This window comes from Ictidomys tridecemlineatus, chromosome 4 (assembly GCF_052094955.1).
Source record: "Ictidomys tridecemlineatus isolate mIctTri1 chromosome 4, mIctTri1.hap1, whole genome shotgun sequence".
In the NCBI taxonomy this organism is placed as follows: domain Eukaryota; kingdom Metazoa; phylum Chordata; class Mammalia; order Rodentia; family Sciuridae; genus Ictidomys; species Ictidomys tridecemlineatus.
In genome coordinates, this window is record NC_135480.1 from 90,450,109 (window position 1) to 90,522,197 (window position 72,089).

General features: G+C 34.8%; 2 protein-coding genes and 1 pseudogene across 2 annotated transcripts; 2 read left to right on the forward strand and 1 right to left on the reverse strand.

Moving 5' to 3' along the window:
• Positions 1-2,791: 2,791 nt before the first annotated feature.
• Positions 2,792-26,883, reverse strand: Kbtbd3 (kelch repeat and BTB domain containing 3). The gene is made up of 3 exons (XM_005329079.4): positions 26,607-26,883; positions 12,471-12,715; positions 2,792-10,452 (listed from the first exon to the last, which is right to left on the reverse strand). The coding sequence occupies exons 2-3, from the start codon at positions 12,701-12,703 to the stop codon at positions 8,850-8,852; spliced, it is 1,836 nt and encodes a 611-aa protein (XP_005329136.1). The 5' UTR covers positions 12,704-12,715; positions 26,607-26,883; the 3' UTR covers positions 2,792-8,849.
• Positions 16,265-19,640, forward strand: LOC101963628 (adenylate kinase isoenzyme 6 pseudogene; annotated as a pseudogene).
• Positions 26,884-26,929: 46 nt separating the features above from the next.
• Positions 26,930-50,154, forward strand: Aasdhppt (aminoadipate-semialdehyde dehydrogenase-phosphopantetheinyl transferase). Its single transcript, XM_005329077.4, has 6 exons — positions 26,930-27,199; positions 28,771-28,996; positions 42,252-42,373; positions 42,947-43,108; positions 46,226-46,297; positions 48,240-50,154. The coding sequence occupies exons 1-6, from the start codon at positions 27,017-27,019 to the stop codon at positions 48,402-48,404; spliced, it is 930 nt and encodes a 309-aa protein (XP_005329134.1). The 5' UTR covers positions 26,930-27,016; the 3' UTR covers positions 48,405-50,154.
• Positions 50,155-72,089: the final 21,935 nt, after the last annotated feature.

Consider the following 72,089-nt stretch of genomic DNA (forward strand, 5'->3'; position numbering starts at 1 on the left):
TTTGGTCATCGCATCCTGTAATTTTTCCAAAAATGACAAGAAAAACACCTATCATGAATGCTCCAAATATATTCACTGATGGGTCAAATAATGGTACAGCAGCAATAGTTACACCTGATCAAACTTTTACATTTTTAGTACCCAAACAATCAGCTCAAATGTAGAGCTTAATGCAGTATTACAAGCTTTTGTGATGTTTAAAGATTCTGTATTTAATTTATTTTCCTATAGTCAGTATATAGTTAATGCTATAGTATCCCTTGAAGATGCTGGTAGGATTTCCCCTTCCTCTACTGTTTTCTCTTTGCTTTCCACTATACAAAGTCTAATCTGGGACAGAAAAGATCCATTCTTTATAGGACATATCAGGGCACATACAGGATTGCCTGGAGCCCTTAGTTTGGGCAATGATTTAGCAGATAAAACTACACATGACATACATATTTTCTCTACACTAGAAGAAGCTATAAATTTTCATAAAAGGTTCCATGTCAATGCTAATACTTTACAAAAGCATTTTAAAATAACTAAGAAACAAGCTAGACAAATAATAAAACAATGTCAAAATTGTGTGACCTTTTTACCACAAGTTAATCTTGGAGTCAATCCTAGAGGATTGATACCTAACCATATTTGGCAGATGGATGTCACACACTTGCCAGAATTTGGAAAATTAAAATATTTGCATGTTATAGTTGATACTTCCTCTGGATTTTTGATAGGCTCCCTTCATGCCGGAGAAGAAACTAAAGATGTTATAGCTCATTGCTTACAAAATTTTGCCACTGTGGGCGTTCCAAAACAGTTAAAAATAGATAATGCCCCTGGTTATACTTCTACCTCTTTTAAACAATTTTGCTCATCATTTGGCATTACTCATATAACAGGAATCCCATACAATCCACAGGGAAAAGGCATAGTTGAAAGAGCTCATCAAACTATTAAAATGTACTTATTAAAGCAAAAAGACGGAATTGGGAAGGGGTATATATTCCCCAAAGATAAACTTATAATAACCCTTTTTACTCTAAACTTTTAAAATTTGGATTCATCAGGACTTAGTGCTGCAGAAAGGCATATGTGTCCAAAAAATGTACGTAAGCCCAAGGTACTTTGGAAAGATATTCTAACAGGACAATGGAAAGGTCCTGACCCAGTAATTGTCTGGAGTCGGGGGTCTGTTTGTGTGTTTCCACAGGAAGAACAGCAGCCGATTTGGATTCCAGAGAGATTAACCAAGGTCCTGACCCAGTGATTGTCTGGAGTCGGGGGCCTGTTTTTGTGTTTCCACAGGGAGAACAGCAGCCGATTTGGATTCCAGAGAGATTAACTAAAGTGATTTCTACAGACCAAAAAGAAGATGATTTGGCTCAAATTCATAACAGCTGATATCCAAAACTCCAGTTTGGTTATTCTTACATCTGCAACAGAACCAGGATGCTTTTTTCAATATCTATTTTATTATTGCCCTTTCCCATATCATGAAGTTCTATTTTGTTTTTTGAGCTCATACAGACCTAGGTTAATATTTTACTGATCAGTTCTATTTTTTGACTATACAGTTTTTAAACATTGCAATGGAGATTTCACCTGTAAAAAGTTATAAGGCCTTTACTATTATGTTATGTGTTGTATGTATTATATTATGTGTGCACAGTTGTGTTTTGTGTTATATGTTTGAATGTACGTATGTCCATATATCATATATGATGAGTGCTCATGAAAAAATGGATCCAAATATTTTTTTTTAATTCACGTGATTTAAGTGGTTTAATTTAAATTGGGTCAATAACTGTTAAGGATTGTTTTAATATGTAAAGAAAAAAGGAGTTTAATAGATCTGTTTGTTTACTTTCACCTTTCCTTTTCATTATATTTAATAATTCTCTTCAAGATAATGTAAATTGTTAAGAAAATTGTTTTCCTTTAGTGCCTTCTGGAATGTTACACAATTTTATCTTTAGCCATTATTGCCAGAATTCCTATCTTCATCCCAGTGCCGGTGAAGACAAAGATAAAACTAATCTACAGCTTCTGCAATAGCCATCACTGAACTGCTTGCAGAACTTGCCTAGACTATGTGTCACTTGTATGCATTGTGAACTCACTTGTATGCATTGTGAACTATCTGTTGATGCAGCGACTTGTGGTAGTGTTGAGGTATTTTTGCTGATGATGTCATCGGTGGTACAATTTTTCCAACAAGAGCCATCAATTGGCTTGGTGTATCTTCCTCCCTTCTGCTTGTCATGATCATTCAGCTAAAATTTGGGGGCCAACAGAGGTGAGGCAAAGAACCTCACCCCCCCCCCCCCGCTGGTATAAACCTCCCCCCCCCCCCGCTGGTTTCTTTTGACAAGTGGCTCCTGAATTGTGCCCAGCCAGACTGCGGCAATGAATATCTGGGTGTATGAGGTAGAAAGGCTTGCACCCGGGCAGCTGACCTATTCTTGTATGCCTAGCATCCAGTGAGTCAGGTTTGACCAGTTCCAGACCATGTGTATTTGATTAGCTTTTAGGGTTGTTACCTGTGGTTCATGGACATTTGATCTGTTCTTTCTTAACTCTGTCAGGGTCTGAGGTGTATGACTCACCTGGAGACTGTTACTCTGGTGTTCATTTCAGACTAGGTTGTCCATCTTGAAGTCTACATGGTTGCACATATCCCAACTATGAAACCCCTTCTGACAATACCATCCATCCCAGATAGTTCTCAGTAATTCTGAGACCCATTAGAGTCATTCAGGAATTTAGGACACTGGAGAGAGGCAAGAAAATGAGAGCCCTTGCATTGCCTTTCTCTATCTCTTTTATTTCTAGTAATAATACATACAGACAATATATTTTTTCTGAGATACATTTTAATAAACTAATAGTTACTTTATAGAATTGAAGTTTTACTACATGTTAGTATGTTCAATATGGACCTGCAAAAATGCTGATTTTATTTCTCATAGCATATCCAAAAGCCCACATTCCACTAATAAAGAAATGTAGTAAGTTACCCGTGTATGCAGTGCAAGTAGCTTTGAGCACTATCCTCCCCCAACCCAAGTGGGAGAAAGATCACTGAAGCTATCATGCTCTTATAGGAAAAATGGGGCTTGCATATGTATTAAAGAAACTTGCAGTCATTGACTTATCCATTATTGCCTTTGAGTGAAGGTATTATAGTTAAAATTCATGAAAACAAAACAATCTACAAGCACTAAAGAATTAGGTGAATAAATGACTTTAAATCTGTAATCTCACCTTCAAGAACTAATTATACATACACAACGGTACAATCAGTTATACATGCTCTCCAAAGGTCGGCAGTATAGTGAATAATGTGATTTTACTCTCAAAAAATGCTTCTGATTAACCTTTCTATGTAGTAAAGAAAGGAAACAGAAGTTGAAGTCATAGAAACTGGCCTAAACCAATTTTCTCATACTTTAAACATAAGCAATTATTAGGCATTATAAAAAGAATTAACACATACACTGATAGATAACTGAAGTACAACGTGGTACCATTCTAAAATGTAAACTCTTAACATAAAATAATTTCCTTTGTACATGAAAACAGACTGCAGATATATTAACTCCATTCAATTACACTATAACTATGATAAATATATTTTGCTTCACCTATTGCTCAATAAAATATCAGTTTGTTGGATGCCTTATTAGGATGGGTAGTGTGCTAGTTGCTGGATTCTGAAATGATGAAGCTATGTCCCTATCCGTAAGAGCTTCTAGTTATATGAGGAAGACAGACATTTATAAAATATTTATACAATGGGATGCTCACTACCAGAAAACTGCACTCTGAGTTATTTTCAGCAACCTTGTTACATTTGAACCCAATAGCTTAATTTGTTGAGCTAGTTAGATATTATGGTTGGAAATGTTGTCAATGGTAATGAAATGAAAAAAGCTCCCTGGCCCATAAGCTATTTATGACTCTGTGTCATGAAAATATCATTCTCTATTCAATTAACACCACAAATGAATCTCCAGATTTAAATAGTTATCATCATAGGCTGGTCTCCATTAATTGCTAAGAAAATTGCCCTCTTATTAACTATTTCTTATTATATAACTGCTTTGGTTACTAGTTTTGGTTTACGTTTTAAAATCTTTTGTAGAGTATTTTTTAAAATTTGAAAACTACATAAAATAACAAAAGATTGACATTAAAGTTTGCTTTAGAATTCCTCATTCAGAAAATATGATTATGTGAGAAAGCAAGGCTCTAGCATTGGTGGGATTTACAAAAGCTAAAGAGATAGATGAGAGAATGAGAGGTCTTAATTTTTAAGTACACTAGGAATAGACAGTGAGGCACTATCCAAATGTGAAATAGATTCTGCAATGCTAGTCAGGCTCAATCCACCAAAAAAAAAAAAAAAAAAAAAGAAAGAAAGAAAAAAGAAAAAAGCAAGGGATAGATTCTCTGAGGCAACTGTATAAGGAACAGGTATGTAATCCAGCCTTTGTGGGAGATGAAAATGAGAGCCTGTTTTGGAAGGATGAGAGACATGGTACTGTTTCAAACACTTGAATGACTTGCAGACAGAGTCAGAAACCTCTGATCAACCGCTGGAAGTTTTATAGCAATTCAGAGTTATTTCCAATGTTTCTAATAGAAAAATTAAAAAATGAAGATAGTGATTCTTTACCTCTTTTTTTTTAAAGAGAGAGAGAGAGAGAATTTTAATATTTATTTTTAGTTTTTCAGCAGACACAACATCTTTGTTTGTATGTGGTGCTGAGGATCGAACCCTGGCCGCACGCATGCTGGGCGAGCATGCTACCGCTTGAGCCACTTCCCCAGCCCAATTTACCTCTTAAAGCACTGAGAAACTGAAAAAAAAAAAAATCACATGTCTAGGTTTTCAAATTTAGAGGGAATTTCTACTCCAGATTGGAAACTGTATTAAATTTCAAAGGTTATTTTCAAATTTGAAGTCTATGATTTAGAAGACTTATCTTTTGATAAATGTATAATAGTATCATTCTATGATTAAATTTCTTATTTTGTTATTAAATTTGACTAAGCATCAGTCATCAAATATAATTTATAAACATAATTTTTTAGAGTTCAAAATTAAATAATATCAATGGAAATCACTACCTTTCGTTGTATAAATACATTTCCATGAAAATAAGAACAAAGTTCAGAGAAACTGGCTTTTAGTTTTTATTCACTATAAGACAAACATGCATCTATGATAAGTATAAGGGAAAATCCCAGTCAACATCTCACTATAAATGTCAGCACCATTTACCGACTTTTCCTGAGTGATTAAAAGAAAAAAAAAAATCCCCTTTAACCAAAATGCTTCTCAAATTAAACAGTTTAAAGTCTCAGGTCCTATTGAAAAATCTTGAGTATGCACAACCATTGAAATCAGATATCTAAATTGCTAACTAAATTGGAGGAAGAAGCAATTAGTCCATATAAGGAAAATGATTGAAATCAAAATGTATAAATAGAATGCAAAAATCTTTGGTCATGCACTCCTGTGAAGGAAATCACTGAGCTAACAATTTGTCAAACACCAGAGTCCTTGATAAATAGTCACAATCTAAAGTAGGACTTCATAAAAAGGACTTCATGGAGTAAAGTTGTTTCTTAGACATAAATCTGGTTTCCTATAAATTTCAGCCCTTGTGTTTAGGAGTCCCTCCAGAGCTGCCCTCTAGAAAAACATTTTGGGATATTACACTTCAATTCTAAATATAGATAATTTTGAGAATACTAGATCCAATTAAAATCTCAAAGTAATATTATACATTTAACTATTTATTCATTACATCACAGTATTTTTTGCTTTCAAATATCAAAATATAAACAAATGCATTTCTCTGTGCAATTCTGATTTTCAAGTGATGTACCTTGAGCTAAGCACACTCAATACATACTCAGTTAGTTGTTCCTCTGAGAAAATGGAATCATATTGCAATATAAAGTCACTCTCAAATAATCTAACTTCCAACAGTAGCATGTAAGATCTCTTTCTTTTCCAGTATCAGAGTTGAATATTATGGAAATTCAGTTAATTTTGATTATGCAAATATTCTTCATATTATTTATCTCAAAGGCTGCAGATGAACAAAAGTTACATTAGATTTTAGCCCAAATCCAGAGGTCACTCTAAGAATATTTATTGAGTTTTTTTCTCAGATGTTAATCTTTTTATGCTTATTGACATATACCTTTAAATTTTAAAGATAGCACAATATTCAAATATTTTTTCATGCATAATATAAATGTAGTAGAAATGTTATGCAGAATTTCTCCACAGGAATGACAACAATCTGGAAAATGAGCACAATTGTCTCTTATGCTGTAGCACTGGCTGAAAAATAAAATGAAAGGAAGACAGATTTTGAAAATAATGACTAAGGGAAGAGTTCATAAAAGAATGTTATTTTTTCTTACCTAAATTTACAAACAGAAAAGATGGCCTCTTCTGGAGATACTGTTAATAGACTTGAGGGATTGCTGAGATTTGCATGTCAGAAATCCAGAATGATGAGATCAGAATGATACATTTTGTTCTTAGACAGTAAAGCCATGATTGGCAAGACTAGAACATACACCCAGCACTGAACCTGTGTAGATGGATTCCTTGAGGAATCTAAAGACAGAATCATTTTTAAGGCTTATAGATCAAATGAAAGTACAACGACAACGAGATTCAATTAGAAGATCAGTTAGTGATGCAAAGCCCACAGGCAATGAGAAAAAATAGTGAATACAGGAAGAGTTTGGGGTCTTATAACTAGACATAGTATTTTCTTCACAGTGATAATTGAAGAAGAGCTGAAAAGTGTGCTATAAAGGAATGGCAATGCATGAAAATGATCAAGAAATAATCCACAGCCCCTGTAGCAACTAAGGCAGAAAATCTGCATTAGAAAAAGGTAAAAAACAAAATGCATAGGGAACCACCTACGTTTTGATAAGAAGGATATTTCTAGAAACATTGCCATAAAGCAATGGCCAATGAGAAGAATGGTAGAAATCAAGATGATAAAATAATGAAACAGTATCAGGAAAGGATTTGGTTTTGCTTTAGTTCTCCTTTCTGGAAGCGATGAACAATTCCTAAAGTCAGTGATGACAACAATATTTAAACATACTCTATTAATATATGCCTAAATTAATGGTTCAGTAAATCCAAATATAGGTCACTTACTGTTATGGTCTTTCTCAAATAATGTGTTTTCAAAGGCACACAAATATAGAGAAGCCTCCATTAAATTTTCTTTCTTAAACACATACCTACAGGAAAGGGCAGAGCCAACTAATCATGTGCTTAGATAGGAAGGCCACCAATTCTACAGAATTCTCTTTATGTAACTGTTACCTCATTGGAGACAGTTGCTGTTTGTACTCTAAATTCTCTTTGATATTCAAAAATATATTTGAAACTTATTTTCATAATTTTATATGGTAGAATAAAAGAAACTTCATTTAAATACATTTCCACTTTATATTTACTACAGATTAAAAGTTACTTCTAAGTATATGAAACTACATGTGATTCCAGAGAAATACAATCTACACATTACCTGAGATATAAACCAGGAATCTTAAAATGTAAAATGTCTTTTATACTGAGTAAAGAAACATTTCCTTGCAAGGCAGAACCATCTATTGAAAACAAGACCAATATTCTTTTTACTTGAGTTGAAAATTGAACACGTAAACAGGTAGTGAATACTATTATCAATAACAAAAAGGCTAGTCATCTTTTTAAATTAGAAATTAATTTACTATGAGTAACTTACTGAAGGAGTAAAACAGAATGGTGCTTTAATGGTTGTATATGTTATTACAGAAAACTGATGTGGTGACGAATAAATCTTAAAATTTCTTACTGTAGCTGAAATTTGAATAAAGTTTAAGAAGTGGAATGATAAGATCCACTTATCTAGAGGTCAAATTTTCTATATCCTCAATTATGTTGGAACCTGACATTGATACAGAAAAAATATTTTAAGACTACCATCCTAGAATCTAAGAATATCACTACATGTGTTACATGTTAAGATAAATTCAGTCTAGATATAACTTAGAATCACTAATAAAGAATGTTAATTTACTAATGAGCCAAAAATATGATGAAAGGTATACTGCTAAAGAATTTAAACTGACAACAAAAATAATCAGTTTTAAAAGATTTAAGTAACTGTCAATAGCATGGTATTCTATATTGGTACAACATGCTTTTATTAAGCTGAATTACTAAAAAAACTAGTGTAGGTTTACTGTTTAGAATGATGGGGAAATATGTTTCATTTTAGAAAAATTCTGGCAAAAAAAATAACTAAAAGAAAGAAATGTTTAAAAAAGTTAACCTAAGATCAGAAAGAACAAGAATTCAATAACTCTTAGGCTGACAGTATCAAGCTAGGATTCTCACCTATTTATAATTTCTTTCATGTCCCATATTATAGTGTGTATAATTCATTTTTACTACCTCAAGAGATTTACCCATCTATATAGTACAAATCTGCGAACTTTGTTTTAACTAATCTTTCATAGGAGAAGTACTTAAAAAAAATCAAAGTATCAAAGCCTATAACTTTTACTTACATATGAAAATACTAAGTATTCTGGATTCTCCAAGATTAAATTACATTCAACATAATTTTTGGTAATTGTATTGTGTATTATACATTTCTGGGAACTGTATATTCATAGCTAGCATACATACATAGTAGTCATGTAATAGAAGGAACATTTTATTTTAGTAAGATGTAAAGACCTTTCTACCAATCATTATGGCAAACAGATTTACCATGTTACAAGAATGGAGTAGCTTCAGAATGTCCAAGCACATACTTCTTTTAGAAATGATTAGAAAACCATGGGTCCCTGTATTTATTGAACTGAATCACCTGGCAGTAAAATTCAGTTAAGGCTCTTGGCATTGGTGAAACTTCTTCCCACTCTGACCTGCTGCTGTGGTAGACTTGTACTTCATCTGTGATTTCATCTGGTGCATAATCACCACCTAATATATAAATCTTATCTTCAATTCCAATTGCACCTGCATTAAAACCTGCACATTCAAAAGACCCTTCACCCTTCCAAACACAAGTATCTGGACAAAAACTATAAACCTTATAGGTGGAAAGGTCACATATATACAGTGTGCAATTTACAGGGACAGCTTTAATTAGTGTAGCATGAAAAAATTGCCCAAACTCTGCTACTAGTTCAGACCACTGATCAGTTGTAGCATTATATTTAAAAAAGCAATCAAGTGATGGGTTAAAGGCATCTGTAATTTCTACCTCTGATCCAAGAACATAAATTACATTTTGGCATGCACTTGCTTCTGGATAATATATGCCTCTAGGTAATGGGCTAACAGATATCCATTCTTTAGAAAGAGGATCATATGACTCAACATCTAGGAGACTTTTAATGTCCTGAGATCCCCTAGTCTTTCCACCTATGACAAATAATCTGTTGAGAGCCATAACTGATGTATGCATGGTTCTTGGTGTCTTCATATTTGATACCAAAAAGAAATCATTTTTGACTGGGCAGTAGCACCAGGTTTGATCGGTAGCATCATGGTAAGACTCAGCAATATGAAGTCGAACCTTTCTACAACACTTCCCTTTGCAACCACCAGTCAAGAATATTTTCTCTCCATAGCTAGACAGACTAGACCCTGGCAAATCAATCAGGTGTGATTGTGGTAATATTTTCCATGAGTCAGTTTTAATATTATAGCAAAATGTATATTGATTTTCTCCATTTTCCTCAGTTTTATGAATGAATATATATTTTTCAGTTGTGGATGGTCGAGCATCAGGGAAAAGTCCACTAGAACCTTGTACACATTTAATTGCATCCACGATTATGTCAAAACAGTTTGTGCTTTTGAGTAAACACTCTTCATTGAGAAGACAGTCTTGAAGTGTGTCCTCGGATAACTGATGTAATCTTACTTTCTTAATCAAATGAGGCAGATGCTTTTGCCTTGATTCTAAGTTATGTTTTGTCCAATTAAGGACGACCTTCAGTACTGTTTCTTCTTCAGGAACATTTAATTCATCTGATTCCAGACATTTTTGCAGTATTCCAAAATTCATCTCTAAGAAATCACTGGATTTAAATAACAGAGAAAAGTGATGTTGTACAAAGTATAATGCATGATCAAACAAACGGGTTGAACCATAGCTATCTGATATAGATAATAAATGTAAACAATTGACGAGATTAATGCTTTTTATTAAAAAGTCACTGCAAGCTTTGGATAGGAAGGAAACTTGAAGAAATGATGACAACTGGAAGAACATTTCCACATTATCATCTGTAATTTTTGTCTTTCCAGTATAGGCATAATCAAGAAATGCTTTTACTGCTTTGGAGGACAAATTAGTAATGGTAACACTTCCATCATCTCTTTCTTTCATGTTTACTTCAAACATAGCCCTGCAAAAATAAAGAACACAAAAGAACAAGTAAACAGGAATATTTTGCTCTGTAATTTTCAATATACCCGAAGGAGGTTTCCTTTATACTTACGGTGATTTAAAATACATTTATGAAATCATACTTGATAGCATTCTAATGAATGCTAAAACTAAGAATACAACTTAGGAAAAAGGAGAATGATAAAGCTACTTCCTACATCAATACTTCTTAATATGAAACTACTAGCTACTCAATACTTCTTAATATGAAACCAAATGAAAATAGTGATAAAAGTTAGTATATCCATATTACATATTATGTAGGAGCTTTAAATAATGTATATCAATTGAGAGATATTAATCTATAATGATAATTATATTAATTATTAAAATCTCTATAGTTACTTTAGGGTAAAATTAAGAGCATGGCCTCTAGAGCGAGCTACCTGAGTAGGTTTTCTAGTCTCTGCCACTTATTAGTTGTATGACCCTGGGGAGGTGACAACTTTCCTCTGCTTCAAATTCTTCATATGAAGATGGGGATACTGATACTATCTACTTCATTGGGTTTTTGAGAGGAATAAGTTATTCAATACAAAGTATTAGCTATTTTAGTGTTATCATTTAAAGAAAGCAAATGCTTTTTCTATAAGATTGAATGTGTTTTTGATTTACTATCAGTTTCCACATTTCTTTTCATAAGACAAAAGTAAGATCATATTTCTATACTTTATTTACTCATATTTAAAGTATCTGGACAACATTTATCTTATATTTATCCTGTTTTCATAAAGTGGTTACTATAAAATGTGTGATTTCTTTTCAATTTCTTATTCCAAATGACTTTACATGTTAATCATAATTTCCATTATCCAAATATAAAGGGTATTTATCATGCATTATGCACATTTTTTTGACATTTTAATATTATATTTTCCTTCCAACATTGCAGTGAGTACATTTAATCATAAAATACACATTATGAATTGGTAGCTTTTTTGTACAAGAGTGTAAATGATCAAATTTCTATCTATATTTTTAATGAGAACTATATTAAATATTCATTTAATAAAAGGATCTGTCATTTGTGTTATTTAAAACAGGCAGAAAATTAGAAACCTATATTAGTCTAATAGTAATTTTAAAAATGAAAAGCAGTCCTATAAAAAATAAGGTGTAAGCTAAAAAAAAGTACTATGGACATAAACATTTAATTAAAAAATAGACTTGTCCATGAAGGCTCCACAGGACAGTATTACTTTGAGACAACTATCAGATAAGAGGGCAATGTGTCTGATCCTTAACCTTGTAGAATCAGCAGCCCACTGTCATCACAGAATTCTTGTAATGTCATGGCTAGGAGAATCCCTGTAGGGTGACCTCACGGGAAACCAAATTATATTATATTTATAATCATATAAATTATATAATATAATATATATTATATAATAATTATATAATAATATAAAATTATATAATAATATAAATTTATAAATTTATATTATATTTATAATCAGAACAATTTATGTACTACAGAGAAATGCTTTGCTAAGAATTACTTTTCCCTACTACAGGAATATCTTTACCAAAGAGGGGAGAAATTTTCTGAGTTAGAGCCCCTTCCCAATCAAATACACAACCAGTTTATTTTCCTAACTCATATTCTTTGAATTGTTTTCATGTTTGTTCAACTTATCACTTCATCTTTTTATAAAATAATATAGTGCAGGAATCTCCTAAACAAAACTGACTTTATATGAAAAAAAAATTTACTTCCCAGAACATTTCAAGAGACTAAGATTCCCTAGAACTTTGGGAAATATAGTCTTGGGAAGGCCCAAGTTTTGAAAAAGTAGTTTTAAGTTCTCCTGTTCAAAAATCACTTGTTAATCTTAGTTTTATCTAGTTTTTCTTTAAGAACTAAAAATTATTTTGCATATTCCTGTGCAAATAACTGAGGGGGGAAAACTGAGCTAATCATATCATAAACTTAATTATCCATATCATAAAATTTGAGACATAGACAAGGTAAAGTACCTGAAAAAGTCACTACACGCTGCTAACACACAACGATGACATGGGATTATCTCATCTTTCATAATTATTTTGAAATCATAAAAGACATTTTGCTCTCTAAAATTCTGCAGTATACTTAAGATTTTCTGTCCATGATCTTCAGACACAAGGAAGTTGTTTTTCTTCTCAGATGGAATTCCATTACATGAGCTTCGTATGTTGAAATCATATGAATTATCCATAGTGAATTCCATCTATATTTGGAACTAGAATGAAAAAAAAAATCACCAATTAAGTAGAGATCTAATGAAAATTTCAGACCTCAAAATCTATCTTCTTAATGTCAATTTTACAAACATGCTAACAACAATCACACGATAGTAAATCTTGTTCTAAATATTTGCTTTAATAACATTTAATAATAAATTCCTGTTGAATTTTCATAAATGTTGAGCTCACTGGAATTAAACAATATATTATGAGGCATAACATTCATGCTATACAATTGTGTTAAATACCAAACTTACACCTTGTAAAAATACATAGCTTATCTAGGATCTCACTTCATGACTAACCTTATTGTTACAATAAGTAGCATTATTTCTGTAGTAATAATAATTTGAGTATGTACCTAGCACATCCCTCTTCCCTCCCATCCATTTTCTTCTGGTTGCAAAGTAGGCATTAAAATGTTAACATTGGAGCATTCAAGGTTATTTTTACAAGATAATTAGTTTAAAAGATCAGAGTGGTTGATTGCACTAAACTAGTTATGACCTTTACTGAGGAAGACAAAGGCAAATATTGATCCAAGTTTACTTATTTGAAAGAAGGAAGGAAAAGAACATGTAACTTTATTTTAAAAAGACTTTCTAAACATGAGGTCAGCTATCCAAGAGATTTGAAGGCCAGAAAATCATGAATTCCCCAAACTGCTATTTCAGCTCCCAGCATAAAATTTTTACCACCAAAAGCAAGGAATTGCAAAACAGAAATGTTGTTTTGTTTTAGATAGAAGAAACTTGATCATGTTAACACACTGAGGACAAAGGTTAGGTATAGAGGGAAATTTTGACAATCACAACCATCTAAATTCAGCATCTATATTCATGTAATGAAGCAGAATTTTTGGACCTTTAAACCCAAAAGCTGGAGAAAATACTACATGTAAAACTTCCATTTCTGTTAACAATAAACATTGATAGGCAACTGTATAGTTAGAGACTATGAACTTTCATAGTTTATAGTGACATAACAAGACTGACAGTACCAGGATTTATAGTAAGTAATTTATATAATTATTATATTCAATGCTCATAATAATCTCCTTAGGTTGGTATTGGTAATGCCTTTTTCGAACAGATTGAGGCTCAGATTAAATAATATGCCTAAGAACACAAAATTCATAGAAACATCTTTGTTTCACTCAAAGCCCATACTCTTCATGACCCTCAATTTCAACATCAAGTGGAAACATCATCCCGTCATAATGAACTGGTTAAAATTTACATCAGTTTAAGATCAGTCTTGATAACGAGGACATATATGATAACAACACATAACATCTGCTGAGCCAGTAAGTTGTGCCAGGCACTGGCCCACGGGTTTTACATGGTATTTAATTCTTATAATTATATTCCCTATAAAAAAGAAACTTCTGCTCCCCCTGTTTTTCCTGCTAAGTACAACAACCTCCCCTGAACACACACATACACACTCAGAATTCCAAACATATGAAGACTATGAAAAAAGTGGAGAGAAGAAAACAGAGTGCCTAGTGAACTTGGGACCTAAGGAGCAAGATGGTGATGAGTTCCTTGTGTGTTTTTTTTTTCCTAATATAATCTGGATACTGAAGAAGAATCTTGGCGTGCACGCACGCGCATGCACACACACACACACACACACTCACTCACACACACACACACACACAGCAAGAGCCTCAAGAAAAACTTGTTATGTTTAGTCTCGGGACTAAGAAAGGAGCAACTTGGCAAACCAAAAAGGTTTTAGACAATGACCCTAGCTGAATATAATAGAAGAATTGTGGTTCTTCACCTACCCACATTTATAAAAGAGCAATGAGAAGCCTAGAATTCTGCACATGCTAGGTTGCAATCAGAGACTCAACCTTTCTTCTCCTGTTTCCCTACTAGAATGATATCAGAGAAGGCTGAACAACAACAAAAAATGTATGCAACGAGATAATACTTATGGTCATTATAACTAAATTAAAATAGAATTCTAAAAAGTCTCAACCCACAGAAAGACGTAGAAAATGAAATACAGGAATGAAAATTAGGGAGAATAAACAAAAGATAAATAGACTAAGTACTAACAAAATCATTGTACTAAATAAAAATGGTTTATACATGCCAATTAAAACACAGAGATTACCAGAGTAGATAGAGTTACCTTCCTATAACTTCCATTGCTGAGGGCCATTACCAAGTAGGATTGACGCATCGAAATTTCCTTGCCAAGCCTACCCCATGCTGCTTAGAGGACATTCGATGGGACATTGCATGCATGCTTTAATAAGGTGACCTTGCTCAAGGACCAAGGTGGATCCGGGTTTAGAGCTGATCAGGTTTGAGGAAGTAACCGGCTCCTTGAGTTTAAGGCGTTGCCAGTTTAAGATAATGGGTTTTAGGGAAGTTAGAGGTTGAAGATTATTGCTGGGATTAGGGTGTTCCTGCTGCTTGTTCCTGTTGAGTTCTCGTGAGATTAAAATGGGATTTGGAGATAGCCTCGTGGAGTAGGTGAATTGTGCGGGCAGACGGGAGAACGGAATTGCCCCTGGAACGGAATTGCCCCTGGACCTGTGTGGAGGCGGTGTGAGAGCGGGAATAAAGAATTTCTATTTGAACCTACAAAGCTGTGTGGTGGCTCGTGATTCTGGTGCCAAGCCGAGACCTTGGCATTCCATAACTATAATTTCCTACAAATAACTCACTTCAAGTATGATGGTATAAGTAGATAAAAATAAGAGGAGAGAAAAAATATGCTATACAAGCCTTAATTAAATGAAAGTAGGTATGGAAATACTAATACAAGATAAAGTAAACTTTGGAAATAAAAATTTCCAGGGATAGAGAGAAATATTACATAACGTCAATCCACCGCGAAGACTAGCAATCCTAAATGTATATGCATAAACAAAAGAGTTCTGGAATATATGAAGTGGAAACTGATGCAAGAGGAAAGTAAAATAACAAGTCCACTGTTATAGATGGAGATCTAAATACTCACCTCTCTAAAACTACTCAAAAAATCATCAAGGATATATAAAAGAATTCAACACCACCATCAATCAACAGAATCTAATCAACCTCTACAGAAGACTTTAAGTATTCTTTTTAAGTGCCCATGGAACATATGCCTACATTGACCATACCCTGCTCCACAATGCAAACCTCAAATGATTTAAAAAGAGTTGAAATTATACATATTATGCTATATGACCACAATGAAATCAAGCTAAAAATTAATTTTACAAAAGATGTGAAAATATATAAGGACTTAGAATATAAATAACACACTTCTAAATAATTCATAGATCAGGGTTATGGTTTGGATCTGGAATGTCCCTCAAAGGCTCACGTGTTGAAGGCTAGTTCCCCAACATTCAGAGGTGGAACTTTTGGGACATGATTGTATCATAAGGGTGCTAATCTCATCAGTGCATTAGTTCCACTGATGAATTCACAGGTAATAGTCCACAGAAGGCAGAAGTAGATCACTGGGGATGTACCTGTGAAAGATATATCCTACCCCTGGCACCTTCTCTTCTCTGTCTCTGCTTCCTGGCTGCCATGAAGGTCAGCAGGCTTTGGTTTGCCATACCGTCCCTGTATGATGCTTTGCTTCACCTTAGGCCTAATGGATGGAGCCACAACTGACCTTGAACTGAACCAGCATTGCTGCTGTTCTCTAGACAAAGACAATACCCAAACACACACACACACACACACACACACACACACACACACACACACATACACACACACTTCATAATCACAGACCCATATCCCTCACAAATCCAGATGCAAAAATTCTTAACAAAATATTAGTAAAAAGAATTCAGCAAACTATAAAAGGAATTACATAATAACTAAGCAAGTTTATTCAGGGATGTAAGACTGATTAAATATCTGAATATCAATCAATGTAATCCATCATATTAACAAGCTACATAAGGAAAAATTACATAATCATATCAATTCATACAAAAACATTTGACATAATCCAAAACCCATTACTTAGAAAAACTCAGGAGAAAGTTCCCCCCTCAACTTGCTAGAGAATATCTACTGAAAACAATAGTTATAGCTAACATTATACTAAATAGTATTATTAATATAGAGACCAAATCTCTTCCTTATGAGGAAAAAAGCAAGGATGTCTACTCTTACCACTGCAATTCATCATAGCACTAGAAGCTCTAAGCCAGCACACTAAAGCAAGGAAATTCAATAAAAGGCATATATATTGGCAAAAAACCACAAAATTGTCTCTATTTGCATATACCAAGATAGTGTACACAAAAAAAATCCCAAGGAATCTAACCTCCCTAAAAAACAAATAAAACTAATAAGTGAGCTCAGCAACAACACAAAATACAAGATCAACACACAGAAATCATTTATATTTCTATAAATTAGTAACAAGTATATGAATACCAAAATTAAAAATACAATAGCTGAAAAAAGAAGGGAAATAAATACCCAAATATAAATATAATAAAACACATACATATTTGCTGAAAACTCTAAAATACAAACAAAAGAAATCAAAGAGGAAAAACATGTCATATCTGTGAATTGAAAAAGTCAATATACTCACAAAATTAATCACTACCCCCAAAAAACCCTGATATAGAGGTTTAACCAAACCTTATATCAAAATCTAAGCAAGATATGTTTTGTAGATACTATTGAGATTATTATAAAAGTTATATGAAACGATAAAAAAACTAGACTAATACAATTTTGAAAAAGTAATAATATGACAATGATCATTCTAATTTCAAGACATTATAGATGCAGTAATCAAGACCTTGTGACATTGGTGAAAGGACAGACACACAGATCAGTGAACAAAATATAGACTAGAGGAACAGCCTCACAGAAGTATAGCCTTTTTTTGGGGGGGGGGGGACAGGGTATGGCTTTGTTGCCTAGACTGGCCTCCAATTTCTCATCCTCCTGCTTCAGCTTCCCAAAGTAGCAGGGATTACAGGCATGTGCCTGCCGCCATGCCCTGGCCCCCAGCCAGTCAAGTCATTTTTGACAAAAGTTCAAAAGCAATCCAATGGAAGAAAAATAGTCCTTTCAACTAGTAGTGCTTAAGAGGATAGATATTCACAAGTCAATAAATAAACCTTGACCTAAACACCATACTTTACATAAAATTTAACTCAAAGTGTGTTTAGTCAGCTTTTTCGCTGCTGTGACTAAAAGATCTGACCAGAATAATTTTAGGGAAGAAAGTTTACACGAGGGCTCATGGTTTCCGAGGTCTCAGTCCACAGACAGCTGGCTCCATTTCTTGCAGTTTGGAAGCAGAACATCATGGTGGAAGTGTGGCAGAGGGAACCAGTTCATATGATGATCAGGTAGCAGAGAGAGAGCCTCCACTTGACAGATTCAAATATATATCCACAGCCACACCCCCAATAAACCTACAATATCCTCAAGCCACACCCCACGTCTCCAGTTATTACCACTCAATCCCATTACAGATTAATTCACTTAAGAGAAAATTTTAGGAGAAAATATAGGATAAAGTCTTTGTGACTAAGGGTTAGTCAATGAATTCTTAGACATGACTTCAAAAGCATAATCTGTAAATGAAAAAATATTTTAATAAATTGGATTTCATCAAAATTAATGTTTTTCTTGTGAAATACCCTGTTAAGATAATGAACAGCCAGTGAAGTGGTGCACACCTTTAATCCCAGCAGCTGGGAGGCTGAGACAGGGGATCACAAGTTCAAAGCCAGCCTCAGCAAAAGCAGGGCACTAAGCAACTCAGTGAGATCCTGTCTCTAAATAAAATATAAAATAGGGCTGAGATGTGGCTCAGTGGGCAAGTGCCCCTTGGTTGTTCAATTCCCAGTACCAAAAAAAAAAAAAAAGATGAATGTGATAAATAGACAAGCTTTGAACCAGAAGACTATATCTGCAAAATCAAATCTATTAAAGAATACACAAGGAACTCTCAAAAGTCACCAGCAAAAAAACCAAATCAATATAATTAAAAAATGGGCAAAAGATATGAAGAAATGTTTCACTAAAATGAATATACAGGTGGTAAATAAACACATGACAAGATGTTCAACATCATTAGTCTTTATGGAGATACAAATTAAGACCATGATGAAAAGTCACTACCCATTTATTTGAGTGGCTAAAATAAAAAAAAAAAAACTTAGTGACAATATCTAAGGCATAAGAGGATATAGAGACACTGGATCACATACACACATATTTGGTAGAAATAGTTTGGCAGTTTCTTAAAAAAACTAAACATATGGTAGTGTAGTTGGCAGGTGAGTGGAGGCCCTCCTTCTGTGGTGGTGTTGCCTCTGACCTTCACCAGTACCCCAGGGGTTGGAAAAACCATACTAGGCAAGAAACTTACATCAAGATCATAACTGAAATACATTAAGGTGGGTGGGTGATTAGCTCTAGAAGGCCAGTTACATGATGGTATAATATCCCATTTTAGGTAGAATAGTTGATAGGTCAGAAAAACAAATGAGAAAAGGTGGAGTTCACTGTTGATCACCACAGTTTTTATTTCCTCCCTGAATGTTGGTTTCATATAGTTTTTGTCTTGAGAACATATAACAGTGTATTGTGGAAAAGACTTGAAACAAGAGATTATAGTGAGAAGAAACTAAAAGATAATACTCAATGTGATATTTTTCAAGTTCTTTACGAAGAAGCTGTAGAATCCTACAAAGGAGTAATTGTGCATCAGCTTCCAAGCAAAGAACCAGAAGAATTACAACATAATGTAAATGAGACCTTGAAATGGATTGAGTAATGGATCCAAGATCATAACTCTTTACTGGCTACTTTACAATCATTCTCTTTTTTAAATTTATTTATTTGTTCTAGTCAGTTATACATGACTGCAGAATGTTCTTCGATTCATTATACACAAATGGAACATAATTTTTGACTTCTCTAGTTTTGTACCCAAAGTAGGGTCACACCATTCATGCAATCATACATGTACCTAGGGTAATGATGTCTCATTTAAAGCATTCTTGTTGATATCTGCCTACTTTATAGAAATTGCCCACGTCTTATCAGTTAAAAAAATTAGTTAAAACTGTGTTGCAGGCCCAGCAAGTGCATAATGTGAAGATTTATACCTGAGTTTCTTTTTCTCCATGAGAAAGCTAAACAATCTCAAATATAACGAATACACAATATTATTAAAGATTAAGAGTAAAAACTATCATTTAATGCTTCAGTTGCTAAATAATAAGTAAATCTGACCAAAGAGGTACCTTTTATGGTCATTATTGAAGAAAATGCAGATGATCTATTAAAAAACAAGTAAAAAAATCAGAAAAAAACTACATATATACCTACCATGTTATTCAACAATGATACTCATGGGCATTTTATCTCAGAGAAATAAAAACTTAAATGTGCACAAAAATTTGTATTTGCTGCTTTACAAAGATTTTGTTAGTATACTCAAACAGAGGAAACAACCAAAATGCTGCTAAATAGGTGAATGAATAAACAATCTGGCATATTCATACCATGGAATACTACTCACCATTAAAAATGAACAAACTATTGATATGCATAACAACATAGATGGATTTCAAGGGCATTATGATGAGTTACTAAGAAGCCAATCTCAAAAGGTCACACTTTGTATAATTCCATTTATATAAAGGTTGAAATGGCATAATTACAGACCTGGAAAAGAGACTAGGGGTTGCCAGCAGTGGATGATGGTGGAGAGTGGTTGAAAGGGTAGTTTTGCACACAAGAGAGACATTTGTAGTGATCTATAGTAAGCTCTTGCTCATATTTGTGCATGTGTGTGTGTTGCTGGGAACCTAGGGCTTTGAGCATGCCAGATAAGCACTTTACCACTGAGCTACCTCTGCAGCCCTATAATCTGTATAGAGATTGTTGTGAAAGTTATAATAACATATACATATATGAGAAATGACATGGAACTAAATCACACATTATACTGTCAAATCTGTGGTTTTAATTTTGTGTTACATATTAACCACTAGCAAAAACTGGGTGAGGGGTACAGGAGAACTCTCTCCACTATCCTTATAACTAAATATCAACATGTAATTAGTTCAAAATAAAAAAAATAAAATATCAATTCAAGAAACTACTTTGCAATTCCAGTTTTAGTCTTATTCAAAACACTTAGGAAATACGAAGAAAAACCTCATTTTGAGTATAAAGTGGTTTTTCAATATTTTAAAAAATAATTAGAAAATGAAACTGTAAAAATGTATCAAAATCAGAAACTTTCAAAAAGATAAAACTATGTGCATATTGGCTTAGGTATTAAGAATATCAATTTTTAAAAAATCCAACCAAAATACTTCTTAATCAATTTCATTATCATTAGAAATATGTAATTTAGGTCTTATGTTGGATTGAGTTAATTATTTAGGATTGTAGTTCATGAATAAGAATAGAATCCAATGACATAACATAAAGGATTTTTTATTTCTATGAACAGGAACAAAGCAGAGTTTACTAGAAAATTTTAAGTATACTAAAATAAAACTTTAAGATCAATCACATTTATTTGGTTTTATAAAGTAAAAAAATAAATCCCGCTGCCATGTATATTCTACATAGAATAACAAATCCAAGCAGCTAAAAGTTTCCATTTCTTAAATTTGGTTTGAATAAATCTCTATTGGTTTATTTTGCAAATAACAAAGAAAATGGGATTTGGAGCAGGAGTAAGATAGTTCCAAATAGTCCATCATTTACTGGTGACTACAGCTCAGGATTGGTGAAGCTTTGGTTTCCTTATCTGCAAAGTAGACACACCAACTCACTGGAGTGTTGTAATACTTTAATGATATCATAAATGATGAATTAATATTGTCAAGTGTATATAAGTATTAATAATTAAAATATGTAATATTATTAAATATTAAACTATTCTTAATTCTCGGCAGAAGATTTGTAAGTTAATTATTTTTTCCAAATATTTTTCAAATTCAATTATGGTAGTTTATTAAGGCATTTTTTCACAATAGTATTTGAAGTGAACAGGCATCTTATAACCACATTGCTTGCACAGCAGTCACTGTGCATTAGTCAACGCATGAATATTAAATATGAAAAATGGATATTAGCAACTTGGAAGAAAACCCTGGAGATAATAACAGATGCTTCTATAAGAGATGATGAATCACTAATGCTATAAACAAAGAATGATATTATATGGATATAACACAGACATTGAGCTTGAATTGAAAGTGAGCCTAAATAGAGATTGAATGTTAAGTTGTTTTAGGAGCAACTCAGCCAATTTTTCTTTCAATGTATGTACAAGGGATATATATGTGTGTGTGTGTGTGTGTGTGTGTGTGTGTGTGTGTGTGTGTGTGTGTGTGTGTATACATATATACACATATACACAGGAGCACATGCACATATGGCTCATTTTGTCAGAATGAAAAATTCCAAATGATAAAAAATTGTACAATAATTAAACTGGCATATCTTTTTTCTTAGTAGCACATAAAATAATAGTGTATTTCATCTATTGCATCTCAGCTTCAATGAAACACCTTTCTGTTTAATAAAGACTGAATCAATTTTCAAAACAAATTATTTTTTCTTTTAATGTCCTCCATTAAAAGGTGATTTACATAATTGAATCAATAAAAGTACAAGGGTCAAACCTAAAAACCAAGTCTTTGATGCAAAGTAGTGATGGAAAGGCATATGCAAATTGATAAAATTTGAAATTAAAGCTGTGTCCTAATTGACCTGGGCTTTGATTTCATTGAGTCATTCACTTATTAGTTTGATACTGATGTTCCAAAATGGAGCATGATTTCTGGCTTATACTATTCAATATTTATTGCATATGTTAACTATATATGAATTAGGAACTAAATATCTTGGAGCATATGGCTGACATGGTTCCTGCTGATGATAATAAATTACACACAAAAAAAAAAGAAAAAAGAAAAAAGAAAAGCAGGAACAGTCTACTTCAGATAATAAAATGGTTACAGTTAACACAGTGCTCACTCTGTGCCTGGCTCTGTACTTCATGCTTTATACATGCTCTTAATCTTCAAACCAATTATATAAAGCAGATAACAGTATCATCTCCATTTTCTAGACAGAAAAACATGAGATTTTTGAGTAATTTTCCCAAGGTCAAATAGTAAGTAAGTGGGGACATGGGATGTGACTCAGATCCCTTTCTAAGAAGGTGTAATTTGAGACTTGACTGGTGAGAAGGTAAGGTATTGGTGGGAGAAATGCTAGATAAAGTCCTAAAGTGAGAAAGTAGTCCTTCAGTTTTTAAGAAATTTAAAGGCAGCTGGTGTACCTGGAGTACAGTTAGTGGGAGCAACAATGTCAGGAAACAGGACTGCAGAAAGCAGGTGCAAGGAGCTACAATTCGATTTGAAGTACAATAGGAACAACTAATTTTAAACTAGGTATTTAATCTGATTTGTTCTAAAAATATCTTTCCAGAAAATATGTGAAAAATAAATTGAAAAAAGAGTAAAAGAAGCAGAGTCCATGTCATTCAGCAATTGTTAGAAAGTTAAGGTAGTAGTTATTATTATAGCAGGTTCTGTTCTAAATACAGAAGATACAGCTAAAAACAATACAGACAAGGTCCTCTACTCCGGAGTACACATTAGAATGGTGAAAACACACACACACATAACTAGCCTCCCTTGCAATAGTAAAAATTTCTATTTCTCTACTATACATTTTCCACAGAATACAAATTTTAGTATCTCCATCTGTAAACAAATACCAAACAAAAAATATCTTTTGACTTCTTATTCTCCTCTAGCTACCATCTTATTTTTATATTTTTTTCAAGTAGAAAAACTTCTTTAAGGACTAACTTTGTGGTAGCATAGCCTCAAGTTACCTTCTCATTCCACTACAATCAAGTTCCTTCCTTTTACCCTACTTAAATTGCCCTTCTCAATGTCACCACACTATCGTCTCAAAGTTGAATTCTCATGTCTCTCCTCATCTAATCTTTCAGGAATATTAGTTCTGTGCCACAACACTCTGTCCTTGTCAATCTAATTAGGAAGCAATGTTGCATAGTGATTAAGAGCATATATTTCTAGACTTAGCTTTGAAGACAAGTTGTACAATGATGGGAAGAGAAATAGATGGATTTAGCTTTACTTTAGAGTAGAACCAAAATAGAGCTTTGGGATGAACATGGAGAATGAGGAAAAGGGAGAATAATGGTTTGTTCCTTGAGAAACTGGCACAATTATAGAGCTAGTCAATAAAGTCTTGGGTGGAAAAAAAGAAAAAGGTTTGAGAGAGAATAAAGTTTGTAACTCAATAAAAAGCTAGTGATCTCAAATATCTTAGCTAGATCTCATTTGATGCCTTTCCATTGAAATTAGTACGCGGGAGAGTGATTTACCAAAGTTATACAGACAATTGGTGATAGAACTGGAAAGAGAACATCATGTCTCCCAGAATCTCTGTAAGAAGCTATGAATCAGGATCGGACAAAATGACCATTACTCATAAACTGGCAAAGCCTCTATTATGTTCATCCTCCTCTTCTCCTGACCAATGCAATAAACAATTTTTAATATAGTTTTGGGTTTATGGAATCTAGTTAGGCAAGTTACTAACTGGTGCATTTATATTTCCTTTTAAAAAAGTGAAGGAGATAAAGACAAACTATATAAAAACAGTATTATCCCAGTGAGAATAATAAAATCTATTGTAAAAGTCAATTACTAGGCTGGGAGCAGTGATGAATACCTGTAATATCAACCATAAAAGAGATGTTTAAAGCAATATTTGAATAATTGACAAATGAATTCTATAAACAATATCTTTATTTTTTAATACTCTGGAGAAAGCCTTAAGAAAAGGCTTAAGCTAAGCCTTGAAGGACAAATTTAAAAAGTAAATAAGGAGGGTGATTAAATTAAATAAACTTACAAAGGGTGTTCACTAGAGTAGTAGGCTTGGGGCTGGGACTGAGGAGAATGAGCTATTCCAGACATTATCTTTGTATGACATTTGAGCCTAAATCATACAGAGGAACAAGGAATGTGATGTTGGTAAGAGAGAATTATATTATAGGTAGAAAAAAACTGTAAAAATAACTACTACATCACTTGTCCGTATATTGCACTAAATAAATCTTCTACAATTAGTTTAGTGGTAAAAGAAGGGAATATGAATTCCTAAACCTGAACTTAAATTATTTTGCAAATTCCTTTTGAGCTGTTTCTCCATCGTTAATAGTTATTAACAGAAGAACATGTAAGATAATGTACATAGATGTATTTTAGAAACAGAAAACATACAAAAATTATAAAAATCAGTTCAAAAGATAGGAAAGGAAATGATGCTTCATTTATAATGTATGATGCTTAGATACAAAAAGTGAAAATGAAAAACTGTATTATAATCGTTGCTGACGTAGATTTTAGTAGAGTACTTTTTTACTTTTCATATCTTCTTATTGAAGCTTTTTATGTGTGTCCTTCATCTGCTTTACTAGACAAAGCTCCCTGCAAGTGGTAAGCAGATCTTAAGCATAGCACCTGACAAAATCTCTTAGTATTAGCTAAATTGATATTTCAAGCCAACAATTCATCTTACTGTGCTCTGAGGCGCTCTCTCTCTCTCTCTCTCTCTCTCTCTCTCTCTCTCTCTCTCTCTCTCTCTCAGTGTGTGTGTGTGTGTGTGTGTGTGTGTGTGTGTTTTCAAAATTCCATTGCCTTGCACAGGATTCGAGGGGACTCATGATATTACAAAAACTTAATGGGGAAAAAGTACAGATGAAAAAAGGAATAAATTCTGCTTAAAGAAACAGAAGTAACAGGCAGGTAACTGTGGTAGTCAATACTGGGGGACATAGATGATATTTCCTGGCAGCCATAGGAAGAAGCGAATAGGCTGAATCCATTGTATGGCACTTAATCTACCATCAAGCGAGGTATTTACATTCATCTGCAGATACAACTTTTCTCTGTACCAAAATCCACAAGAACTTTGATCAGATGGGCTTTTTCTGTGTTACCAACAGCTTAAAGTCTTGGCGTATGCCTGTAATCTCAGTGACTGGGGAGGCTGAAGCGCAATTCACAGCCAGACTGGGTAATTTAGCAAGACCTTTTCACAAAATAAAAATTTTAAATGACTGGAGATGTAGTTTAGTGGTACAGCGTCCTTTCGTTCAATTCCCAGTACTGACCGAAAAAAAGTCATCAACAGTCTACATGGAACAACTATGGAAACAGACTATATCAATGTGACTCTTTATAAAGCCTGAGGGGAAAAAGTGAGCAAAGGCACAGAGTAAACCTGAAGGGCCGCTGAAGTTATTTACTTGATTTTTTGTGGCTGTTAGAGAGATCAAGGACCTCTGTCAAGATGAAATCACTGATGATTCAACATCGGAATCCCGTTTTCTCCCTATAATTCTAGCTCAGGCGTGGCAACTGCAAAATAGCACCTGGTTGCTAAGCGCCGCAATGAAGGGTCAGCATTAGCCCAGCAGCTGGCTGACAGCCTTGGATTCAGGCGGGGCCCGCGCTCGCGCCAGCGCTGAGGACAGTATCTTAGCCCGGCTTTCGATGGCAGCTTTCAGGTGGGCAGCTGATAGGGGTACGGAATGTCTAGGTGAGGGTAGGTTTTCTACTGATAGATGAGGCTGGGGGCAAGACAAGGAGGCAACTCAGAGCCACCGCGTTGCACAACTCCAGGGATATCTAGATAATCCCTTCTAGCCAGAAAACCCTCTCCCTCCCCAAAATACAAAGGGGCGACAGAAGCCGCTGAAGGTAAGGAAAGCCTCTTTTCTGTGGGTCGTACGAGGTAACCCCGACCCCAGGAATGAGGAACTGACATCCCACTCCTCCCTCAGACCCAGGAGCTCACCCACCTGCAACTGCAGTCTCTGAAGTCTCCACCCAAGTCTCCCTGCTTCCAGAGCGCTGATTGCGATTGGCTTGCACCGCTGTCTGGTTAGTATTTCCCTACGCGTGAATGGCGTAACTGTAGGGCTCTTGGCCTTGGTCCCTCCCTTCGCTCGCCCGCGGGTGTCACGCCTACGTGACGTCACACGATGCCGCAAAGCGCAGAGGTCGTTGGTGTAACCGCCCCCGACCGCTATCTCCAAGTGGAGACCGCCGAATTTGGGGCGGGGCAGGGAGCGCTCTGGGAGAGCTACGTGCGTGTTGACGCCGCACGGCGCCCCGCCTTCTACGCACAGACGCCGAGAAGGAGGGGGTGTGGCCACGCTAGCGTCCGCGCCATCAGGCCTGAGGTGGCGGTGATACCCGTGTTCAGTGTATGGTTTTCCCAGCCAAACGGTTCTGCTTGGTGCCATCCATGGAGGGCGTGCGTTGGGCCTTTTCCTGTGGCACTTGGCTGCCGAGCCGTGCAGAATGGCTGCTGGCGGTGCGATCGATCCAGCCCGAGGAGAAGGAGCGCATTGGCCAGTTCGTCTTTGCCCGGGATGCTAAGGCAGCCATGGTAGTACAGGTCTTTGGTATTTAAAGCCAAGAAAGCAGATGTTGGGGGAGGTGGGTTGGCTTGGGCTGTGGAGACCATCCTCCCTCCGTAATGTGGATCTTTGAGCTCTAGAACACTTGTGGACCGCCCTGGGTAAGAGTGGTTGGCGCTGCGGAGTCTCGGTCAGGCTCTCGGCCTGGTCTCTAAAGTCTTTGTAACCTCCTGGGAGGCCTCGATCGCTGTAAAAATTAGCTCCTCCTCCATGCAATTGAAAATAGAAACCCCCACCAAATCATAAAATAAGTGTAGGGAAAACCTACAGAGTAATAGTGGGGTTTTTTTTTTTAACTGTAGTGAATTGTTTTTGTATGAATCTTTTACGTGGTAGCAAATTGTATTTTTTTTTCTTTGCTGGATTCATAGGCCATGCTAATCTGCCTTTTACATAGCCCACCAGTGTCCCAGGGGCATCTTGCACATGCTCAGAAAGTATTGACAATACGACTTAGCTTGTTTGTATCCTTGCGTACCATGGGACCGTAAGAGGCCTAGGCCAGTTGTCCGTTATCAATGAAACCGAAGTCCAGGGAGGATGCAATCTTGGGGAACAGTATTTGTAATAGATGTATTATGTTTGTATTTTTATAGCAAAATATGGCAAATTAGATTTCAAAATAAATTACTGTGTAGCATAGTTTAAGCAACCTTTAATTACCATCACTTCATAGACATTCGTTTCTTGAAAATGTCTCAATATTTAAACACTGAAATATGGGCCAGTTAGTTGATACTTTTATGAGGGCAAATTGGTGAATATTTTGTAATAATTTGTAAGAAACTGGAAGTGAATTTGAAAGTCCTGCAGTCAGTGTTGAAATTGATGAAGGAAAAAGTCCTGAAGGAGTTTTAAAAAATATTTTAAACCTTGTCATACTCGTGTGTGTGTGTGTGTGTGTGTGTGTGTGTTTGTCTTAATAAAGGAAGTGTGAGACTGGAACAAGATAGGTTATGCCTTACTGATTTTTGAAGCTGAATGATCAATGCATAGAATCTGGAAATACTTGCATATATGTACGAATGTAGATAGAGGAGGGTTGCTTGGTTTGGAATTTTATAACAGCAAATCTACAATACTCATAATAACCTAACATGTTCAGTAATAGGGGAATGCCCAATACTCTATGGAACCTCAATACTATGAAGTATGCTACATACTGGACTGATATGGATAGACATGAAATAATCCCCAGTACTTAAAAAGTTAGTAAGTTGTAGAATACTGCATAGTATGATTTCATATGTGTTTATATAGCAAGAGTTAGCAAAAACATGTAGAAGTACATATATTTAAATACTTAAAGAGAAGTCTGGATTGATACCTGCTGTTAATGTTGCTTGTGGGGTTAGGGAAGAAATTGCTAAGCAAAATGGTATTCTTCTATGTACGTAATAATTACTTGATAGCAGTGCATCATATTTTAATATTTATATACTTCCAAAACTTGAAAATTTCAGAAGCCACAAAAATGTATATTTTATGCCTAATGTTTAGAAGACATCAATACATATCAAATGTTTTATGTACTTAACAGGCTGGTCGTCTGATGATAAGGAAATTAGTTGCAGAGAAATTGAATATCCCTTGGAATCATATCCGTTTGCAAAGAACTGCAAAAGGAAAACCAGTCCTTGCAAAGGACTCATTGAATCCTTACCCTAATTTCAACTTTAACATCTCTCATCAAGGGGACTATGCAGTGCTTGCTGCTGAACCTGAGCTACAAGTTGGAATTGATATAATGAAGACTAGTTTTCCAGGTAATGTTGTATTTTTGTGGTATAGAAGTTAAGTATTTTGATGTCTCAGCTCTTAATTGTTTAGTAATCCAGCAGTCCGGGAAATGTATCAGATATTTAAGTTTAGGAAAAAATGGATCTAATATGCGAAGAGAGAGTATATACATGAAAAGGATGTATTTCCTTTTATGTTAACAAACTTCTACTAAAAGCATACATTCTCCATTACTGGGGATCCATGTAATACTTTGCTTAGAAGCAAAGTGAAATTATTTTCTTTTTGAATTATACATCAACTGTTTCACCTAAGCATTTTTCAGAGTTCATCAGTTATTTAAAAGAATAGTCTCAGTGGTAAAATATTGTAGTTCTTAGATGGAGATGACATATTTGTGTTATATATAAATACAATTCTTTGTTTAGCACATTTATTTTTTATTTTATTTTTTTAAAGAGAGAAAGAATTTTTTTTTAATATTTATTTTTAGTTTTCGGCGGACACATCATCTTTGTATGTGGTGCTGAGGATCGAACCCGGGCAGTGCGCACGCCTCTACCGCTTGAGCCACATCCCCAGCCCATGTTTGGCACATTTATATAAGTAAAAATGATGAGTAGGCCCTATTGAAATATTTGTTTCTTGTATATTGCCTTAAAAAGTTGTTATCAGTAGCTTTAGGAGCTGCTGAGTAAACTGGGGTTGAGTAAACTCAGGCACTTTTTTAAAAAAAATTTCTTCTTTTTTTGGTACTGGGGATTGAATCCAGGGGCACTTAACTACTGAGCCCCATACTAGCTTTTTTATTTAGAGACAGGGTTTCACTGAGTTGCTTAGGGCCTTGCTAAATTGCTGAGGCTGACTTTGAACTCATGATCCTCCTGACAGCCTCTTGAGCAGCTGGCATTAAGGCATGCTCAGCCTCAGGCACTTTTAATATGTACTGTGTGCAAGTTCTCAGCTACTACTCTATAATCATTAGCATCATTGATATTAAGTGAGTAGTTACTATGTGAGGCAGCATTTCACTAAGTTCTTTACATATATTCTCTGAATTCTCTCAACTGTCCTATGATAAACATACTATTATTTTCATTAGAAGATAATAGGTTAAGAAGAAAACTACTGGGCTGGGGATGTGGCTCAAGCGGTAGCGCGCTCGCCTAGCATGCGTGCGGCCCGGGTTCGATCCTCAGCAGCACCACATACCAACAAAGATGTTGTGTCCGCCGAGAACTAAGAAAAAAAAAATAAATAAATGTTAAAACTCTCTCTCTCTCTCTCTATCTCTCTCTCTCTCTCTCTGTCCCCCTCTCTCACTCTCTCTTTAAAAAAAAAAAAAAGAAGAAAACTACTGATAGGAGAACTCACAACTTCGTAATTTCATATTTGTACAACTGCCTAATCTACGTACTATCTCCACCTTAGGATCTTTGTTTATGTGGTTCTCTTTATCTAGAAGGCTTATATTAACCTTATTCCTTACCCCCATTTCTGCATAGATTACTCTTATTTACTGGTTAGATTTAACCTTACCTTTAAGGAAACGTTTATGAACTTTCACTCTCAAACAAGTTCTTTTGTTATAGGCAGTCATAAAATATGTTTTCTTTGTCCTATTATAATTATTCATCAGGATGATAGAGTTTCTTTCCTTTGGTGCTTTTAAGCTACATGAGAGCCAAAACCTTATTAACTATAACAGAGTTTGATCACTATCATATCTTCTTAATACCTTGCCTAGTACATAATAGTGCTCAATAAATATTTGTGATATGAATAAATAAGCACTGTGGTGCTGTAATTTCAGCTTCAGAGTATGATTGTGAATTTCATCTCACTTTTGCTTTGATTATCTTTATCTTGGAATTGCCCAACAGGACTCTCTCCTGCTTATAAATCTCAGGTGGCTCTATTAGTGATTATGAAACAGGATCTTGACATAGATTCCATGATGAAACGTAAGGGATAAACCTTCTCAAATTGGTAATTACATTTTGTATGAATGTGGACATATCTGTTTTTCTCAGTGTCTTAGTTTGATTTCTGTTGCTCTTACAGAATACCTGAGACCAGATGGTTTATTAAAAAAGAGGTTTATTTTGACTCATGGTTCTAAAGCTTGGGAAACCCAAGAATAAGAGAAGCCACTGGCAAGGGCCTTGTGCTGGTGCGATTTGAATTCATGGTGGAAAGTGGAAGGGTGCATGTGAAAAGAAGAAAACAGAAGCACCCTTACTTCAAAACATCCTGCTCTTGTTGACATAACCAATCCAGTCCCACAAGAGCAAAAATCCACTTACATAGTTCTGAGGTATTCAGAGGCATAGAAAGTTCATTATTAAGGGACCACTGCTGTAGAGGATTCAGAGTAATAATGGGGATAAGACCATATGTTTTTATAGCTTTGAACTGTCCTTACATGAGCTTTTCTTAACATCAGAAATTAGTGGAGAGGCCCTTAATCTTTAGAATGCGTTTTGCAAAACTACACAGTGGTGATTGGCCCAGCGAGATGATGTATCTGCCAGGAAATGATGCCTATAAGAAACAGATTTTATTACTAATTGACTTGATATGCAGGATTGGCTTATGGTCAATACTGGATAAATAAAGAATTACTAATTCAAGCTTTTAATAGATGATTGGAAGATAGTTGAACAGAAATTGGAGATTCAGTTTCCAATTAATGTTTCGTTTGACCTTTCGTTCCCTTGTAGCTTTTTTGATTGATCTTGACTAATAACAATATGTTGACCTATTCCTTAAGATTATTATTCATTATTATTTTTATTATTTTATTTGTTTTTCTTAAGATTATTTCATTGTCAAAAAGCTGCTATGTCCAGAGACAAAGGGGAAGAGAGATTTTCCAGTTGTCACTAATGTTATTACTATGCCACTAGTTTCTGAAGTAGAAATGGATTCAGCATGATTTCTTAAAGAGGGATGGAAGTAGATAGGGGTTTGCTTCAGTGGAGATTCATTTCAATTGCTCTATTTATCAGAATGAGGGAATTGATCAAGAGATGTTCTTAAGAGTCTTGATAAGTGATGAAAGAAAAACTTAGGATAGCAACAAGGGAAGTACTATACTTTGTACTGGACATTGTTACTAGACTGTCAACTATCAAGAAGAGACAGTCAACTTTTGGCAGGGGAAGCATTATTAGTATATTGAAAGTTCTAGTTCTGTTAACACCCTTCTGTGTCTGAAGGTAAGCCTCCTAAAGGAATTTAGGAGTCTTTTTTCTTATCCCATTAAACATTTCTGCTATTTGTGGCTCTTTCCCATCCATCTCCTGATTCTGCCATTGCTGCCCTGGTAGAGCTGGAGAGGATATAATGACAGATCTAGGAAATTCTGAATTTCTTCCTTCTAGGTATGCACACTATTACGGAGGTTACTGTAACCAACTTTATTCTCTCCTTAATGAAGGAGGTAACAAGCAGCTTGATAACAAAGGTAACTAGTACTCACTGAATACTCAGTAAATATCCAATCAGTAAATAATGTCCAGAGATGATGGTTTATAGGAGATCGGGCACCCTAGCATATATAGTTGCCAGTGAGGTACATTTTTTTTTAATACTTTTTTTTAGTTGTAGATGGATGTAATACCTTTATTTATTTATATTTATGTGGTGCTGTGGATTGAACCCAGTGCCTCACACATGCTAGGTGAGTGCTCTACCACTGAGCCACAACCCCAGCCCCTCAGTACATTTTAACTCTGAGAAGAATGATATCTTCCTTGTCAGGTTTTTCCTTTGTTTTGTAACTTAACCCTACCATTAAAGGTATTAGTAATTTAAGTTTAAAGTAAGTAGACTTTTATGATTTGTATAGTTTTATTACCATATTTACAAAGTAAGGCAAGATTATAGTATAAAATTTATTATTTAAATTTGTAAAACAAACTAGAATTATTTTCCCTGTGTTTATATGTTCATGTTTTTGTTTTTTAATAAACTTTGCAGATTACTAGTTGACTGGACAAAATAACAAAAATATTTTGGGATACGGTACTAATTTTAACTTCAGTAATTTGAAATGATGGTCCTGTGGGAGGATAGGGATATAGCTCAGTTGGTAGGGTGTTTGCCTCACATGCACAAGGCCCAGGGTTCAATCCCCTGAGCCAAAAAAAAAAAAGTGAAGTTGAGGTGACGGTCCTATGGAATTGTGTCTAGAGCAGCTGTTAAATAATAAGTATAAATTTAATTGCAGCAAGAATAATTAAGTATTGGTATTATATGATAAGTGGGAAGGTGATAGAGCCTATTTCTTGTCCTTTTGTGTGATACCCTGTCCACTGCTCTATTTAAATAATTTCCTAATTGGTTTTTCCCTTTTCACTTTCATCCTCACCCAGTCACTAAAGTCTTGCTGTGGAATAAAACAGACATTTGAAATACGTTCATCAATTTTCTTAAAATTCTTTGAAGTTGATCCTCATTGCCTATAGGATAAAATCCAAGCTCTTTAACATGACTCTCTTTTCTTGTTTTCATCTGTCTCTTCATTTGCAGACCTTTCTATAGTTTTCATCTGCTCTTTTTGATGACAATTTTCTGACCACACCAGTCTCTTTTTTTAATTTCAATGTTGTAAATTTTTTCCTATTTTGGGGTCATTTCAAAAGAACTGGTTCCTCTGCCTGTATTCTCCCTACTCTTTTCTTGACACTTGAGATTTGAGGAATGAGACGTAGCCAGTATTTCTCCTCAGAAAGGACTTTCTTGACACTTCATCTTTTTTCCTTTGTAGACCTTTTTCATTTATAATTATGACAATTATTTTATTATTATCTTGCTCATTAGATGACTTCAGAAATTGTGCTTATTTTGTCATTTTCACTACAGTATGCTTAGTGCCTGGCATGGCATAGTGTCTAGCACATAGCACCCATTCAAAATATCAAATATATTTATTAAATGTACAAATGGTTGAAAAGACTTTAGGGTCCCTCTCTCCTTAATTTCTCTGAAAATATTCCTGATGTTATTTGGAAATGAAAGGGGGGTTATATAATCAAAATGAAAGAGTGTTCATGCTATGTTAGATTTTTGTTAGAATATAAACTACTCTTATTGGTAAGTTATGATAAAAATGGTTCTTCCTTTGAGACTTCTTCCTTACCAGTCTGTTTAGCTTTTTCCTTTGTCCATTTGTATTCCTCTCAGATTCAGTTTTCAACTTTGCTGCTACTATAACAGATTCCATCATCATTTTTTTTTCTAGGATGATGTACAGTCTTCCAAACTTGCATTTTACAGGATATGTTTAGTTAAAACTCTTTTTTTTTTAAAGGTTAGACTTAGGATTTGTAAAGAGTCACATTCTCTTTGTATTCTGAATTCCTTATTGGAAAATCAAGTTTCTACTTGCATGTTTTGCCCACCCTAGGTTACGGGGGTGAATCTTTTCTACTGTCCATAGGAATTGTGTGTTGAACTAGTATTTATTGAGTATGATACTTTGTTAAATGTCTTATATGTATAATTTCTTTACCTTAAGTCCAGGGCATTATACTGTTATTATTATTTTATAAAAAAGACTCAGACACTTAATTATTTCATTATTATCTTGCTCATTAGATGACTTCAGAAATCGTGCTTGTTTTGTCATTTTCACTACAGTATACTTAGTGCCTGGCATAGTGTCTATTACATAGCACACATTCAGAATATCAAATCTACAGATTTAGCATTAAATAATATTAAAGTTTACAGGGCTGGGAGTGTGGCTTAGAGGTAGACTTAGGTGACTTAGCTAAAAAGTAGAAGTCCATATGTTCAACCTGCATTCTATAGTACATGACCTCTCAATCTGAGATTTTACTGATACCTATTTAAGGATTTGGAAATATGAAATTATGAAAAATTCTGTGAAACTGAATTTAAATAAATATAAAGTTCTTGCAAAAGATCTAATATCTAACAATACGAGAAATACAATGATAGGGACCTTGCCTTACCATTTTTTACAAATCTTATAGTAGGCTTGTAAACAAAAGAGTAGGGTATTAGCAAAATAATAGACAACTAGGAGAGTTAAGGAAAAAAAGAGCCTGTTATATATGCATAATATTTTAATTTAGTGGATAAAGGATTATTAAATGATGCTAGTAAAATTGGTTAAACCATCCAAATATAATACTGTGTACACAAATTTTGGAGGAATTAAAGATTAAATGTTAAAAAAGTTACAATTTTAGGACAAAATAAAGTAATGAAGAGTAAGAATGAGGTACTAATAAGATTTGCAAACTATGGAGAAAATACCTGGTACAGTGGAGGATGTTGGTAAAGAATAGTCATATATATATGGAAGAAATAAAAATTGGTACAGCTTTTTTGGAAAAATATTAGTTAAAAATGCAAGGCTGGAGTTATGGCTCAGAGGTAGAGCACCTGCCTAGCATGCATGAGGCCCTGGGTTTGATCCTCAGCAACACATAAAATAAAATAAAGAAAAATAAAAATAAAATAAAAAATAAAAAAAAATAAAGAATAAAAAATAAAAAAAAATAAAAATAAAAAATAAAAATAAATAAAAAAATAAAGAATAAAAATAAAAAAAAATAAAAAATAAAGAAAAATAAAAATAAAATAAAATAAATAAAAATAAAGAAAGATTACCTATCACTAAAAAATAAATATAAAAAAATACATAAGCCTTTTGATTTAGTATTTGTTTCTGATACTCTAACCAAAAAATAGAAAACTGCATCGGGCTATATACATAATGATATTTGTATATGAGAATAATATCTGAAGGCTATTAATAGAAATTGGTTAAGCAAATCGTGCGACATGAATTTCACAGACTATTATGTAAAATAATGAATTAGGCTAGTATGTTGATGCACACTTGTAACCCCAGTTACTCAGGAAACTGAGGTAGGAGAATTACAAGTAAGTTTGAGGCTGGCCTCAGCAACTTAGCAAGACCCTATATGACGTAAGCAAGATGCTGTCTGAAAATAAAAAATAAAAGGGGTTGATGATGTAGCTAAGTGGTAAAGAGCCCCTGAGTTAAGTTTCCAGTGGGGGGGAAGGTCTGTTAATCTGAAGGGAATTATAATATGTATTGTTAATTTACAAAATCTTATCACAAAAATATAGTAATATCCTATTTCTTAAAAACACATGCCCTAAAATAACTTTTTAAAACTCAGAAAGGTAGAAGAAGAAATTTCAGAGACCAAAGTACTTTAAAAGAAATGTCTTTTTGTCTCCCATAAAAGCACCATGAACTTTTTTTTTTTTAAATTTTAGAAGGAAATCAGTCTTCATTACTAAATTCAAGCAAAAACTACAACCTTTCCTCTGCAAAATCTTTTATCTTCCAATAAAAAGTTATTGGTGAAAATAGAATCTGTTTAGATATGACAGACCTGGGAAACATTTCCAGAATTAAAAGGAAATGAATTAGGAAATAAAGAGGGTTAAACAGAGATTTCAGCATATGAAAATGCATATTTTTGAAGAAGATAGCAGATTAAATGGATAAGAAATAAAAATGAAATTTTTTTTATTGAAAACTGGAAAAAATTTGAGATTAGGTGAAGTTTCAGATCAAAGAATAAAAAGTTCTGGAGATAAGTGGTGTTAATTATTCCACAGCATTGTCAAAGCACTAAATGCTACTGAACTATATACTTAAAAAATGGGCAGAATTATGTATGTTTTACACCTCCCCCTCCGAAAAAAAGAAGAAATAGTATAGAGAATAGTATCAGGATTAAGTTGTGGGGGCAGGGGTTGGAATTAGCCCTACTAGTCTCCGAATAATAATAGTCTCAGATTTCTCTTCCATAATAGTAATAGGACCATATAATTATATTTATAAGATTGTTGGTATATCAAAATCAGGTAAGATGTGTATTGAAAATGCAGCTTCCTTCAAAGTGTCCTAGATCTACCTAGCCAGAATTTTATTAGAGTACAAGTAAGAACTCTATACCTAAACGATTTTTCCAGTTGATTGTTAGGCATAATAATGTTGGGAAACATCATCGTATTGGATGTAATTTACAAAGCCAACAAAAAGAAAAATTGTAGTTCATCTGCTTGTATTGATGGCTCAGATGATCAGGAAGCTATTAAATAGATGCCTGCCTCACACACTTTACAATAAAATTAATTAAAGTTATGCTGTAATAACAATTATAAGAACATAGAAGAATTGTATATTTGATCACACTTCTGAAAAGGGGATGACCTTTTTAGCTTAGAAGAATAAGAAAAAAACCACAAGTCAACTGATGTGATTTCATATTAAATCACACTTTACAAACCCAGGGATCTATTTGTGGCAAATATAACAGACAAAGGTTGATATTAATATCTAATATGCTTTTAAGTTTTGATGAGAAAACCAAATAAGTCTTATTTGGTGAATGCACAAAGGACTTGATAAAACAATTGACAAAAGGGAATATGTTTGTGTGTGCACACACATTTATATACATTTAGCAATAACAGCTACCACAAGAACCTTAAAACTTATCTTTATTAAGTACTTGGTATTTCCAGGTAGTTTATATGTTTATTCTTTAATCTATTCAACTCTTTGTCCTTAGACATAATAAATAAATAAATATGACAAAGAAATGATGGAAAATATTTGAACATTTGACTCCAGAGAGATTACACTTAAACTCATAAGACTGTTTACTTAATCCTTGAAATTGTATACATGTGTATACTGGTTTCCTAGAGCTACCTAGCACAGTACCACAAACTCAGTGATTTAAAACAATAAGAAATTATTAACAATTCTGAAAGGCTTTAGATCAGTCAGGTTGTCAACAGAGCCATGCTCCCTCTATAGGTTCCAGGAAAGAATCCTTCCTTGATTCTTCCTAGTTTTTAGTGCTTCATTCCATTTTCTGCCTCCACCTTCATGTAGCCTTTTTTCTTCTCTGTATAATCAGTTTGTCTTCCTTTAGGGTAACCGGCCATTGGATTCAGGTCTCATCTTAGTCAAGTATGACCTCATCTTGATTTGATTACATTTGCAGAAATTTTTTGCAAATCTAGTCACATTCTATAGTTTTGAGTGGATGTAAGTTTTGGAAATGCTTGTCAACCCAGTAAAGTTCATCCTGTGCGTATTCCACCCCAAGTTTATATCCATTCTACATACAAAATCAATTCACCCCCTCCCAGCATCCCTTAGGTTTAACTCAAACCCATATTAGCTCTACATCCCAAATCTCATCTAACTTACCAACTCAAAAAGTTGAAGATCTCATAATCTGAATCATACAAATTAGATATGATCCATCATGGGTCAAAATTCATCTCCATCTGTGAATCTGTGAAACCAGAAAACAAGTCATCTAAAATACAATGGTGGGAGAAGCATAAGAAAAAATTTCAAAATGGAGAAGTTGAGAAAAGGGGGATGGATCATGGTTTGCAAGCAAGTTTGAAATTCAGGAGGGAAAATAAATTCCATTATGTTTCAAGAACTGAAAGTAATAGCTTACTTACTTTGTATGTAGGCTCCTAGGGTGGTCCCACCTGCTTTTCCTGGGCCCTCTTCCTTGCTTATGAAAGACCTTTGTTGAAGGGTAATATTCCCAGTCTCATAGTTCTAGCTTTGTTGGCCTGTTTCTTGCCAACCAGTATATATTAATATATATACATTCAAATAAATACACAGAAGAGCAACTGAAGTTTGTTACTTAGTGTTAGTCTCAAGTCAAGGATATCATATTGCAGTCTAGTCTTTTTTCTGCTGTACTTTACATAATGAGAACTTAAAGATCCTTTGTCAATAACATACAAGAGGCTTTTTATATAGAATTTATGAAAGTATAATCACATCTCACAGTTTTTGTTTTCGGTTTTGTATCTCAGTAAACTTGATAGGTGAGCTAATAAGTGAAGCATTATTGTATACATATTAGAACACTTGACACTTCTCATAGAAGCAAGACTATGTAATCATATTTTTAAATGTTTTTTTTAGTTGTAGATGGATAATACCTTTATTTTATTTATTTTTATGTGGTGTTGAGAATCAAACCCAATGCCTCATATGTGCTAAACAAGCGCTCTACCACTGAACCACAATCCCAGATTACATGTAATATGATATAAATAATATAAAGTATTATTACATAGGAATCCCAATTCCTATGTAATCATACTTTAAAAAATGAAACTCATTAGAATTTCTCATATGTAGTCTCTATAACAAATTTTTGCTATAAGCAAACACAAGTGGATATCACTCATCTTGCTGGTTTAAGAAGAATGGTGAGCTTTAAGTGAGGTGCTGTTTATACATACATATTGATGAGTTAATTTTTGAGAAAATGATGTAGGGGAGATTCGAGATTCTGGTACTATCAGGAATTTTTGTCATAGGCTTGCAATAGTAGCCAAGGGTATTGACTGAATGATTTGTTGTAGGTTATTACTATGTTTAAAATAAACTTTTTAGAGCTGGGCATGGTGGCATATGCCTGTAATCCTGGTGGCTCTGGAGACTGAGGCAGGAGGATCATGAGTTCAAAGCCAGCCTCAGCAAAACCCAGGTTCTAAGCAACTCAGTGAAACCCTGTGTCTAAATAAAATACAAAATAGGGCTGGGGATGTGGCTCAGTGTTTGAACACCCCTGAGTTCAATCCCTGGGACACCCCCCACAAAAAAAAGAAAACAAAAAGGACTTTTAGTTGCTTAATGTTGCAGAACATTTTAGTTAATATCTAGTACTGTCTGCTTAATATTAAGGTCTCAGATGGAAGATCAAGGTTTTCTGAACATAACTGGTAGTAGTACCTCTATGGTTTCCACTTGTTCATCTTTCTTACATATATATGTCCTTTCTGAATTCTTAAAAATGTTGAATAGGATGATTAAGTAGAAAATTGTAATAGCCATGAATGTGTGATAGTATTATTAGGATGATTTGTCAGCTTTTGTCCGATAATTTTGCTAATAGATTAAGGGACAAATTTACTTTTCTAGTGGTATTTCCTAATGGTTGTTTTTATTCCAGTTTCTTAAGTAAGCTATGGGATTAACAGACTTCACCAATTACATATTTCCCCTGTAATACCACAGTGTGGCGCTGTTGTGCTTTGGCTGAATATTCACAAAATGACCTTTTCCTGTTGCTGTCAAATTTCTTGTGGATTAGATAAGATGCTCTCAAAAGTATATGAAAATGCAGTCGTTGGTTACTTTTTTAGCTTTAAGTAATGAGTTCTGTGATTGCTTCCTAGTGATTGTGCTAGATTGCCTTTTATGTTAATCGTTTTTTTATAAGCATATATATTTAAATTTTTCCTTCATTGCCTTTTCACATTTAGTTAGAAATCAGTTTCTTAGAGGTTATAAAATGAAAACTTGGAGAAACCAACAAACAAAATAACACTATAGATGACAATGGACACATCTTTTTAAATTATGGAGTTTTGGATCGTATTATATTAAAACTATAGTTTTATATTAAAACTACCAAATTATATTAAAACTATAGTTCCACTCAAAATACATAAATGTTAATTTCCAAATTCAAATTAAGCTATTTCTCCTATTGTTATTACTTATACTAGAAACCATTCAAAGGAAACAACTTATCATTTATGTGCTCCCAGTATTTAAAAATCAGATTACTTCAGTTATTTTGAAGGCTTGCTTTCTTTTCTTTAAGGTAGTCTTTAGTATGTTATTTGTTGATCCAGCATGTGCCATTGATGTGGCCCTGATCAAAACAGTTTTTATTGAGGAGCTTCTAGTTGTCTCCATAAGGTGTTGAAAAGTAATCATCAGACTATAAGAATGATCCAAGGCCCTAAAAGGGTAGAATCCCTTGTGATAGAACTGTTAAACTCACAGTTTAATATTTCAGTGCTTGAAAAAGAACAAGAATCTTTGTCTTATCTAAGTACTACTTATCATTTTAGGATAATCAGAAACACTTCCTGGCTAAATGAGCAAATTATTTTGACTCTTTAATTGAGAGCAGTGTGGGAATTAGAGTTTTGTGAGAGAACTGGATTTTAATATTTTTCTGCCCTTGAGTTAACTATGGGAAAGGTATGATTACTCATCATGTTATTATCAGCGTCTAGAACTCATATGTTTTCAGTGAATAATAATAATGAATTTAATTGTTGGATTCTTAAAGGATGCATTAGTGATATATATGCCAGGAATGCATTAATAGGGGGAGTCAACATCTTTTTTCCAGACATAATTCTTTCCATAAGAGATGCTCATGGAGAATATAGTAGCAGCTATCACTTAAAAGATTTGTAGTTAACAGGAACAGAAATGTCACATTTTGGAGACATTTCTGTTTTGACAGCATTTGCGGAGGGACTTCCTTCAAAGAGTTTTTACCTTAGCCCTTAGTTGTAGGAAGCAAGCCCTTTGAGTTGTGTTCTTTAATTATCACTGATTTTTAGAATGCTATGGAGTATATTTTCTTTGGAGTGTGGGCGCTAAAGATATGTTTCAGATTTTAATATGAACTTATTTTACCATTATATCTATAAAAGAAAAGAAAACCTGCTGGGTGTGGTGGTACACACCTCCCCAGCAGCTCAGCAGGCTGAGGCAGGGGGATTGCTAGTTCAAAGTCAGCATTAACAATTTAGTGAGGTCCTCAGCAACTTAGCGAGATCCTGTCTCCCAATAAAAAATAAAAAGGGCTGGGGATATGACTCAGAGGTTAAGCACCTCTGGGTTCAATCCCCAGTACCAAAAAGACAAGAAAATCTGTTTTTATTTGAAGAAGTCATATTAGAAAACATTTTGAGAAAACAGGTATTTTGAAGGAAATAAGGGTGTATTAATTTTCTCATCACAGTAATGACTTAAAAGAACAATGTTTAGGTTTTTTTTTTTTCTGATTTACAGCAAATTACAAGAAAATAATTGATTCCTTTTTTCTCCTGTTTAGCTAGATGCTAAAAATCTGAGTTTTTGGAACATCTTTTGGTACAGCCATGTAGTTTTTATTATTAATTATTTAATAATTTCCAATTTCACTGATTCCTGCTTAACTGCACCTCAGTTTCTAGGCTATGCTCTGCTTGACATGACATGTTATTCTCTTAATTCCCAGCTCAATTTGATTGACTGATACTTAGTTTAAGATTACTGTGACTGGATGGGTTGCCTTGTAGTGTTCTTTTTCTGTGCTGACTTTAACAGATTTTAGCTGCTCTACTGAGCAGCTTTTTTTTTTTTTTTTTTTAAATAGAACAGCTAATTTTTTAATTCTGTATTTTCTTACTTCACAGGCCGAGGTTCAATTCCAGAGTTCTTTCATATTATGAAAAGAAAGTTTACCAACAAAGAATGGGAAACAATCAGAAGCTTTAAGGATGAATGGACTCAGCTGGATATGTTTTATAGGAATTGGGTATAAATTTTTTCTAACTTTGAAAAGAGAAATCTGTAATGATTCTATTATCGCTAAAAATGGGAGTAAAAGTCCTTTGGAAGTAAATGTGTGATTGCTTGAGAACTTTGGATTTTAACACGTATAGTATTACATGATGATTTATGTTGAGAAAATTTAACACTAATTTAGAAGTACTTTTAAAACAAAAATTCATTGTATTCCATTACCATTTAAAATGTTTTTGTCTTGAAGAAATTCATATGCATGACTATTGTTTAGCAAATCCATAATATTTACTACATGCTGGAAGATACTATTTCAAGCTCTTAATAAGTTAATTCTTGTAACAAACCAGTGAAAGTGTTGTTGTCACAGTTCATGCAAGAGGGAATGGATGCAGAGTAGTGATTTAGCTTAAGTTTATAGGCATGATTTATTTCCATGCTACTAGAAAGGAAAATTTTCTTTAAAATCGCATACAATAACATGGTACAGAGGTAGAAATTCATATGGTACTGGTCCTATACATTCTATGGAAAGTTTTATGTTCTGAATACTCTTTTAAGAAATGGATGCCTGTCTGTATCTTAGGCGCTGAAGGAAAGCTTCATAAAAGCTATTGGTGTTGGACTGGGATTTGAATTGCAGCGGCTTGAATTTGATATATCTCCATTAAACTTGGATATAGGCGAAGTTTATAAAGAAACACGTTTGTTCCTGGATGGAGAGGAAGAAAAAGAATGGGCATTTGAGGTAAGAAATTTAGATACAGAGGTTAGTTCTCCAGTGTTTGTTGATGAATGGATAAGATAGGAGGTGTTTTTGAATTTTCTCAAGAGAATTTGATAGGTGTCGTATGGAGTGGTAATATCAGATTGATGTATATAGTGGTTAAGGAAGGGAGGTATCAAAGATGATGTGAGCGGTGCTTTGACTTCAGAGGACTACCTATTGAGATATAGAATGTTATAAAAACAAATTAAATGTTAAGTTTGAGATGCCACTGAGACATCCAAGTGAAAATGTCAAGTGGGCAAATAGAATGAAGGGCTGGGACCAGAAAAAACAAACAAACAATAATCATTTATATATGGGTATTTGAAGCCATGGGATGAAGTTGAAGTTATGACATTACCTAAGTAGTAGCTATAAATTGAATCTAGGAAGAGGAGAACTGAAGTTGAAGCAATGAAATTATCTAAGTTAGAAAAGAGAAAAACCTGGGACAGAACTCTGAGAATACTAATATTTAAAAGTGGAATGTGGCATAGACTAGGAAAAAATGGCCAAAATGATAGGATATAAAATAAAAGTAGTATCAGAATTCCAAGGGCAAAAGTATTTTTGAGAAAGAGATCTATATCAAAAACTGCTTCATAGATAGGGATTCTGTCAGTTAAAGAGTAAATTTTACTTTGGATCCTGTATTTTAAAAAGATAATACACTTTTGCTTTGTCTACCTTCTTTAGTCATCACAGCTAAATCATAACCTGGTATTCCTTGAATGTCCCCTCCCCTTTTCTTTTCTGATTGCTAATACCAATTCCATGACTCCCCCGACCTTAATGCCTTCTTTAACAAAATTAAGTCTTCTTTAAGACTATACATTTTATATTTGTTTACCTACAATATACCACATTTTACCTCATAATCTATAGCTATGTAATTGTTTTAATTTCTTAATGCTCTCTGAAGGCAGGTCACTTATTCAAATATATTGAATTTTTATACCTGGAAAAATCAAACATTCTACAGGAAAATGAACAACAAAATGTTTGAAATGATGAGGTTATATTCTTTTGCAAAGGAAGGACTTATCAAGTAGAAATGTGTCAGAATTTATTGATACGTTTTTCAACCTTTTACCTTTGGGAATAAAGGTAAAATGAGAATATTTTAAGTTGTAGCTAATTTTTTTTTTAACTTTGTAAGAGAACGCACATGAAGAAAATGACCTATCATTTTACTGAAGCAGATTAATCTTTTAAACCAATGTTAAACTATTTCCTGAAAAGATTTATTTTCTTTTGGTGGAAATTTTAGGAGGATTTTGGTGTTCACAGTAAATTTAGTAAATTTGAGATATAGAATGCTATATCTATATAAAGATATAAAAATATATAGAATGATATATATATATATATATATATATAAAAACAAAAAATGACAAGAGAATTCTTGAAATTTAGAAAGTCTTAAAAATTAAACTTAAGTCTTATGTTCTACAGCATTGAATATACTGGCTAGGGTAATTTGCTGCTTTAAATTTTTTTTTCTTTTTTCATCTTACATTTATTAAAGGCACATTTATTAAAGGCACTTTCTCAACCAGAAAGGATTTCGTATAAATATCCTAACCTCATATAAATTTCATTCTAATATTTATTGTATATAAATAGCTAACATTATTAGAACTCCACATGTAACAATGAGGTACATGACAGTTTGATAACTGGGGCATCAGTTATAATACAGCTGTTCTACTTTTGATATGTCATATTTTATATTTATATTGCACTGATAAGGTCTGAGTAGACAGGGTGAAGCCTCATTTTGAAATTAATCTCACTGAATTTTGGCTTGTAACAACTTATATAGATAAAATGAGCAGGGTATCTTGGTATTTTAGCTAATAGGTGGAATAAGAACTGGTTATTGCCCATAGTTATCTCTGGTATTTGTCTTACATACAGGAAGTACAGTTGCTGACCGGAGTGTTTTCCCAAAGTAATTCTAGCCAAAACATTTCTGTATATTATAATGTGCTATTATTGGTATATAGAGTAATTTTTTTATAATACTTAAGTAAATATTGTGAACTTAAAATATCTTAGTTTAATGGAAAATATTTTTCCTTGGGGTCATGATAGAATGATATTTTCTGTTAGTATCTCATACTGTTAGAAATAATACATCAATTAGTAACAGTCTTTGTGCCCAACTTTCATACATATATGTTAAGCATGATGTTTATTTATTAAAATATTCCATCTGTATAAGAACTGTGTCATTTGCTAAATTTCTGAAAATTAATCTTAGGTACTTTTAAATCTATACATTCAAATTAGTTTTTTTGCAAAGAAAAAGCAGGCTTTGTAACCAGCATATTTTTTGATGTTTGATTTACTGAGTCTTCTCATTCTTAAGTCTTATTTATTTTTCCTCTTTAATTATATTGTCTTAATTTAATTCTTGTTGAATTTTTATTTTTTGCTAATTTGGATTTTTTAAGGTGTGAAAATATGAAGGAAGATGAAAGGTGAAAGGTCTCCAAGTATTACTTCTGATGATAGTTTCCTATTTTTTAAATCTTACCTATAAATTTCCACATTGGTTTTCCATAGGCTCTATTGTATAAATAACTAACTGCTTACAAACCAGCATTGCAACTTGATTTCTTTTTTTATTATTATTATTATTTATTTTTTTAAAAATTGGTGGTTATAGATGGATAGAATGCCTGTATTATATTTGTTTATTTTTATGCGGTGCTAAGGATTGAACACAGTGCCTCACACATGGTAGGCAAGCACTTTGCCAATGAGCTACAGTCCCAACCCATACTAAAGGGCAGATAACTAGTGTATAAATCTAATTAAGAAACATAAAACCAAAAATTTGCAACATTCTTTTAAAGTGGGAATCCATGGGGTTTGTATTTAAAATGTTATTATTATAAAAGACAAAGGCTAAGAGGACATGAATGAATGCAACACTTGGTCTCATTTGCCTATAAGTTCATTCCTAGAGGAATACATGTGTGTTTGTGTATCTATGTATATAAAAAGAATGGGATACATAAAATGTAAACAAAACTATCTAGATTTACATATGTTATAATCCGTGTCTCTTTCCCTTTTTTTTTTCAGGAAAGCAAAATAGATGAACACCATTTTGTTGCAGTAGCTCTTAGGAAACCCAATGGATCTAGACACGAGGATGTAAGATTTTTTTTTTTTTCTTCAAAGTATGAATTAATGTTTAATCTGTCCTCCCACCTTTTTAATGGAAATAGTTAATATGCCTTACATCAAGTTTGAGATTATGTGTAAGTCTGTGTCACAGAAACTTTTTGAAAGCGTGTGTTACCTGCTTCTTCATTTTCAAATATATTTAAATATTATGGGAAAAAAATGTTGGTAGTATTATCATAGCATTCATATTTTTGTAGAAATTCACTATAATCATTATCTTGGTCATATAAATAGAAATTTATTTCCTTATGAATTGGGGCCATATTGAATAAAAAGGGTACTGAATTGAAGGTTGGTAAGTAATAGGATTATCTTGCAATTGAACCTCCTCCCCTTTTAAAATAATATCCTAAATTATTCCAAAGTTACAGTGTCAAACATGTGAGACATATATTTCTGAGGCTGTTACCTAGTAAGTGAGAGAGGGAAAAAATTAGGATTAAAAACTGCAGCTTAGTTGTGGTTCTGCCAAAGTAATTTGTTTAAGATAATGTTATAATTAAAGCTATATGCATTCCATTATTTTTAATGAATCTGGATAAGAAAATGTAGAACAATCAATTTTCTGTATAGCATCTCTTCTAGAAAAATAACTCAGAACATAGACCATGCCTTTGATAGATTAATCAGTGTTAAAATTCTACATAGATTTTTTTTTAAGGATAGCATGTTAAAATTAATACCTGTTATTGACCTAGGCTACCTGTCCTACTAATGATCTCAACTCTCAACTTCATAACTCCCTGTGGGTATCGTGTTTTTATACAGCCTTATCATTTTTATAGTATCTACATATTCAGTACTACTTTTCCTTATTTCCCTGGTTAGAGCCTATCCAGCAGTGGCATAATGTAAAGTCTAAGTTCTACACAAGTCTACTATTGTAACCTGTGTGGTAAGCTTGGGAAAATTATTTGATCTTTAGGAGCCTCAATTTCCCTATCTATAAAGTTGAAAATCAAAACCATATTACAGCACAGCTATACATAATTATACTATACTTTACAAAACCCAAATGCTATTTATACAGATTAAGTAGCCCTTATCTGAAAGGCTTGAGATCAGAAGTGTTTGGGATTTTTTTAAAATTTTGGAATATTTACTTAGACATATTAAAATACTAAATAATGATTCATTTGTTTCATATACACCTCATAGCCTATAGGTAATTTATATATATATATATATACATATATATATATGTATATATATATATATATATATAGTACCTGTAATTGCTGTGACCTGTCACATGAGAGTCAGATGTGAAATTTTCCATTTGTGGTATCATAATGGCACTCAGTTTTAGATTTTGTAGCATGTTGGCTTTTTAAAAATTTTTTGAATTAAGAATAAAAATGCTTAACCTGTACTAGAATGTATAGAACATCAAAGATCTATATTGGGTTGTGTCCTGAACAAAGTCTGTATTGCAGAATAGTAATTTCCTAAAGTAGCATTACATCTGTATACTTAGTAACAGTTTTATCAGATCCCAGATCCTCACTCTAGAGTAGTAGCTTTCAAAAGTTTGCCTTGGGCCTAACTCTGCTTGCTAAAATTACAGATTTTGAGATTCTTTTAAATTCCTGTCTACTGAATCAGTCTTTCTGGATGCGGGGCTCAAGAAATTTTAAACAACCAGGTTATCATTAAATACAAAAAAGTTTTCTCTTTTTTAAACTTGCTACATTTTCAGTACTAATACAAGGAGTAAAAATATTCTAAAAATTTTACAGTCATACTGTAATCTACTGAAGATATAATTTGGTCTTATTTTTATAATTATAAAATTGTTCATAAGATTACTATACAGTAATAATTACTATACAGTAGGTAATATAATTATTTTAAAATATTAAATATTAAAAACATTAAATATTTTAAAATCTAATTTTTTTCCTTTTAGGTTTCATCCCAAGATGATTCTATACCAACCCAGAGGCAGTTTACTATTCTTACCTTTAATGATTTAATATCATCTGCTGTTCCCATGACACCTGAAGATCCTTCATTTTGGGACTGTTTTTGCTTCACAGAAGAAATTCCAATTCGAAATGGTACAAAGTCATGATATGATTCCCTACGTAATAAAGGGAAATGAAAATTGTAATCTTCCATATTCGCAGGAAAAAAAATCAATGCCTGATCAAGTTTTATTTCACAAAAACTTTTTTTTTTTTTTTTTTAAACTGAAAACTTTTACTATTCAAAAAGCAGATTTCTGGTACAATATGTTTCCCTCTTCCTGTCTGAAATTGCATTGAATTGATAGAAAAAGGCTGGAAGAATTTTACATGTTCATTGTAGAAAAAAATATGGAAAAAGGAAACATTAGGATCCCATCTTTAAACCCTGAGTTCTCTTTCCAGACTTTTCTTGGCCATTGAATCCATGTTAACTTTTTTTTAAAATGGGAACACACTGTTTTGTAAGTTTTTTAAACTGTTTACAATACCTCTGTTACATAAACTTTTAGTGGTTCTAAAGTACTTTGTTCTATGACTAATATCAGTTAAGATGCTTTTGTCTAGAGGTAACATTGTCCAAATGGCTTAAGTAACCAAGGATATTTATTATATAACATATAATAAATGTAAGAGGTTTCATTAAGAATTTTTTTTTCCCTCAATTTATTGATTTTGCCTTAGGCTCATCTCATTCCCCAGCATAATGCTATAACTTCTAGTTTTATATCTTCCTAAAATTGCATCTACAAGGCAGGAAAGACCATTTTTCCTGTAACATTTATTTTATGGTGCGGAATATTTCTCCTAATAGCCTCCAAATTATTTCCTCTCATTTTCCATCAACTCAGATTTGGTCATAGAGAAAGCTAGCATCTGACATTTTTTGCCTCTGTTAGAAGTAGATTCTGTTGGGAAAGAAAAAGCTACAGGAGGTTTGGGATTATGGCATTGAGGTGAAGCCCCACTGTCTGGCGTAAGAAATATGTGCCATAATGTACTTATTTTCTTATGTGTTAGGCATTTTGATTGTCTGCATTATGTTACTGTAAGTGGTGCAGTGAATGCCCTAGTACATTTTGAGACACATGCTTAATTATGTCTTTTAAGAAAGTTTTTAGAACTGGAGTGACTGACTGAAAGGGCTTAAATATTTTTAGAGGTTTGGTAAGTATTAGCATATTGTTCTTCAGAAAAGCTATCCAATTTACACTTCTATTTAGTAGTGTTATGTGTGACCATGCCTATCTGTATACTCCCTGGTCAACTGTAGGTATTATCTTTTATCTCCCCCTCCCCCCGTATTTAATCTTTGTCAGTATACCTGAAGAATGTTGTGTCATTTTTTAAAATTTGTATTTCTTTCATTACAAATGAGGTTGATAAACATTACTGGTTATTTGTATTCCTTTTTTAAAATGATCCTCTTGTTCATTGTCTTCAATCTGTTTTTATTTTAGTTAATAGGACTTAATTTAAAATGTGAACATAATATATTAAAATGCCAAGACCATCATATTGATGACAGAATCTATTATATGGTTATAGTGCATGTCTTGGGAAGTTAGTCTTATTGTTAAATATCAAATAATTTCATTGTTTCTATTACTAACATTGAAAGTGGTATGTAAACTGTATAAAAATAGGTACTTTTGTTAATTAAAAATCTTGGAATGTTTTATAATATTTTTTATTTTATTAAGCATGCTCATTTATTCCAAGCATAATAAGTAATGTGTTTAAAAAAGATCAAGTAGCATTTATAATACAGAAAGTATTGTTATCCCTAGCATGAGTGTAATGGTGATATGAAAAACCATTTGTCTTGTCATTATGATAATAAAAATATTAATACTCGTTATGGAGTTTTTATGAGCCTGACAGTGCTAGATTCTGTGTTTTTCAAATTTGATTTTCCTATTATTTTTTAAATCAAAGTTGTACATGTACAACTTGAAAAATTACAGATTTGAGAAATCAAATCTGTAAGTTTTTTCCTAAAGTACTACAACTTTTGACTTTTTTGTAACTTACAACTATATCTCCAGATAATATGCTTATATTACTTTTACTTGATTTTTCAGTTTTAGGGCATTGTTTCTTGGCTTCCTAATATAACCCTTCTCTCTTCTCAACATTATGCATTCTCTACTTATCCCCCTTTCTGCTCTCAACATAATTGTATTCCAGAGTTTCCTTTTTGACTGTGGTTACACTTAGAATATATTTACATTTATTTAGGTTATGTAACCTCTGGTTACTAAGTGATAATATACTATATTACTATATTTTCATTTCCTTGAATTAATAATTGGCTTTGCTTGGCCTTCAACCAGCTAAATGAATAACTTCTGTATTATATTCAGACCTAATAACATTCTTTCAGGTCCATTCATTTTGTAAAATCACTCCTGAAGCAGTCTGCAGTGTCCAGTCTGGACTGTCTGCCTTCTATGGCTGGTGTACAGCTGTCTTCTAAAATCGTCTCTACTGTCAACTTGAGAATTATTTCTTCTGTTTTGGATTCTGTTTCCTATTTCCTAGATCTTGTATCTTAAATGTCCTCCCCCTCTGGCCAGGGCGTATCTTCAAGTAGCTTCCTAAGAACAGATGGGACATGGGAGATATATATTTTTTTAAGGTTGGGAGGAAGGGCAGTCCGCTTCTGCAAAGTGGTGTAGAGGTTGGGGAAACTCAAGATCTTTCTTTCTTTCTTTCTTTTTTTTTTTTTTTTTTTTTTGGTTGTGGTATTGAGGGATAAAACCCAGAGGTGCTTTACCACTGAGCTACATTTTTAGCCACTTCTCCGCTGTCCCCCTTCCAGTGCCTTTTTTTTTTTTTCTTTTTGAGATAGGATCTAAATTGAAGAGACTGACCTTGAATTTGGGATCCTTCTGCCTCACCCTAATTTGCAGGGATTATAGGTGTATGCCACCATGCCCAGCTTCTACCTAAACTTGAGAACCAAATAGGTTTAGACATACACGTATGAACCTATATCTCTGATCACAGATATTTCCAATTATTAAAGACTTAAAGAGAACATGAAGAATGCTAATGATGAACTTCATCTTTAGGAGGAAAATAATGCCATCATAGTATGTGTGAATTTGGGATTGGCTAAGGTCTTTGGATAAAATTCTTGTTTATCAGATAATGTCAAATGACTTCCTTAAGTGTCTTGTCCAAGTTAATTATATTAAATAGTTGTCTTCCACAGGAACTGTTTCATACTTAGGTTGTTTAATCTTATGGGATTGGTTCATTTTGCTGATGGGAAAACTAAAGTGCTGAAATATTGAGCAATTTAGTAAAGATCATGTCCTTTGCATAGTGGAGCACTTTTTTTTTTTTTTTTTTTAACTAGGGTTGCACAGCCACTGAACCACTTTCCCAGTCATTTTTTATTTTTGAAAGAGGGCCTCAGTAAATTATTAAGTGCTGAGGCTGGCTTTGAACTTGCAATCTTTCTGCCTCAGTCTCCCAAGTCACTGAAGAGATGTGCACACCACCACTCCAGGTTCAATCACTGTATTTACCTTAGGGGTGCTGGAAATTATTTAACAACCAGCAATAGTGGAACAGTGATAGTGGAATCTGGGGATCTCTGTAGCTTTTGCCACAAAAACAGTGAAATATATACCTTTAGGAGACACAAGACAGCAAGTGGGTACCTGATTTATCTACATCTGTTGAAAGAAACTTTGGAGTTAAAGCAATATAGATAGTAAGGAGAATGCAAACTTGGCTACATTTTAAGTAAAAATGGCTTAAGAGAATTTTTTTTCCCCTAAAAGTTAAGTCACCATTCTTTGATTTTTTAGAATCATTTGTTCAGTGGAAAAACTTAAAAGGAACCATCATTAGAAGGAAAAAGCTACCTAAGAGTAGCATCTGATGCTTGGCCTAATACACTCCTTAAAGATCATCTTCAGGACTGTCCCTGTGCTATGTGTATGACCACTCCTGCTGGCCTAGAAGCCCTCAGCAGTAGAAGAGTAGGAGCCTATAACTTGGTGGTCCTGAAAATACCCTGTTTTCTATTGATACTGAGTGTATTTTAAAGCCCTTTCTATGCTTTTGTAGTATTGCATGAGCAGGAAGCCTACTTAACTGGTGATTCTTTTCCCCTTTAAGCCTAGAGATTTTCACCTTGCTTGGTACCCACGAAGGCTGATGTCCAGTGCCCTGTATTAACCAGGCTCCCTTTTCCATGATTGGGTTCTGCAAATGGAAGGGACCGTTAGAGGAAGGGTGGTAAGGGAAAGAGGTCAGGATGATGATTCTTTTGCCTTCTCCCTTCTATTTTAGCTGCTTTCCTTAGCAAAACATAGCCCTCTTTCTTCCACATACAGGTTTCACAAGTTCTGAAGCCACTTCTCCTTGCCCTTTCATTTTAGGAGTAGAAACATCTTGTTCCTGTTTAGCCCAGACTGCTTCCCTATCTCTTGTAGGTCTCTTTTTTCTTGCCTACTCTTTCTTCAATCATTCCTTCTGGGTGTACTGTTTCCCACCCAATCTCTCAGAAACATCACATTTGCCTACCTCCCAGTATCTGTACCCACAACTCTGGCTTTCCTGTTCTATGGAGGGTCCATTCCTCAGTAAGTCACTTTGAACCACTCATTCTATCTCACTACTCAAAAATGCCACTTCAGGAGCTCTTTCTTCTGCTTCACCATTTGTTTCTTAACTGAATCATTCTCTTCAGCTTCAAAACTTGAGTTGTTCTCCTCTTGAAAAAATTTTAAAAAAAAGGAGTAATTAATCCCCATCTGCTACCTCCATCCCTCATTTCTTTTGATACAATAGCATAATACATTCTCAATGACTCCAAACTCTTTCCTCTCATTTTTTTTTCCCCCTTTAAAAACCTAATTCTCCTTAGGGCTTAACTCCTACTGTTGGGGTGCAGCGGAGCGTCGGAGGGGAGAAATCACACAAGAGACTCACTTCATGCAATCGCAGGGGGGAAGTTTATTGAGGATCCTGTTCCAGCGCGCTGGGACTCTGTGCCCACTCAAGAAGGGAGAGCGGCTCAGAGCCCAGAGCAGAGTTCAAGCGGAGCTTAAGTACACTTTTTGGAGAGGGTGGGGGGCTTTGCATACATCAGAACAAATCATCATGAGGTGCGGGAAAATTGAACAACAACCCTGAGTCAGGATTAGTGCATACATTGGCGGGAACAATTAGGGCAGGAGTGATTGGTGCTCCTAGGTGGGGTACACATTCAAACTGATTGGTTTAGGTCCTGCAATGCCTACGTGCCAAGCAACTCGGAACCCTTAGCTATTAAACAACCAGAAAGTCAGTGGAAATATTTACTAGGCAGTTCCAGTATTGTCCTAACAGCTACAGAGATTACAGGTTTTGGGGGTAGCAGAGGGACTCTAACAATACTAGTCTTTTACTTTTTAACCCAATCCCTGCACTTTGGAAACTTTAGGATGCCTGGTCTTTTACACTTTAACTCAAGCTCTGCGGCTTAGAATCAGCTTGGAAATTTTACCTTTACATTACCAGTCTTATGAAAATGGTTCTTATCTCATTAATGAATGGCATTCACATTTAAGAAGCTACTAGGCAATTCTCATTGTCCAATTTCTTGGCTAACTTGAGTGCATCTTATAAACAGTTACTCTTTCCTTCTTTATTTCTTCCAAATACTTTGTTCTAACTTACTTAGAGGCCCTTTGGTTACTTGGTTCCTTGTCCCACCCACTGGGCACTGCTTACCAGTTGGCTTCTCTTCATCTTCCAAAACTGTGGCACACCTCAAATCATGGTCCTCATACCTCCTCACTGTATTGCCCATACCTACATTTGGTGATCTCATTCACACCTGGGCATCAAATACTATCCAAATATTTAATAGACCTCTCCAGACTCATAATTTCAACTGCCTACTCAACATGCCTACGTCTACCTACTGATATCTCATACATAATATGTTTAAAGCTGACTCCTTAATATTCATACCCCAAATCCTAACTACCCAGTTACCACTAACCACTCCACCACTGGGATTGTTCATTCCTTGTTCTCTCTGTTGTCTTTACTCAGTATTAAGGCCAGAGATGATACTGATGTTGAGAATCATGATCCAGGTCCATTCCCCTGATTTTGAAGATTGAACACCCGAGAAATGCTGAGGCAAGAACAAAAAGTTTTATTTAAAGACTAGACTAAATAAATAGAGAAAGTTCTCTGTAGAGGAGGGGTCCAATGCTGGTACCTGTGGAAGTAGGGGTATCCTGCCCCTTTTATCCTTTCTTCTCATGCCCCCTTCTCATATCTTGCCCATGTAGCAAAAAAGTGGGAAAGGAGCCCTTTCTAGGGTGCCTTTCCTTATTTCAACAGAAAGGCAGGAAGAGAACTGCCCAGGAGGTACTGCATTAAAACTCCTTGCTGGGAGGAACAATTCCCTGGAGGCAAGTAACCTTGGCAATAGGTTAGAGGGGGTGGAAGAGCTCTGCAGGTATTAGCATTCTATTTCCTTTCAAATAGACCCTCCCCCCCATCTTCCTAACCCAATCATTCATTACCTATACTGAGTGTCCTTTTGTCCCCTGGCTTCAATCCCCCCTCTGAGAAGGGAACCCTTACTACTGTAAGGAGAAATGGACTATGACAACTTTGGCTACTTCAGAATGAGAGGGGTCAACATGGGAAAAGCAGTTTGGGTTTTACCTTTTAGGAATGTCTGGGGTCAGTTTAGGGCTCCATGGTAAAAGTCTGGTTTGGAAGAAGCACATTGTAAGGTCATTTGAGAAGCAGATGCTCTATGGAGAAACAAGAAGATATGAGTATTGGAATAAGATTAATACAACAATAAATGTCAAAGCATCTGGAACGTGTCAATGAATATCATGATGATAGTAGAATTTTTACCAGGGTGCAAGAGCTAAGAAGTTGTTCCCATGGTAAGGCCAGTGGGGGGACATGTCCTCTATTTGAGAATATAAATCTTTAAGGATATTAGTTACATTGCCAGAATTGTCAGGAATGTAAATACAACACTTAGTTTTTATAATGTTGAGATACTACCAATAAGATACAATCAAAATATCTTATGTCATCAGATTTTTATAAAATACCTTTTTTTATTGGCATAATCTGGGTTTAGTAGAGATACCTTTATTTCTGTTACTTAGAGCTAGATAATCATACTAGCAAATAGATTAAGTCTGTCTATGTGGGAGGTTAGGAAGATTTGTAGACCTACAAGTAACTAAAAAACTTGTGACTCTGATAGTCTTTTTTTAATAGTTATCAGGCACTACTGTCTAGGAATTTTTCTTTTATAGCCTCTAGTCTTATTTCTGGTGGGGCTGACAAAAGTGTATGTCTCAAGTTCCATTAAGAGAACTATTGTCTTTTCTTTTGAATGTTCAGGTATGGTTGTACTTTGGTTATAACTCTTTTTGCTAGGTATTTAAGAACATGCTGGTCAATTTGACTTTGTTCATATCTTTTGTTGAGAGTCAGCTGAGTTCCCTCAGGGAGTCATTCTTGGGAACTTGAGAGTAGTTTCTTAGCTCCTTTAGTGCCATCTGCCAGAATGTGTCAAGGTTTCCTTGACCCTGTGGCTTCCCTTGGAAGCATCAGGAACATTTTCCTTTCCAACGACCCTCCTCTTTTCAGCATGTACACTAGTCAGCTTTCTGTTCTCCAGGGTCTCACTGATACCCCTGATTGGGAGGTCATGTGGCCCAGAGTCCCAAAGCCTTTAGAAAAGTCCCATTGTTGCCTGTGTTCAAACTGACCTCAGAGGACAAGAGCCAAATATTAGCTATTTTCTTTTTTGGCCCTTTTACTTCCTCAACTTTAGACTCCAAGTTTGGGTCTTAAAAATCCAGGAAGCCAGTTTTATCAGTCTTAAAGTAAGAAGACTGGGTTCTACCTTTAATATTTATAATTTTACCCTTTCATTTGATTAGGGATCAGTATTAGTACATAAGAAATTATCCCAATAGATAAGAGCAGATTAATGCTTTAAGAAATCTTTGTTACTTCAACCCATAGAGGACTAAACTTCGGTTTACATCAATCCATTAATATTTGACTTTAGGGAAAAACCTTAAATAACTTTAACTGATTGTGCTAATTATATATAACCAATTTAGTTACACATAAACTTTTCGAAGTTTACCCTCCAGAAACATTCTGCAACTTCTTTACACATTGTACAACTTTTTATTTTACCACACAAAGACTTTCTCATCCAGAAACACTTTTCCTTCTACTTTCCATCTTTAAATATATTTCCATATCTAGAACCTTCTTGTATCTCTTTCCCAGCTCTTAACCCTTTTTATATTCACATTCTGAATATAAAATCCTTATGAAATACTCCACTTTAATATGATGAAATTCTTTGTTTTTACAGTACTCTGATTGAAACCCAATTGAAACTTTTGTATTCTTTGTATATAAAATTATACAGGATAAAATCTTAACTCTTAGCAACCTTGTTTTTAGTGAAGACACAGAAACAAAACAATCTTAAAACTGTTTTCCATTTGCCAACTTATGAAAACACACATAATGTTTAAATATATTATCTTATGAAATATAAGAAGTTAAGAGTACTTGATTTTTTATTTAGCAGTTGATGTGCACATTAGCTTTGCAAATTAATCAGATATCTCCTTTAACAAACACATTTATGAAGATTAATCCCATTGATGTTAAATCTAATTTATTCATTTTTGGCTGTAAAACCAAGATACCAGACAAGTGTAGTTAACAGTACTAGCTATCTATTCCTTGTTGAAGAAAAATCCTAGAAGCAATGGATATTACATTCTAGACATTTTATAGACACCAACACTCTGTTAATTTTCTGACCACCTAGAAAAACTTGTGAGTTAGTAATTTTGAAGACATCTTTACTCTCATCTTTTTACCTAATTTAAATTGAACTTTCTCTTTAAGTCACATGAACTAAAAGGTATTTGTATCCATTTCTCAACTAAATTTTAATTTATGCATGTTCATTTATTTATATGCCAATTTGAATACCATGTACATGATATATGGACAGAAGCACATAAGTAGACACAACAATATAATATACAGGTGTACACACATACCTAAAACATACAGGAAAAAAAAAGAGCTTGTTGCTTTTTGTAAATAGATCTCCACTGCCATGCTACAGATGTTTATTAATAGAGCCTATCAGAATTTTACATTATAATTTAAAGACCTGTACAGTTGGAGATGCTAGGTGTAAAGTCTGACAGCCTTGGTGGACACTGAAATCAAAGTTCAGGTGGACACTTGTCCTCGAAGGCTATCAGATTTATTCTCAACATCACCATATCTATGTCCTTAGGATTATGTAAAAGAAGATTTTCCAATGTATTTGAGAGCTAACCCTTGAAAAATTGACCTCTGAAGAAAAACAGAGTGTAAAAACCTCTGTAGTTAGATAAAAGACTAGTCAGAAAAAAATATTTTAATTTAAGCATGCAGGGTCAAATGTGAATTCACCAAAAAACCATGAGCTCAATTTTATAAAAACAGGAGTCATAAAAAATGACAGGTGATAATTAATCTAGTAAAGGAGCATGGAGAACATCTTTATCAGATCAGAGTTCACTTTTTGACTCAGATTAGAGTCAGTTCAGATATCTAAAGAATGTGAGAGTCCTGAAACCCTCAGATAAAGATTCTCAAGGTAAAGAAGACTTGTATGTATGAGATCATTCCATTTTCCCTTTCCTGTGCTGTAAGCATGTAGGGAGAAACTTGTTAGGAAAGCAGGGTGGTAGAGTGCCAGAGCAGATAAGATAGCCAGACATTTTTTTCACAGCTGCTTGAATTTAAAAGAGAGACTTTTTTGTTTCTTCTTTTGGTCTTAAAGTGGTTCTCTGCAAGTCTTGCTAGTTCTGCAAACCTCTGCAATTTGCATTTCAAATGCAAACCTTGCAGAGAGATCTGGCAGAAGCCAAGTAAAGGAAGCTTTGGTTTGAGCAAAACTTCATGCTTAGGACATTTTAACCATTGTTTTTTCATTTCCTCAGTTGGTAATCAGGCCAGGGTGAATGCGAAAATTATGAGACATCATCTCCCCATTACTTTTGAGGATGAGACTGAAAGAAAGTGAAAGAGAACATCATCATCATCATCATCATCATCATCATCATCAAGACTTCCATGGATCAGTGATGCTTTTTCAAGCAGCAGAGGGGCATATTTTCAAGAGGAAAATGGTGAATGGCTACAACAAGAGTCTGAGTTTTATATAGGGCTAAGCAGGGCCACATCTTGGGAGGAGTTTATCAGTTACTTTTGGTGGGCTTATATTTGGCAGGCAGGGGAACTTTGGCAGACAAGGGAAATTGTGAAAGGTCAGAGTCTTCAGTTTCCTTTTTTCCCCCAAGGAGTTGTAAGTTTCCACCTCCTTCAGAGGCTCCCCTCTGAATAAAAACATAAAGCAAATGAATGAAAGAGAACCCATAGGTGCCTATACCAAGGGTTGTCTCTTGGGTTAGGGAATGTCTCACCAATGCTAGAGCCTGGAGCCTCTAGCAGCCAGCCGTTTTCACCCCTTCTTCCATGCATGACCTCTGGATTTAACTGCTGCCTTACCAGTGTAACATAACCCATGTGCTTTTTCATGGGTGACCATGAAAAAGATGCAAGCCTCCAGATTATCCGAACTCACCATGTGATTTGTAATCCCTGGAAGAACATGGAAGCTCTTTTTGAAATGAATCTTGATCTGTCTGTGTTGAGCCTCCCATTACTTAATGAACTTTTGGGGAGGAATTGGGCCTCACTTAGAATGGAGGATCATAACTGAGTCTAATTTACATTTTTGGCGCAATTTGTGTTTTTTAAACAAGGTTTGAGAAGTCCTTAGGCTCGCACATAGACCTCAGACTACTGCCTTCCTTTTTACAGGACAGGTTAAGCTGTAGAATGGTATTAAAATTTATATTTCCCTCTGATGGCCATAATTCTCTATCAGAAAGTTGGTATTGAGACCATGTTTGGCAGCAGAAGAACAGTAGAGTTAAAGGCCAGAATAAAGAGTTTACACTTGCTGTGGGCCAAGGAATCTTCAGAGGGCTTTGGTATAAATCTCCCTTTTTGCAGTCAAAGAAACTTGTGGAGCACACACAAGCACAGAAACAGCAATGGGAATCCCTATAAGCTTGTAAAGGCTTAGTATTCCAATAAAGGGAACTTAGGCATTTGCTTACAAACCACTCCATGTAAAATGTCTCTCTCTCTCAAGAGCTAGGGTCTGATCTGGGTGGGGAGGAGAGTGCCCAGGAGGAGTGAGCATGGGTACAGTGTGGCTCATTTGGAGGTGTGTGTGTTATTGGGGCTTTCACTCAGTGCTGCTTATCAACTAGTCACTGCAGGATACCCCACAGGGCAGTTAGGGAAGGAGTTGGGGAAGAAACATTGAAGATTCCCTGGGAAGTGGCCAGATTCAGAATCTAGCAGTTGTTCCAATTCTCTGTCCATCTCCACACATCCAAAGACAGACCAGGATTAGAGACACTGTGTACTCATGCAAGAACTGTTTCAAGCCTGGATAGCATAGTGAGAAATGGCTTTGGCAGAATCGAACATGCCTGACCTGTAGGACATGTGATTATTAGCCACCTAGACTATGAATCCCCTCACCTGAGTCCTGTAGAATGGTGACTTGCACTAACTACATTTAATTAGCTGACAGGTACCCATTATTGTCCTCTAGAAAGAAAGAAAGAGACCAAAAGACACATCAGAAATATTTGGGGTGTGTGTGAAGGAGCTTACCTCAATGATGATCCAAGACAAGCCCCTATCTGAGACCAGAGAGGCTACTGGTGTAGAGAATCAGGATCCAGATCTGTTACCCCAGTGTTGAAGATAAACACCTGAGAAACACCAAGGCCAGAACAAAAGGTTTTATTAAAGAAGAGAGAGAGACAGAGACAGAGAGACAGAGAAACTGACTCCTCTGTAGAGAAGGGGGTTCAACGCTGGTATGCAAGGGAGTGGGGGTGCCCCCTTTATCATTTCTTTTCATGCCTCCTCCTCTTATCTTGCTCACAAGTGGCCAAAGAGTGGTAAAGGAGCCTTCTCAGGGTGCCTTTCCTTATCTCTCCAGAAAGGCAGGAAGCAAGCTGCCCAGGATGTATTTCATTAACAATTCCTTGTTGGGAGGAAAATTCCCTGGAGGCAGGTAACCTTGGCAACAGACTGGAGGAGGGGAAAGTGCTCTGGAGGTATTAGCATTTTATTTCCTTTGGAATCCTGTCCATCTTCCTGACCCAATCATTAATGACCTACATTGATTGTCCTTTTGCCTCCTGCCCTCAGTATAAAGAATATTTAAGCTTCCAGTTGCTTGCCCCTGAATCCTTGGAATCCTCTTTTGTCTCATACTCCACATACTTTTTTCTTATACACATTTCAGCAAACAGTACTCAAGCAAATCAGTCAGGCCTATCTTTGAACCACATCCAGAATCTGACCATGTCTCACCACATCTATTGCTGCCAAACTAGTCTAAGCCACCACTTTCCCACAGGAAGATTGCCAGGGTCCCTTCCCTGCAAGCCCTACTTTCACTCCTTCTCCTTCTCAAATGGTTCTCAACATAGTGGCCACTTCACTCACAATAAAAACCAGAGTCTTCCCAATAGGCACAAAACCCTGCATGGTCTGGTGTCTGCTCCCAGACCTCCTTTCCTCTATTCTCCCCATTCACTCTCAGCAGACCCACTGGCCTCAGTTCCCTGTGCTTTGACCATGCCAGGTACACTCCATTGGCTTTCCTTCTCTGGAATGTTCTTTTCCCAGATGTCCACACAGCTTACTCCCTCACTCCCATCAGATTTTAATTCAAATGTCATCTCTTTTGGGGGGGCATAATCTATCTAAAATTTCACATCACCCCTTTTTTTACTCCCCCAACCACGTTGGGGGAAGAGGCTAGGCCACACCCTTCACTGCTCCAGACATATCCTGAGTTAGATTGGTGAGAAGACATCTTTTATTAAGAGCCAGCTTTGAAGGAAGATAAAAGAAACTGTTTTAAAAATTTCATCTTCAGAATCTCTGAGGGCAAGGAAAGATTTTAATAAGATAAGAAGCAGTAAAGGGAGACCAAAGACAGATTTAGTTAGCCAGTGCTAGGCCTGGGAAGGGGGGATCTTCACTCTCAGCTTCCTTGGTATCTCTCAGGTCAGGGGTAGGGCAGCCCCTCAGCCTTTCCCCTCAGCTTGAGGAAGTTGCTCTAAATTTTAGAGAGGGGCCTCAAATACATTTTCCTTTCTTCATTATTATCTGCCCTGCTCCAGTTCTTGTCAGCTATAAGCTCCAGGGGAACATGGATCTAAACTACATCTATTTACTGCCGTTTCTCCAGGGTCCAAACACTGCCTAGCTCTTATAAAGGCTCAACAACAATTTGTTAAATGAGTAATTGTTGGGGTTTCGTATCAGCTTGCTGGAGCTGGTATAATGAAGTACTACGACTGAGTGACTTAAAAAACAGAAATTTATTCCCGTACAGTTCTGAAGAATAGAAATCTGAGCCCAACATGTCAGTAGGACCTGTTCTTCTGAGGCCTCTTTCCTGGGCTTGTAGATAAGACACTTTCTCTCTTTGCCCCTATGTCATCTCCCCTTTTTGTCTAGCTTTGTCCTAATCCCTTATAGGGACACAAGTCATATTTCATTAGGTTCTATTCTAATGATATCATTGAACTTCCTCTTAATTATCCTATCTCCAAATAAAATCCAGGTACTAAGAGCTAAGAAATCAACATGTGAATTTGGGGCATGTAATTTGTCATATAACATGTCTCTACCATATTGCCTATTAAATCACTTCCTTGGGTTATTCCTGTACCCTCCCCTATTATTTGCTCATGTAATACTAGTAATCTTTTCTTCTTTACCCTTATCTCATTTTATAACTGTATATATTTATTTGTATAGTAGCTACTTCTTCTTTCCACTTCCCGACTCTTAAGTTTCAGGCTGAAAGGGTAAAGTTTCTAAGCTGGAAAGCTTGAATGTAAAAGATTAGGTATTAAGTTCCTCTGTTACACCCAGAACCTGGAATTCCTGAGATAGTTAAAACAACGCCCTACTGGCCATTTAGCCTAGGGCCCTGTGCAGTTTGTCACAGGGCCCGAACTAATCAGTTTGAATGTGTAACCCGCTTACGAATGACCAATCACCACTGCCCGAGCTGTTCCCGCCAATGAATTTGCCAATCACATCTCAGTTGTTGTTCAATTTCCCCGCGCCTCATGATGATTTGTTCTGATGTATGCAAAGCCCACCGCCCTCTCCAAAAAGTGTACTTAAGCTCTGCTTGACCTTCGCTCTGGGCTCTGGGCTGCTCTCCCTCCTTGAGTGAGCACAGAGTCCCAGCGCGCTGGAATGGATCCCCAATAAATCCCCTTTTGCCAATTGCATGGAGTAAGTCTCTTGTGTGGTCTCTCCCTCCGATGATCCGCTGGACTCCCCTTACAAGGCATTACATTAATACTTGACTTACAGTCTTAATTTAAACATTATAGCCACCCTACAAGGTAAGTATGATTACTTCTATTTCAAGAATGTACAATCTGAGATTCAAAGAAATTAGGTAATTTTTCTGAGGTCATGGTACTAGTAAATGGTGTCATTCTGATTTTCATTTAGCTCTCACAGACTCAAAAGCTCATTCTCCTTCTATACCCTACTGTCATCAAGATGAATGTTGAAAACCATACTTCTGCTTTCCATGTTGTAAGCAAAGCTGCCCTTGAAGCAGTTTTCACATTTCAGGAAAAAATATTAAGTTTAGAATCTGAGTAAATTATATCCACTGATTGACCTTGAACCTCATATATTTTTTTTAACTGCTACAACTCTGTTGTCCTTAATGATCATCTAAATTTATTCTTCTTTTTGCAAAATTTAGCAACTAAAAATATTAAAAGTTTGTTTCCTTATTAAAGTGTCAGAATTATATAATGAATTCATAATGTCAGGGCTATGGCTATAATTTTATTCTAAAATAGAAAGGAAAAGGTCATTGCTTTTGTTAGCAGAGTTTAGCATACATTCTTAATGAATTGCCAGAGCCCATTGATCAAAATGATGTTAACTTTGAAAGCCAGTTATTTATAGTCAGGTGAATGTCATTCTTTCTATAGATGTAGCTGATTTTTAAAAATAGAAATATTTTTTTTCTTCATATGTTTTATAATTGAGGATGAGCTTCAAAATACATATCATGTTTGCATTGAAAAGATTATTCTACTGCATATCAGTTGTGAAACCATTAACTTGACAGGAAAATAGCTGTCAATACTTTTCATTTTAATATGTAGATGGAAATAATATAGGTCATGGTGTAATTATTTATAACAGTTGAACTCTGGTTTTCACTTGGCATTTCCAAACTACTTCCCTGAGATTGTGGATGATAATCAGGTGACCATTTAATGGTACTTTTAAAATTGGTGTCAGGAGGTGGAAGTACAAAGATGGTGCTTTCATTGACTCATAATCTGCATGTTTGGAAGTCATATATTGGTTTTTCCATTTCTGTGTATATGTGGTTTCTAAAACTAAAGACTAGACAATTTTATCCAGATAAATTTAATTTTGCTTGAAGCAAATGCATACTGTGGATGAGGTGACTTGAATAATAAACAATATATTTGAACTTTGATATTAATTCAGCAATTTAAAGGATATAGAATAGACCTGAAAATGGTAAATAAAACACAGAAACAGCCTTAATCTTCAAGCATAAATTCCTGTTGTTTCCCTAGGCATTCTTCATGTATAAGTAAGTGCTGCTGACCAATAAGTTGCAAGCAAGCGTAAATCTTGTAGTAACTTGAAAGAGATAAGTAGGTTGTCTAGCACAATCTGGTTTGTTTTATTGTTTGGAGGCTTATTTTCTTTAATGACCAAAGGCTTAATTTGAGGTTTATCTCTTTTATTTTGGTATTCAGGATTAAGCTAAATAAACTTGAAGCATTTGAATTAAAACTATTTTCTGCAGTTAAGCTAGAATAGAAAAGCCAGATTCTAGAGACTTAATTAAAGTAGTTTTAGTATTTATTTTCATTAACAAAAAGGGTAGAGATAAATACAATTCTTTGAGGTCAATGTTCATGTGAAAAAAAATTCCTTGGGTTCAGAAAAATAATGGCAAGTGATTTGGGGTTAAGGATACAACTTACTGCACTTGGCTTTCACAGGGAATGTGGTTCAAATATGAAATACATCATTTGCTGAAACAGCCTATTGCAAAATTGACATCCTTTTAACTTTAATCACATTAATTTGCTAAGGGAAAAATTATTTATCTCTTCCTAGACTTTCAATCACATTTGTATTTAGAATTATTATTTAAAATGGTGTTTCTCAAAATAGTTGAGAAATTATAAGTCAAGATAAATTTACTTGTGTACTTATCAAATTGAAAAATGCTCTCAAGGCAATTACTTCACATTTTGTTGGAAAATGAATCTTTTATGTCCTCAGTTCATCGTGTTATAGTCTAATAACTTTGATTTCATTCTATTTTTAGTGTGTGTAAAAAAAATGTGAAGTATTTGATCACTTAAAAGTCTAACTAATTTAGGAGTCAGTGGGAAACAAGTACAATATATTGTGTCCCAAGTAATCATGCAGATTTTTCATCATGAGAAATAGTTGGTTTGTTTCAAATGAATCTTCTTTCCTCTTTCTGTTTCTTTTTAACATACCAAATCATAGAAGAATATGATTGTCTTTTTGTTGGCCTTGAGACATACAGAAACAAATGAGTTTTTCAGAATACAGAATTCATATTTATGAGATACTGAGGAAAGTCATGTAGATAAGAAGCTTAATGGGGACTCAAAATTTGTTCAGATTTTTCAATAGCACACTTTAAGGAAGACTTCTTTACCAGTTTAGTCTTGTAGAGCAAACTATAGTTTTTAGTTTTAAGAAGGGGTTTTATGTACCACAAAATCCATATATTCACTAATAAACTTTCAGTCCACCCTATTCCAGCTTTTCAGAATTGACTTTCTGGAAGAGCAAATTAAATTATGCCATTGTCTTGTTGGAGAAACAGGGTTAGTTCCCTTTTTCCTGTAGGTTCAAGTTTATAAAATCTTTAATATACCTTACAACGTTGTTGGCACAAAAATCCTCCAGATCTTTATTTCTCAACTTCATTCCACTTTTGAGCTGCACCTGTTCCTCACTGATCCCAAACCCAAATCCATTCACTCTGACTTTTCTGCACCTGCCCTTCCTTCCCAAATGATTGTTCTTATTTAAATTCATGACAACAAATACCACATAGCTTGTAATCACACTGCATTTACTTGGTCCACCCATCCAGAGGATTTCCAGAGTTCTCTAGCCTCTAATACATTCTGAAATTTTGCTCTCAGTTGATGACTTTGCTCACTATTCCACTGAAAATGCACGTTTTTTTTCAGAGAATTTTCCCACTCTCTCTGTACCACATCCACCCACTTTCTGCCTCTGTGCCCCTGCACTCTGCCTTTTGCCCTTCTTTTCTAAAGAAGAGAAGAGCAGACCATACTCCACTCTAAAGCCAGTCCCTCTACCTGTGCAGTCATCCATTTCCTCTTCCCTACTCAGTGTGCTATTTGGTGAATCACACCTCTTGGACACATGAATTCATCAATTTCTCTGTTTTTACTTTACCATTCCCAGAAACATAAAAGGCTTACTTTTCCCATCAAGAAAGAAAGAAAGGAAGGAAGGAAGATCCTCTCTTGACCCCATCTTTTCCTCTTGGACAGTGTCCCATTTTTCTGTTTCCCTTTTCTAAAAAAAACTGGAGATAACATCATTATCTACAGTTCCTCTTATTTGCAAACTCCAGAGCCTACTTAAATTAAGACTTTTGTCTTGCTTTGCCACTGAAGTTTCTTTTTTCAAGGTCAGCAAATATCTAGGCAATTTTAATCTTCCTTGAGCTATCAGCAGTATTTAGCTCATTACAGATGCCCTTCTCCTTGTTATAGTTTCTTCCCTTGGCTTGCAGGATATACATCAAGTTTTCTTCCTCTTCTTCTTTAGTTTTTCTCAGTTGGTCTTGACCTAAATGTCCAAGAGTCAGTTCTCAGATCTCTTTTTTCTTAGTAGGCTCACATTCTCTAAATTAAAACTTATTAGTCTCAATTCCATGTCTGCAGCCCAAATGTCTCCTCTGAACTCCAAACTTATGTATCTTTCTACTTGTCATCTTTACTTGACTGTCTAACAAGCATCTCCAATATATTATGACCTGAACCAAAAATCTTTGTTTTTCTAAAATCTGCTCACTCTACAATCTTCTCTCCATAGTAAATCCAAATTAAATTTCTTCAGATGCTTTGGCTAAAATTTGTGGAGCTCCCTTGACTCCTCTTTCTTATGTGAGCCTGTCATCCAGTCGTCAACAAGTACTATTGGTCCTTTTTTTCTGGCTAAATTCTGAGCCACTATTTCAGCATGCATTTGTCTCCACCATAATCTGTATATTTTAATTTATTGGTTGATACATCTGTGTATCCATGCTAGACCATAAATTCCTCAATGGCAGATACCTCTCTTGTTGGTCTATGTATCCTTAGACTTAGCTGTACCTCATGTGATGGGACTTTCAATATATGTTTGATAATTTCATAGATAAATGCGGAAATTTATAGATGTGTTAGTCAACTTTACATCACTGTGACAAAATACCTCACAAAAACAACTTAATAGGAGAAAAGATTTATTTTGGTTCATGGTTTTAGAAGTGTCAATCTATGGTTGGCTGGCTCCATTGTTTCTGGGCTTTTGGTGAGGCAGAACATCATGGCTGCTCATCACATGGCAGCCGGAAAATAGAGCAGAAAAAGAAAAAGAAGGGGCCAGGGCACAATAAAGCCTTCAAGGGAAAGCCCCAAGGACTTACTTCCTCCAACTAGGTTGCACCTCCATCTTCCAATAGCAGCACCAGCTGGGGACTTCAACACATGAACCTACGGTGGGTGGGTGGGTGGGGAAACATTCTAGGTCAAAACTATAACATAAACTAAGAATAATTTCTTTGTTTTTAGATTAATATGTTATTGCAACTTGTTATACATTTTGTTTTAACAAAAACTTTATCAAGAAATGGTGTCATAGTGGAGGCGGGTTTGTGGCAGATATTATGAGATAATCATTTTTTAAAAAAAATCTTTATATGTTTAAAAACTTCTTTCACTTATTCAAAGTAGGTATCTAACATGTGTATGTTAAATCAATTGAGTTGACGTAATGGAACAGTAGAAAGACTCACTAGTAGAAAGAGTAGATTGTTCCAGATCCCATGTTCCAGATCCCATGTTTTCCACTGACCTTACTTTGAACAAGGAAGTTAACCTCTGGAGTCTTCTGGCTTTCATGTTCTACAGTTTTAAGAATTTACAAGTAGAAGTAAATTATGTATCTAGTCTCTTATGAATCTAGTGAAAGGGGAAACAAAAACATCCAGCTCCCTTAAAACAGTCCATTTCGCAAAGAAATGTGAGAAACATTCTCCATCTGACTACACTGGAAGTGGTGTATTTTGCATGTGTGGCACTAACTTCAGAAAAATCTATTGCTTGAAGCTAGATGTCATGGAGAACTGAGACTGAGGCAAGAGGATAGCAAGTGCAAAGCCAGCCTCTGCAACTTAGCAATACCTTGTCTCAAAATAAAAAATAAAAAAGGCCAGGGGATATGGCTCAGAGGAACACTGAGCTTGAACATTTGGCTCATTCTAAATAGACATAGGAACAGAAACTCAGAAACTCATGTACTTTCTATTGTTCAAATGTATCTAATTCTAACACTTCAGAAAACTTCATCCATTGTCTGAAGAGTTCCATGAGACATCCAACAAAATCATAATATAATTGTTGCCTAATCTGGAGATCTGTAGGGCTCTTAAAGTTGAAAGAAAAAATATCTTAGCAAATTGGAAATATATTAGGGCTACTCATCCTACATTTGTATAAGTTTGCTGAAATCATTATTATGAATGATGTCACTCCATTAGGAGAAATTCTTTTTGGGGGTGGCGAGGGGAGGGTACCAGAGATTGAGCTCAGGGGCACTCTACCACTGAGCCTTCTTTTGTATATTATTTAGAGACAGAGTCTTACCAAGTTGCTTAGTGTTTCGCTTTTGCTGAGGCTGGCTTTGAACTCACAATCCTGCGTCAGCCTCCTGAGCTGCTGGGATCGCAGGCATGCACCACCACACCTGGTGAGAAATTCTTTTTTTTGCAACATATTTCTTCTAATAGGTACCACATATAATATACGACCATAAAATATTATATTGGTTTACTTACTAGTATTAATTATATGTAAATGTCACAATTACATATAAATTGAATTATATATAATTATATTATATATTTCATATTTTATATATGAATGTATATAGAAATGAAATATGTACATATGTATGTGTGTGTGTGTGTGTGTGTATATATATATATATATATACATATATATATATATATGAAGTCCATTGTCATGATTGCTGAGATTCAAGCCCCTAGACCTGTGCCCTGCAGCAAATTAGATGCTGCTAGTGTAGAATAGAGTGCAGGTGTGTTTTGCTCAGCAGGGCTTAGAGTTTTAATCAGATAACCAGAAAATATTTGGATTATCTGGTACTTTGAAGTATTTTTCAAAGTGAAAGTGAACCTCGGAAACTGTGCCTTGCAGTAAGATGCTTTGGGGGTCAGAAAGTCACATATAATTGGGTTGATAGCTCTGCATCAGAGAAGAAATGCTCCAGGTCTAAGAACAGTCAGGAAGGGGAAAAAACAATCCAGCCTGTAGGAGTACTTGGGACTTAGCACAAAATGATGCCTACCAATGTCCAGCAGCTATAGAGAGTGGTTGTCAAAGCTTAGGAAACAATGGAAAGCTTGAAAAATTATAACCCCATTGCCCAGAGATTTGATTGTTTCACAGTGATATGGGGTGAGATTTTATCTCACCCCATATCATAATGGTATGGGGTGAGACAAAATCTGCATTTTAAACAAGCACATTATTAAATAGAAATTTCTTTAAAATTAGGAGTTTATTTCAATATTAAAATTAATTAATTATTTAAATAATTTATTTTTACAAAAGAATAAACAGATAATTTTTGTGTTTATCACCTCATGGTGACCTCATGATATATTACAGATTTCTTGTTATCAACAGAAAGACAGCTTGACTTTTAAAATTAAGAGCTAGGGATGTAGCTCAGTGGTAGAGTGCTTGCTTGGCATGCATGAGGTCCTGGGTTCAATTCTAAGAATCATAAAAATAAATAAATTAAATTATGTCATGTCTGCTCAAATATTTTTTATGTCATGTCTGCTCAACTTTTTTTTTTTTTTTTTTGGTGGTAGTGGTGCTGGGCTGGAATCCAGGGCCTGGCACATACTGTGTGAGTCTTCCTCTATTGAGCAACCTTCCAAGTCCTCAAGATTAATTGAGAAATATCTGCTACATTTCTTAGTTCAACTTTCTTTCCAGTTTGTAATTTTGATAGATAAATAAATTTTATTTATTTATATTCTTGTTTATTCATCCATGACTTATTTTCTAATGTTTCCATCATCATGAGTATGAAAATGAATACAATAGTTCCTGACCTCAAGGAGTTACATTTTTTTTTCAGTGAGTGACAGACATATAAATAAATAAGGGTAATGAAATGTTACCAGTACTGTTATAAGAACCTATACAGAGTTTGGCCAGAAACAAAGTGTTACCTAGTATAATATTCATACAACCTGAATGAACTTGCACCTAGCACCCTAACCCTGTTTATCTTTAAGGACATTTACGGGTGAAGAGCCATCTGTGACCCTACCATTAGACCTACTAGATCCAAGATGGCCATTTAAACGACCTCTAATAGACTGCCTTTGGAAGTGAAAAAAAAATTCAAAGAAATTGTATGAAAATAAAAAAGTCATCTGCCTGCCCAAAGACTAATTCTAACCCAAACAATGTATCCAGTTGAGCTTTATGCATTCTCTACCCATATCAGCAAAGAATAGAGGAGGATGCTAGTAATACATTAATGCTCAACCTTCAGGCTATTTATTTGGACTTCAGCAATGAAAACCTAATGCAAACTCTTAAGACCATGTAAAATTATTTGCAGTCAAATATATTGTATCATCTGATTTTTATTATACTCATTTAATTGGTTGTCTTTTATACAACATTTGTAAAGGTGGCCTAGCATTTATCATCTCTATATGCAGAAACTCTACCAATTTAAAACTCCTGTGCTGAATTCTTTGCGTACAATGCCAAGCAAAGCTGAAGCTACTTAACTTAAATTGCATACTTCAAAAAGAACTTCCATGTGTGCAATGCAAAGCCTCAGGATACAAAGATAAAGCTAAACCTGAGCAGTTTAAATGATGGTTCCCAGACTAAGTCCTGCTGCAGAGAAGACAAGCTGTGAATGCTCCTGGTATTACAAATTTGAATTCATTTTGTGGCTGGGGAGGGACTTAGGAAGCAAAAGTACAGTCTTGGCTTTAGGGTGGTAAGAAGTTTTAAGAGACAAAGCTCTTTTTGAATGAAGTACTTATTTAGTAATACAAAATAGCCATGTCTCTGATTAGCAACCCTTTGGCAAATGTCAGAAACCTAACTCTGCCTAGTTTATACAACCCTTATTGAGATGACAGTGTTTTTTCTTTTTGTTGTTGTTGTTTTGTTTTGTTTTTTAACCTTTCTATGTTGGCTTCTGATCATAGAAAACTGGTTTTGAGTAGATTAATTTGGAGAAGTATTATAAAATCAGAAGGACTATACAGAGGGAAAATAGCCCATTAGGAGGCCACAGAATCCATCTAAGAAATTACAAGGGTCTAGGTTTGAATAGTAAAAGCTGGAATACGTAGGACAGGATGGATGTGAGAGAGTATCAAGACACAGTTGTCAGAACTCAGCAATCAATGGAATGATACAGGAAAAAGAAGTTGAAAGGTGACTGGGGGCAAGAATGTGTGGCCAGAGGTCAACATAGTGCATGGGTCATCAGAAAGCAGGGAAGGGAAGCAGGATTCTTCCTCCCTTCCAAGCTAGGGCTCCATTTTGTCATTTGTCCTTGTCCAAATGCTGTGCTTTATATAACATTGAGACAGGAAAGATAGGGTGTTCACAGGAAAGCAGAAATAGCAGTGTCAGGGTGTTGAGTTAGTGTTTTATTTTCTTTTCAGCAAATGAATGAGTAACAGACTTGGATTATGAGTGTCAGGAAGTACAGTCTTGTAGAAAAATTTAGAAGAATGAGCAGGTTTGGGAGGGACGGTAGTGAGTTTGATTTTGGGTGTGCTCATTTAGGGAGGCCAGAAAATAGCTAGCAGACAGTTGGAATGAAGAGGCTGGAGCTTAAGCAAGCTTCTGAAACTAGAGGTAGAGATTTAGGAAGCATCTGGTGAATGTGAATACTGAAGCTGTGTGAAGAAATACTCATGAGAGACAAAGGCAGATCAAGTGGAAAAGATGGAAGGGAGGAAGAAGAACTCGAGGTATGGGCTGCACACGGACTGCTAGAGAGAGTGGAGGGAACCAGACGAAAGCCAGAAGACCAAGGAGCAAGAGGCACAGAAGCCACTGCAGAGAGCCAAGCAGCATGAGGTGGAGACACTGTGAATCAAGAGAAATGAATTACAGTAGATGGGGTAGAGAGAGAAGATGTGAGGGAAGAGGAGGGGGGATAGTAGGGGATAGGAAAGGTAGCAGAATACAACAGTTACTAAT

Coding starts and splice junctions, on each gene's coding strand:
- Kbtbd3 (XM_005329079.4), bottom strand. CDS start 12,703: ATGGAATTCACTATGGATAATTCATATGATTTCAACATACGAAGCTCA. Junction 10,453..12,470: donor GCGTGTAGTGACTTTTTCAG/GTACTTTACCTT, acceptor TTATTTTTGCAG/GGCTATGTTTGAAGTAAACA.
- Aasdhppt (XM_005329077.4), top strand. CDS start 27,017: ATGGTTTTCCCAGCCAAACGGTTCTGCTTGGTGCCATCCATGGAGGGC. Junction 28,997..42,251: donor AATGAAGACTAGTTTTCCAG/GTAATGTTGTAT, acceptor CTTACTTCACAG/GCCGAGGTTCAATTCCAGAG. Junction 42,374..42,946: donor ATATGTTTTATAGGAATTGG/GTATAAATTTTT, acceptor TCTGTATCTTAG/GCGCTGAAGGAAAGCTTCAT.